The sequence below is a fragment of the Nansenia antarctica genome (assembly GCF_963989245.1).
Source record: "Nansenia antarctica genome assembly, chromosome: 2".
Classification (NCBI taxonomy): domain Eukaryota; kingdom Metazoa; phylum Chordata; class Actinopteri; order Argentiniformes; family Microstomatidae; genus Nansenia; species Nansenia antarctica.
The window spans coordinates 19,776,421-19,831,420 of NC_137675.1; the positions used below are offsets into that span (position 1 = coordinate 19,776,421).

The following is a 55,000-nucleotide window of genomic DNA, read 5'->3' on the forward strand; positions in this document are numbered from 1 at the left end:
TAAAATGATGGACATCGACTGAATAACTGAGTGGGGGGAAGACAGGTCACAAATGTGGAACAATTATAACATTTAATACATAAAGATAAAACATACACAAATATATAACATTGATATCCCTACACTCAAATGTAGTGTGGTATTGTCAACCTAATCTAATCAATCCTAATCTAATGGTACCAGTAGCCCAGGTTGTCGATAGTAGCGCACGTGGAGATGGACGAATGTAGAGGAGGAAAGTTCAATGGAAACTCCCGGAGTAGAAGAGGTAGCCAGGAGGATGTTGTACTCTGAATCTCCTGACTCAGGGCTGGAACGGGCACGGCAGGCTCAATCAATGAACGGGGTTGAGATGGCTAGCGTCCTTTACTAGCCGCACCAGAATATCACCACACACAACCCACAGCCGAACCAGCCGTCTCTGCCAGCACCACCAGCACCAGGATGACCAACACCACTGGGTCACAGGGAAGTACTGATCACCCGCCTGACACCAAAATGCACACTACACAAACCATGCACACCTCCCTTCTCTCACTCCTGTATCTTTTCAGGCACATGTCATATCCAGCTCTGACACCTACCCAGGCTTCCAGACCCAGGAGCAGAGACCGGCGGGAACCACCACGTCACCCCAGCACCAACCCCAGGTTCCAACTCAGCGACCCCAAACCCCCTGTTCCGGGCCACCCCCCCCCAACTCCAGGCCCCCAGCTACAGGCCCAGTCCCCTACCCGCCAACCCCCAACCCCCAGCCCGGAACAAGCTGAGAAGAGCCAGGGAGCTTTTTCCCTGGATAAGCTGTGTACAGGTTTTTCGCCTCTGCTTGCCTGCCATGCGCCGAGCTCTCTGGGCCTCTCCTCAGGGGCCTCCGGTCGGCCTGCGTGCTCGATCTGCTCCGCCGCTGGGGCGCCTGGTCCGGCTAGCCTCGTGAAGGGCTACAGGAGTCTGAGCCTGGTGGGCTGGGCCGGATGCGCCGGTGGTGGGGCGGGTCGGGTGAGTCGGGTGTGTGGGGTCCCTCGGGGGAGGGAGGTGGGGGAGCCACGGCTTTGCACTGGTGGGCAAACTGGATAGTAGTCGCTCTACAACTAGAGGGCTGCAGGGGAATTTTTTTCCCGGATGCACAGCGAACAGGTTTTTTACCCCTGCCTCCTACCGACACTGGAACCTGGACACTGAACACTGAACACTGAACATTACACTACACTGGACAATACACTGAACACTGAGCACTTTAGTTAGTTTAATGTTGGTTGTTGTTGAATGTAATGTCTTAAATGTCTGATTGTTTGATTAATTGATTGTATACACGGTGTTGCGTTTTTATAAAAACCAATAAAAAACACCTTTACTAGCCGCATCTCACGGCCCTCGGTGGTCATTCACTGTGCTCTAGCACATCCAAAACACGCAGAACAATAACCTTGACTCCTGTCACTGCAGTGGTTTTATTTAGACTAGATCAAACTAAATTAACTGACGAATTTCTCCCTCACAACTACTCCCGAAAGGTACCTTCACTCTCCGCAAACCACAAACTACTCGCGCCGTTGTGAGACAGGGTTGCCAGATGGGGCGGGTTACCGCCGAATGGGCTACTGGGTTTAGCGGTTATTTAGCGGACTAGTTAGGCTGTAAATTGTCAATCCCATCTGGCAACCCTGCCGCTGTTTGTTCATCGCGTAGGCTAGTCTACACATTAATAATCAAATACAAAAATATAGCCTATATATTCGTCTTTTTTAATGTAGAAGGAATCAGAATTTGTGAGAAATTAATTTTAGCAAATTGTATTCAAATTGTGCTTAGAGGGAATTATTTTCGTCGGACATTATGACCGAAGAGGTTTAAATATGTCGGACTTCAACAGATTTTACCGGACAAAGACCGGTAATTACCGGTTAACGGAAACCCAGGTGTGTGTGTGTGTACTAGAGAGGAGGTGATGGCGGTCATGGTGGTGTGTGTGTGTGTGTGTGTGTGTGTACCAGAGAGGAGGTGATGGCGGTCATGGTGGTGTGTGTGTGTGTGTGTGTGTGTGTGTGTGTACCAGAGAGGAGGTGATGGCGGTCATGGTGGGTGTGTGTGTGTGTGTGTGTGTGTGTGTGTGTGTGTACCAGAGAGGAGGTGATGGCGGTCATGGTCGGCCCCATGCGGGTCTTCATGTTCATCTGCTTCAGCAGCTCAAGACACATGGTCAGGCACCGCAGCATGGTGTCTGGGTCTGTCTACACACACACACACACACACACACACACACACAGTTCATCCTAATTCCATAGATAACAGTTGTATTTAGACAAACATTCATTTAGACATACATTACTTTGAGTAACGTCTGCAGGGTGTGTGTGTGTGTGTGTGTGTGTGTGTGTGTGTGTGTGTGTGTGTGTGTGTTGGCGGGCGGTCGATCATGTGCAATCTTAAGGCGACATATCTGACGGGGAGCAATGACATGATGAATGTAACTGCCGCAGTCGCTGCATTTCTCCCTCTCTCTGTCTGTCTCTCCCTCCCTCCCTCTCTCTCTCTCTCTTCCTCTCTCTCTCTCTCCCTCCCTCTCTATCTCTCCCTCTCTGTCTCTCTCTCTCTCTCTCTCTCTCTCTCTCTCTCTCTCTGTCTGTCCCTCTCTCTATCTCCCCCCCCTCCCTCTCTCTCTGTCCCTCTCTCTCTCTCTGTCTGTCTGTCCCTCTCTCTCTCTCTCCCTCCCTCCCTCCCTCTCTCTCTCTGTCTCTCCCTTTCTCCCCCCTGTCTCTCTCTCTCTCCCTCTCTGCGGGGTGTGTGTCCATGCGTCCCTGTGTGCGTACCTTCTCCACGCGCGTGTCCTTGTCCGTCTGGCAGCTCTCCTGGAACTCCAGCAGCAGGGCGGCCCAGTGCTCCTCCAGGCCCCGGACGGTCTCCTTCAGCTGGGCCGCGGCGCTGAAGTCCTGGGCCTCCACGCTCTCCTCCAGGCCCATCTTGGCCTCTATGATACGCACCTTCACCTCCGCCAGCTGGACCACGCAGGGGGGGGGGGGGGGGGTGGGGGGGAAGAGAGGAGGAGAGAGATCATGAAACTTGCTGCTGCCCCACTCTCGTCAGGATCTGCTTAGATTCACCAAGGACACGTACCTTCACTTCATTTACTCTCTAGAGAGAGAGAGATAGAAGGAGAGAGAGAGAGAGAGAGAGAGAGAGAGAGAGAGAGAGAGAGAGAGAGAGAGAGAGGGAAGGGTTCAAAAAAAGAGGGAGCAAGAGGAAGAAGGAGTTGGGGCAGCAAAGCGCGCGGAGGGAGGGAGGGAGGGATGGATGGATACCGGGAGGGATGGATGGAGGGATGGATGGATGGAGGGAAGGAGGGAGCATCAGCCTCTGTGTTGGTCTTGAACCTGGGTTCCGTTTAAACTCCTGCGTCTGTTCCAGGTTCATATCAGCAACCAGGTGAAATAGGCCTTGGTATCTGTTTATTTACAAGGCCTTGGTATCTGTTTATTTATAATAGGCCTTGGTATCTGTTTATTTATAATAGGCCTTGGTATCTGTTTATTTACAAGGCCTTGGTATCTGTTTATTTACAAGGCCTTGGTATCAGTTTATTTACAAGGCCTTGGTATCTGTTTATTTATAAGGCCTTGGTATCTGTTTATTTATAATAGGCCTTGGTATCTGTTTATTTACAAGGCCTTGGTATCTGTTTATTTATAAGGCCTTGGTATCTGTTTATTTACAAGGCCTTGGTATCTGTTTATTTATAAGGCCTTGGTATCTGTTTATTTATAATAGGCCTTGGTATCTGTTTATTTACAAGGCCTTGGTATCTGTTTATTTACAAGGCCTTGGTATCTGTTTATTTATACGGCGCTGCTTGGGAATTTGCCAATATTTGAAGTCAGAATATTGGCCCTTAACTCACCCGATCAAATAACTGGCTTACTCTAAAGGTCCCCAGTATGCGTACAGAGCATGGAAAGACTGCCTTCTTATTGGCTGCTCCACACTCCTGACTAGGGACCACTGCATATCTATCTGCACCTGCCTTGACTGGTCCATTGTGTTTTGTATTGTTGCACTGTGCATGTTTATGTGTTTACTGTGTTGCAGTGATCATCCTGGACACTCGGCCCACCCAACACGAGGGTCTCCCTCAGGTCCCAGAGATGAAATAAAGGCTTGAAATGAAATGAAATAAGCAACCACTTCCTTCACTAAAACCATCCGGTTTTTGAGCCGCAAATCTTTCTTTGGTTCTAGGTTCCTGGTTCTAGGTTCCCCTGGTTCTAGGTTGCTGATTCTAGGTTCCCCTGGTTCTAGGTTGCTGGTTCTAGGTTCCTGGTTCTAGGTTCCTGGTTCTCTCACCTTGACTTGTCTCCTGCGGAGCTCGTTCTCGCCCACAGGCTGGCTGACGGCCACGATGGGCTCCCTCACGTCAGAGATGATCGCAGCCACCTGGCGACCACACACACACACACACACACATTGTACCCTATGTCTGTGTGTGCGTGTGTGTGTGTGTGTGTGTGTGAGTGCGTGTGTGTGAGTGCGTGTGTGTGTGTGTGTGTGAGTGCGTGTGTGTGTGTGTGTGTGAGTGCGTGTGTGTGTGTGTGTGTGTGTGAGTGTGTGTGAGTGTGTGTGACTCACGGCCTGCGTGCGTCTCGTGTCGTCAGGGAACAGGCTTAGCAGCTTCTGGGTGAGGAGGGACACCAGGGAGGGGGGCGTCTCTGGGAGCCTCAACATCTCCTGCAGCACCGCCAGGACACACCTCCTGCAGCACAGCATCATGGGAACAGTAGTCAGAGTAGTGACGCAAAACAGGGCCAACTGCTAACTTCGTCAGTTCGTTCGCTAACGTTCGTTGTCACATTGTCCAGCAGTGTGGTGGACGCAGACCAGACCTACACAGTGACATACAGATCAGCTCTGACCCATCCCTCCCTCCTCCTCCTCTCTCACCTCTCTCCCTCCTCCTCCTCCCCTCTCACCTCCTCCTCCTCCCACCACCCTCCCTCCCTCTCTCCCTTCTCCTCCTCCTCCCCCCCTCCCCCCCCTCTCACCTCCCTCCCTCCTCGTTGGTGTCCAGACAGCCAGTCAGGTGGATGAGCTGTTGGGAGATGAACTCCTTTTTCATCACCATCTCCAGCTGGGTGAAGTCCGCTCGCTGCTCCTCCGACATCACTGGAACACCCTTCAGGTACCTGCATGGTTATAACATGGTTATAACACCTCCCTTCAGGTACCTGCATGGTTATAACATCTCCCTTCAGGTACCTGCATGGTTATAACATGGTTATAACACCACCATAGGCAGTTTTAGCCAGAGGACAGAGAGGTGACGGTGTGTTACCCAGACAGGTAGTCAGCGTAGGTGGCAGGGTGTGTTAGGGTGTGTTAAGGTGTATTAAGGTGTGTATTAAGGTGTGTTACCCAGACAGGTAGTCAGCGTAGATGGCAGGGTGTGTTAGGAGGTGTGTTAGGGTGTGTTAGGTGTGTGTATAGGTGTGTTACCCAGACAGGTAGTCAGCGTAGGTGTTAGGGTGTGTTAAGGTGTATATTAAGGTGTGTATTAAGGTGTGTTACCCAGACAGGTAGTCAGCGTAGGTGTTAGGGTGTGTTAGGAGGTGTGTTAGGGTGTGTTAGGTGAGTGTTAGGGTGTGTATTAAGGTGTGTTACGGTGTGTTACCCAGACAGGTAGTCAGCGTAGGTGTTAGGGTGTGTATTAAGGTGTATTAATGTGTATTAATGTGTATTAAGGTGTGTTACCCAGACAGGTAGTCAGCGTAGGTGTTAGGGTGTGTTAGGAGGTGTGTTAGGGTGTGTATTAAGGTGTGTATAGGTGTGTTACCCAGAGAGGTAGTCAGCGTAGGTGGCAGCGTCAGGCAGCAGGCGCTCCAGCAGCTCCTCCCCCTGGTCTCCCTGGGCCTTCACATGCTCACACAGAGCCCTCCAGCACAGCACCCGCTCACAGCTCAGAGACTCCACCGGGATCAGCCTCCTACACACAGGGACAGGGACAGGGACAGGGACAGAGACACACACACACACACACACACACACACACACAGGGACACACACACACAGGCACACACACACACACACAGACACACACACACACAAACGGACACACACACACACAGACACACACACAGACACACACACACAGGGGGACATATACACACACACACACACACACAGGGACATAATACACACACAGACACACACACGGAGAGGGACACACAGACAGGGACACACACACACACAGGGAGACACACACAGAAAAAACACAATCACATCAGTAACTTTTAGTGTCATTCAATATGTATCTACAAGTGTATGTCTGTGTGTGTGTGTGTGTGTGTCCTCCAGTGTGTGTGTGTGTGTGTGTACCTGTCCCCCAGCCCTATGGCGTCCTCCAGCCGGCCCTGGGGGTGTGTGTGTGTGTGTGTGTGTACCTGTCCCCCAGCCCTATGGCGTCCTGCAGCGCCCCCTGGGGGGGGGAGGAGGACAGCAGGGCGCTCAGCGTGTCCAGGGCCGTCTGGCTGCAGTTCTCCACGTCCAGCATGTGCAGCAGGTCCAACACGTCTCCCTGCAGCAGCCGCAGCCAGGCGGGCAGCAGGCAGGAGCGCACCACCTCCCTGACCGGCTCTGCACACACACACACACACACACACACACACACACACACACACACACACGTTAGACAACATACAGCACCCTAAAGAGACGGTTAGAGCGTGGTTACTCTGGGGAGAACTATACTACACACAGAGACACACAGAGACACAGAGACACACAGAGACACAGAGGCATCCAGAGACACACAGATACACACAGAGACACACAGAGACACAGAGGCATCCAGAGACACACAGATACACACAGAGACACACAGAGAGACATACAGACACACAGAGACACAGAGGCATCCAGAGACACACAGATACACACAGAGACACACAGAGAGACATACAGACACACAGAGACACAGAGGCATCCAGAGACACACAGAGACACACAGAGACACACAGGCATCCAGAGACACACAGATACACACAGAGACACACAGAGAGACATACAGACACACAGAGACACAGAGGCATCCAGAGACACACAGAGACACACAGACACACACAGAGACACACAGGCATCCAGAGACACACAGATACACACAGAGACACACAGACACACAGAGACACACAGAGACATACAGACACACAGAGACACAGAGGCATCCAGAGACACACAGAGACACACAGAGAGACCCAGAGAGACACAGAGACACACAGAGAGACATACAGACACACAGAGACACACAGAGAGACATACAGACACACAGAGACACAGAGGCATCCAGAGACACACAGATACACACAGAGACACACAGAGAGACATACAGACACACAGAGACACACAGAGACACACAGATACACACAGAGACACACAGAGAGACATACAGACACACAGAGACACAGAGGCATCCAGAGACACACAGAGACACACAGAGAGACCCAGAGACATCCAGAGACACACAGAGACACAGAGACACCCAGACACACAGAGACACACAGAGACACCCAGACACACACAGAGACACCCAGACACACACAGAGACACACAGAGAGACACACACAGAGACACCAAGACACACACAGAGAGACACACAGACACACCCAGAGACACACAGAGAGACACACAGAGAGACACACAGACACCCAGAGACACACAGACCCAGATGAATGAATGAATGAATGAATGAATGAATGGACTTTATTGTCATTGCTACAGTACAGGTACCAAACAACGAAATTTAGGAGGGGTGGCTCCCCTGGTGTTAGGAAAGGGGAAAAAAAAAAACTTTTAGAAAAAGAATAAAATCACAAGAAGGTAAGGAGCTGGTTTACATAAATAAAGGCTATGTACACAATCCACTGTACTATACTGCACAGATAGTCAACTAGAGACACACAGAGACACACACACACACACACACAGTACCTGAGGAGTCGTGCAGGCCCTCCTGCAGCAGACTGACCCTCTGGGCGATGTGCAGAGCTTTGACGGGAACCTTCTCAGCCAGAACCTGAAACACACACACACAACCTCACTCTCCCTGACCCAGACTACCAACGCGCGTGCGTGTGTGTGTGTGTGTGTGTACCTCGTAGGCCAGCTTGCGGACGTTCTCCTTGACGTCCCTGGTGCGTGTGAGTATCTTGGGGAGGGTGAGGGGGATGGGGGTGATGGAGGACAGCACCGCACGACGCACCTCCGCGTTGGAGTCATTCTCCAGGATCAACATGTAGGCTGGAGGGAGGGAGGGAGGGAGGGTCAGTGTGTTTATAGTGTGTGTGTGTGTGTGTGAGTCATTCTCCAGGATCAACAGGTAGGCTAGGCAGGGAGAGAGGGAGGACATTATGTACCGGAATTATTTTCACCGGACATTATGACCGAAGAGGTTTAAATATGTCGGACTTCAACATATTTTACCGGACAAAGACCGGTAATTACCGGTTAACGGAAACCCTGAGTCAGTCAGTACCTTTAATGGTGGGACAGTCAGTCAGTACCTTTAATGGTGGGACAGTCAGTCAGTACCTTTAATGGTGGGACAGACAGACAGTACCTTTAATGGTGGGACAGACAGTCAATACCTTTAATGGTGAGACAGACAGACAGTACCTTTAATGGTGGGACAGTCAGTCAGTACCTTTAATGGTGGGACAGTCAGTCAGTACCTTTAATGGTGGGACAGACAGACAGTACCTTTAATGGTGGGACAGACAGACAGTACCTTTAATGGTGGGACAGACAGACAGTACCTTTAATGGTGGGACAGTCAGTCAGTACCTTTAATGGTGGGACAGACAGACAGTACCTTTAATGGTGGGACAGACAGTCAGTACCTTTAATGGTGGGACAGACAGACAGTACCTTTAATGGTGGGACAGACAGACAGTACCTTTAATGGTGGGACAGACAGACAGTACCTTTAATGGTGGGACAGACAGACAGTACCTTTAATGGTGGGACAGACAGACAGTACCTTTAATGGTGGGACAGACAGTCAGTACCTTTAATGGTGGGACAGTCAGTCAGTACCTTTAATGGTGGGACAGACAGTCAGTACCTTTAATGGTGGGATAGACAGTCAGTACCTTTAATGGTGGGACAGACAGTCAGTACCTTTAACAGTCAGTCAGTACCTTTAATGGTAATACAGGCAGACAGTACCTTTAATGGTGGGACAGACAGACAGTACCTTTAATGGTGGGACAGACAGTACCTTTAATGGTGGGACAGACAGTCAGTACCTTTAATGGTGGGACAGTCAGTCAGTACCTTTAATGGTGGGACAGTCAGTCAGTACCTTTAATGGTGGGACAGACAGACAGTACCTTTAATGGTGGGACAGTCAGTCAGTACCTTTAATGGTGAGACAGTCGGTCAGTACCTTTAATGGTGGGACAGACAGTCAGTACCTTTAATGGTGGGACAGACAGTCAGTACCTTTAATGGTGGGACAGTCAGTCAGTACCTTTAATGGTGGGACAGACAGTCAGTACCTTTAATGGTGAGACAGTCAGTCAGTACCTTTAATGGTGGGACAGACAGTAAGTACCTTTAATGGTGGGACAGACAGTCAGTACCTTTAATGGTGGGACAGTCAGTCAGTACCTTTAATGGTGGGACAGACAGACATTACCTTTAATGGTGGGACAGACAGACAGTACCTTTAATGGTGGGACAGACAGACAGTACCTTTAATGGTGGGACAGTCAGTCAGTACCTTTAATGGTTGGACAGACAGTCAGTACCTTTAATGGTGGGACAGACAGTCAGTACCTTTAATGGTGGGACAGACAGTCAGTACCTTTAATGGTGGGACAGACAGTCAGTACCTTTAATGGTGGGACAGACAGTCAGTACCTTTAATGGTGGGACAGACAGACAGTACCTTTAATGGTGGGACAGACAGACAGTACCTTTAATGGTGGGACAGACAGTCAGTACCTTTAATGGTGGGACAGACAGACAGTACCTTTAATGGTGGGACAGACAGACAGTACCTTTAATGGTGGGACAGACAGACATTACCTTTAATGGTGGGACAGACAGACAGTACCTTTAATGGTGGGACAGACAGTCAGTACCTTTAATGGTGGGATAGACAGACATTACCTTTAATGGTGGGACAGACAGACATTACCTTTAATGGTGGGACAGTCTGGGTTCTGGGGCTCCTGCAGGCGGGTCATGGCGAGCACGGCCTGGATGCGGATGTTGGGGAACTTGTCGGTGACGCGGACCAGCATGGCCTGGATGATGCTGTCGAACAGGTCGTCATCGATCACGGCGTTCGCCGCCATGCTGCCCAGCAGCTTTTTGATCAGCTGACACACGCGGAAACGCACCGCGCGGCTGTCGGCCTTGTGGGACTGAGGGGGCGGCCGGAGGGAGGGAGAGAGGGATGGAGGGAATGAGGGTGGGATGAGGGTGGAGAGTGAGAGGGAGGGAGGGGGGAGGGAGGGTGAGGGTGGGGGAGAGATGGAGTGAGGGAGGGATGAGGGTGGAGGGAGGGAGGGATGAGGGTGGAGAGAGAGAGGGAGGGAGGGGGGAGGGAGGGATGAGGGTGGAGAGTGAGAGGGAGGGAGGGGGGAGGGAGGGATGAGGGTGGGGGAGAGATGGAGTGAGGGAGGGATGAGGGTGGAGGGATGAGGGTGGAGAGAGAGAGGGAGGGAGGGGGGAGGGAGGGATGAGGGTGGGGGAGAGATGGAGTGAGGGAGGGATGAGGGTGGGGGAGAGATGGAGTGAGGGAGGGATGAGGGTGGGGGGGAGAGAGAGAACAGGGATGGAGAGAACGTTAAGAGAGAGAAGAAAAAAAAACAGGAAATCCTGAAACATCGCTGAGATATGTTCACCATGTAGTTCATAGTATTCTTGTTCAATATAGACCGCTGTGTGTGTGTGCGTGCGTTAGGGCTGTATGTGTGTGTGTGTGTTTGTGTGCGTGCGTTAGGGCTGTGTTTGTGTGTGTGCGTGCGTTAGGGCTGTGTTTGTGTGTGTGTGTGTGTGTGCGTTAGGGCTGTGTGTGTGTGTGTGTGTGTGTGTGTTTGTTAGGGCTGTGTGTGTGTGTGTGTGTGTGTGTGTGTGTGTCAGGGTTTCCGTTAGAAAAAATTGCCGCCGGACACCGTGTCCGGGAAGATTTCGATTTACCGGACAAACGTGATATATTCCGGTCATCATATTAAAATATAATATAGCTGTTTGTCGCGGTGATTACTGTTGTGTAGCGGCCTATATATGCCATTTAATGTCTATTTCTCATCGATTCCACCAGGAGTGTGGAATCGATTAGATGCGAGCTATATAATATAACATGATTCGCATGCGCGCTATGCCATTATGTCCAGCGCTGAACGGGCGCCTCACTGGGAACTGAACAGACAGCATCGATCAATGAACGGACTCCACATTACGTTAACTGAAGTTTGTTAAATTGTTTGGGATTAATGTGAGTTTTCTATTTTCTCTTTCCAGTTTTACCCTTTTTTTTAATCAATAAAACAACGTCATTTCTATAACCAGGGGGGTGTTCCATCAACGTCGCTAAAGGAAAATCTAGGCTTATTTCGTTAAGTCTCGCGAGACTCTTAAAAAGATCCAGGCATATCTTGATAGATCTCGCGAGACTTGTCAAAATAAGCCTAGATTTTCCTTTAGCGACGTTGATGGAATACCCCCCAGGTCTCGCTGGTTGGGAAGGCATTTCGTTTAGCTGCCTGTCAAATCATACTTAATCGGACTCGGGAGTATGACAATGAGGAGAACATAACTGTTTATTGAGAAACGATTGATAGGCAGGCTGGGATACGTATATAAAGAAATACCACAATGTCTAGATGTATAACATTTTATTGAACAGTGCAAGCATGTAGGCTTCTGGCGTGACACGGCTAGCCTAATTTCCGTTCATATGCCTTTTATCAGATAAAATAAAATAGAATACAACTCTTTGAAAATAAATAGGCTTTAAATTAACTTGCAATGCGTATAGGCTAATTTCCGTTCGATGTTACAGCCGGCCTATGCCTTTTCTCAGATAGATAGGGGATAGCCCTGTAAGCTCATACGGGTCTGTATGTCATCCTGAAGACCGGCTGTTAGATCATATCGCTGAAGTTTGTCTCCATCTTAGTGTAAATGTTGTCCGTTTCGTTTGTTATCCTTGTTATTGTGCGATAAAGTTAAGGCGCTCCGCTTCGGGACACCATTTTCAGCTGAGCACCAAACACACACACACAACACTGCCCGAGAGAGAAGGACCCGCCCCCTTTAGTTAGCCGCTAACTAAAGGGGGCGGGTCCTTCTCTCTCGGGCAGTGTTGTGTGTGTATGAGTGTGTGTGTGTTTGGTGCTCAGCTGAAAATGGTGGCCCGAAGCCAATTTGAATACATAATGTGAACTTTAGCGAATTGTATTCAAATTGTGCTTAGAGGGAATTATTTTCACCGGACATTATGTCCGACGAGTTTTCAATTTGTCGGACTTCAACAAATTTTACCGGACAAAGACCGGTAATTACCGGTTAACGGAAACCCTGGTGTGTGTGTGTGTGCATTAGGGCTGTGTGTGTGTGTGTGTGTGTGGGGGGGGGGGTTAGGGCTGTGTGTGTGTTTGTGTGCGTGCGTTAGGGCTGTGTTTGTGTGTGTGCGTGCGTTAGGGCTGTGTGTGTACGTGTGTGTGTGTGCGCGTGCGTGCGTTAGGGCTGTGTTTGTGTGTGTGTGTGCGTTAGGGCTGTGTGTGTGTGTGTGTGTGTGTGTTTGTTAGGGCTGTGTGTGTGTGTGTGTGTGTGTGTGTGTGTGTGTGCATTAGGGCTGTGTGTGTGTGTGTGTGCGTTAGGGCTGTGTGTGTTGTGTTAAAATACCTCCAGCAGGAAGGTGAACATGTAGCTCAGGAAAGGGTGCTCCTCCTCCTCCTCATCATCATCGTCATCTCCCTCCTCCTCCTCCCCCCCCTCCTTCGGGGGAGACTGAAAGCTTGTGGCGAACATGGACACAAACCCGATGACGTGCTCCACCGCGGGCTCGCGCTCGTACACGATCATGGCATACTTCAGGTAGTGGATGAACTCCTGGTGGAACACCGTCTTGTCCGCCAGCTAGACAGCGTCAGGATGGTGAAAACAAAAACACATTATTTTAATTGGTTTTGTCAAGTGCAAAATAACAGCCTCCGCACACACTCCAAACTCAAAAAATGTAGTTTAGTTTCTGAAGAATGGAAGTGAAGAGTATCAATAGAGTGTTTTAATATATATGCCTGAAGAAGAAGGTCTATGAACGAAAGCTTGCCCAATAAACTACGTTTTTTTGCACAGATTTGAGTGTTTGATGTAGGGATGCTCCGATTTATCGGCCACCGATTTAAATCGGCCGATTTCACTCCAAATGACTCGATCGGTGATCGGCAAAAATGGCCGATCGCAAAAGATCAGCCTTAAAACATGTAACGTTAGATATATAACGGAGCGATGTATTTCTACGGAAAGGCTGACTGACGCGGGGCTCATTCAATCTCCGCGTTCGTTATAGATACGCTTGCAGCAGCGGGTGGACTCCCGGTTCATTGAGTTTACGGTTAAAAGCATAACTTCTCGGGGTGTCAGCGCGGTGGTTCAGGGCTCAAAATGACCGTATACCGATGGTGAAGTTAGCAAAGGAGTATTGTGATTGTACCACCTCCATAGCCGGTGTTATTCACGGGCAAAGACGGTGCCCTTTGCGGGTTAATAACTGTAAGTTACCGTGGGTTAGGATAACAATTCAAACGTGTCCGGATAGGGGAGAGGACAGGGAATCCAAAACCATTTGAATGGTGTCGATACGACACTGCTATCACGGTCGACACAGCGCGGAGCGAATTCCCTGTTAAAACGATTCTCTCGCCCCGCTGTCAACGGGAGTTTCAACCAGCAGGCGCGGTGCTGCGAGCAGCAGCGTGTGAACTCCCGGTTCATTGAGTTTACGGTTAAAAGCATAACTTCTCGGGGTGTCAGCGTGGTGGTTAAGGGCTCAAAATGACCGTATACCGATGGTGAAGTTAGCAAAGGAGTATTGTGTTTGTACCACCTTCACAGCCGGTGTTATTCACGGGCAAAGACGGTGCATAATAGCGATTTTTTGTGTTATGCTTGTTGTAAATAAAAGTTCTATGATGCATTGAAATGACATTAAACTAAGATAATACGATGGTCTGCATAATTTTTCGAATCTTTATTAATAAGCTATTACAGAAACTGTAGTGACATTTTCCAAGAGCGAATGTGGTATTTAAAGATGGCGGTTAGCGAAGAAATCTATGAACATGGGATGACGATTTCCATTGACCAATCAACGGTGTGCAGCGTCACACGTCACACGCAGCCTGGCAAAAAGGTACCCTTCGGCCCTATGGTTCCTGCTCAGATTCAGATTCAGATAACGTTTATTGCCATTATGCATACACATATAGGAATTTGCTTCGGCATTACAGTAAGTGCGTTTATACTTTTTTCACATGTATACAAAAACAAATGCAAAAAACAGGACAACACAGGACAGACAACAGTGCATTGGATAGTGCAACATATATAAAGTGCAGTGCAGAGTTTTTACAGTGAGTCCAGTGCATATTCAGTCCTGGGCAGACTTGGGGGCGGGGGGGAGGGGGAAGCCAGAGTCATTTATCAGCCTGGCGGCTGAGGGGAAGAAACTGAGCCTGTGGCGGGCCTTCAGTGCCTTGGGCAGCCGCAACCTTCTTCCAGAGGGAAGCAGGGTGAGGAGGCCGTGGCCGGGGTGGAAGGGGTCGGCCATGCTCACGATGGGTAGCTAAAGAAGCGACCCGACCCGACCCAGGCCGACAAATGGAAAAGCGCCAAAGAAGCAGGCCAGCCCGGACTGACCCGGGTCAGCCCTCTAGTGGAAAAGCCCCATAACTTTCAAGGATTTCAAGGACCCGTGGGAACCCTGCCTACCTTGCTGTAGCGGGCCTTGAGGCTGGCCACCAGCTCGGCTCTGTTGGTGTGGCCCTTCTGGGCCCGCTGGAACGCCTCTTTGATCTCCAGGTCTCCGTCTGTGGTCATCTTTAACTCTCCTGGACGAACACGTTACTTTTAAAAGCGTTGTCAGCCGTACAATGGTTTTCTCTGTGTACCACATGCACAAAAGAAGAGATTTGGTGAGGCTGCATTCTCATTTTATGCAGCCAGATTGTGGAATGCACTGCCAGTTTGCATTAGGGATGCAACCTCAGCACATGTACAAGTCAAGACTAAAAACCCATATTTTTAATATTGCCTTAAAATGACTTTAAATGACATTAATGTTAGTTGATGAATCTATATATTTGTATGTAATGTACTGACTTGATTAAATCTTATAGTCATTCTTATATTATTTTGTTATTTTGTTAAAGCACTTTGAGCTGCAACGTTTGCAGGAAAAGTGCTATACAAATAAAGGTTATTATTATTATTATTATTATTATTATTATTATTATTATAGTGAGATTATATCCAAAGTCCAAAGCTGTTTTCTTACCGGCTAGATCGTCTCAACAACACAGTGGTTCCGGTACTACTGTTGGCTACTACCATCTAGCTAAAGTTAGGCTGTACTGCGAAGTAGTTTAAAGCTGCATAATTTCAGTTCACGGTATTGAAATATATATCATAACATACTTCTCTCGTGCAATACAACTACAGTCCTTCGATACCTTTGTCTGGGGGTGGGGGGACACTACAGATCTGTCTCTGGGGGTGGGGGGACACTACAGATCTGTCTCTGGGGGTGGGGGGACACTACAGATCTGTCTCTGGGGGTGGGGGGGACAGTGGGACACTACAGGGACGTTCGCTAATGTGTTTACACACACGTTTGGGTGGATGCGGCGCAGGAGGTAGAGCCGGGGTCTAATGATCGCAAGGTCGGCAGTTCGAACCCCGGCTGGCCACATGTCAGGTTGTCCTTGGGCAAGACACTGAATCCCAATTTGCTCCCAATGTAATGAGCGGGCCGACGCCTTGCATGGGTCGCTTGCCGCTATTTATGGATGTGTGTGTTAATGGGTGAATAATAATACTAATAATACTAATAATAATGTATAGCAAACGTAATGTCCTGCAAACGTTGCAGCTCAAAGTCCTTTAGAGAGGGGCCATTATTGTAAAGCGCTTTGGAATAAGGTGCTGTATAAGTCAGTCCATTTACACACAAGTTTGAAGTTTCCACTGAACTAAAGCAGCAGGGACATGACATGTGATTACAGGGTATATACAGGAATCTTGAGGTTAATTTGAAAGTGACAGTTGGATCTAAGTGACAGTTGGATCTAAGTGACAGTTGGATCTAAGTGACAGTTGGATCTAAGTGACAGTTGACACTAGAACAGCCGTGTCTATGTTACCTACTCAGGGCATATACAGGAATCTGGAGATTAATTTCAATACCTTTCTAAGACTTTTTAAAGACCTTGTCAATATTTTTCCAGACCTCACCGCCACTTGGAGTTGTAACCGTTGACATCAGTGACACCTTTAACTTAACAGTTTTAGTTTGCAACAGACTAGACCACTATCATACAACACAATGTTCAGGTTCATCTTCGTTTTTTAATAAAAACGAATAAATTCACTAAACTTTTACTCAAAGTTTTTAGGACTCAAACTCTTTGGACAGAGTCTAATTCAGAAAAATACCTATGAAATTCAAGACCTCATAAAATCGTGATAAGACTTTTTAATCCTTATTAAGGGTCTTGATTTTCCCAAAATTGATTTATCAACTTTTAATACTTTTCAAGACACCGCGGATACCCTGCCTACTCTCTGTAGCCTAGCAACCCTGAGAAGCCCCTCGTAGCTAGCCCTCTAGCGCCCCCCTCCCCTCCAGGCCGCCCGGGGTACTGCGGGCGAGGCAGCTAGCCAGGGTGGCTAACCCACTACTTACCACAGGGATGTTCGCTAAAGTGTTCACACGGTCAGTTTAACGTGAAACTAAGGCCTTGTCCACACTACACCGTGCGTTTTCCCTAAAAAAAGAATCGCGTCCACACAATCACAGTTGTAAAAAAACACCATCCACACAAAACCGCGAACATTGTTTAAACCGCGCCAAAAATAACCAATAGCGTCTGGCTGTGCCCCTTGGCGAATCAGAAGTCTATAAAACAGCTACCATTTCCGGTCCTATTATTATTATTATTCAAACTTCCTAAACCTTTTGAAACATATTATGTCTGTGTACATTAAAACTGTAGTCGTCATCACAAGTTAGAAAATGATATTGGGCCCCCAAATCAGTTTACAACTTGTAATTATATTACGATGTTTCTGTCAGTAAAGGTATGCAAGCAATGCAGGGTGCGTTCGTAAATCCGCTCTGAGAGCGCCGGAGCGCACACTGGGTTCAACGTCCCGTAATTTGATTGGACAAGAGGCATTCCATGAGTGCTGATCAGATTTCCAGGGCGAATTTATGAACGCAGCCGTAATATAGCTAGTTAACAGAAGACGGAAAGAAACGTCAGATTAGATATATAAACGGGTTATTTTGATAAACTGGACACATTTTGGGAATATATATGGTTACTTTCTCGCCTGAAAACATATTAAAACTTCATAAAATGACATGTTAACACTTAGAGGCAAAAGTACAGATGTTAGCCAATGGAGGTTTAAAATGGAGGATTTAAATTGTCTTAAGTAGCCTAATGCCTAATGGCGCATATATTCTTGACGTTCAAGCCGAAAACCCCGGTTTTCCCGTATACACCTCTCCGCTGAAACCCGAGTTTCTACAAAAGTTCACCCTGGCCGGAGTTCTCAAGAAAGCACGGTTTCAAACCGGGGAGAAAAACGTCCGGTAAAAAAAAAACCGGAGTAGTGTGTACAGGGCCTAAAGCAGTAACACGACATGTATGACTAACGTAACATCGTGTATAGGTTACATATATACTTATACACACATTAAGACACATTAAGACACATTAAGACATCGTTAATAAGTAAGATAATTCTTACTTTTGTTGACGACAAAAGCAGCTGTGTTGTTTCTCCGACCGGCCGCCTCTTTTTCAAATCTCAACGGTCTCTCAGCTCAGCTCTCGCGAGAGGTCGGAATCTCGCTGAGGGGCGTGTGCGCGCGCTGCCTCCTCCTCCTCGCGGCAGGTTCACAGCGCGTTGGAATAGGTGGACATAGCTCATAACTGTTTATAGATCATAACTGTTTATATCTCATAACTCAGCGTTTCCCAAACTGTGGGGCGCGCCCCCCTAGTGGGGCGCGGGGGTACTGCAGGGGGGGCGCAGAAATAAATAAATAAAAAACTAATAAAAAAAAAAACTGGGAATACTGCTGCCTTTTGCAACATCGTACCTGTGTGAGATAGGCTTTTCTGCTGTTGCTGCTATCAAAAGCAAATACAGGTCGAAGTTGAACATTGAGAATGAACTGAGAGTGGCAGTCTCAAAACAACAACCCCGCTTTGAGAAGATTTGCAAGGCAAAGCAAGCACACACAAGTCATTGATCGTAATTGTGATAGGAATGTGTAGAGTAAGAATAGTGATGCAGTAGAAATTAGTTAATGTTGATATGTTGAATATTTCAGTGGCACAGGATCATTTGCCAAGCACTTATGTTCCTTTTCAACCCATAATAAAATATAAAACTATAGTTGGATATATGTGTCTTGTTATTATTAGAAGAGAAAATGTAATGTTTGTACAACTTTATACAATTAATTATATCAATCTAGGTGGGGACCGGGTTAGGGGGGGCTCGAAAATATTTCCAATTACCCAAGGGGGGCCTGATTGAAAAAGTTTGGGAACCGCTGTCATAACTGTATATACCTCTATACTGATGTTTACAACACTACCTCTGTCTGCACATACTGTATATTACATAGTTACTTATCACTACCATTCTTGTTCTATGTATATTATGCCCTTTATATCACTATTTGCACTTCTGGTTAGATGCTAAACTGCATTTCGTCGTATAGTATTTGTACTCTGCGATGACAATAAAGTGTAATCTAATCTAATGATAGATCAAAAGAACATCATATCTGTCAAGTTATGTGTTGGTTTTCTGTGCTTCTCCTAACTTGAAAGGGCTTTGACCGTTTGACCAGAGTTTCACTGGGACTCCACTCTTTCTGCATCCAATGACCAGACAGCAATTATCTTTCTCCTTTTATTTTGGACTTAATTTGGTCTCTTTTTCATCAGAATTACAAGTAGTAGCAGTAGTAGTAGGTGGTAGGTAGTAGTAGTAAAATATAGCGGCTAAGAAACAATATGAAATAATTTACAATGCAATAAAACATTCCAAAATTATGTACCGCCCCTTTAACTACACCATGAACTGAACTTGATATCAAACACCCAACAGCAACCAATTGGCTATCAAACAAATCCAAGATATCAAACAAACAACAACACACATCCAAGTCATCTCACCGTCAGCCACTCTGGGGGGTATTCCATCAATGTCGCTAAAGGAAAATCCTGGCTTATTTTTGATAACTCTCGCGAGACCTATCAGAATATGCCTGGATATTTTTAGGAACTCTCGCGAGACTTGTCAGACTAAACCTGGATTTAACAGTTGGTTTGAGCACAGCACTGCAATAATAGGCAAATGTTCCTACCACAGTGTGTTTGTTGAACTGAATCCTCAACTGTGGAACTGCAGACTAATAGTCTAGCAGCAAGTCCTCAAAAAAGGCTTTAGTTTTCGAGATACCCCTACCCGAGGTAGAGCAAATGACAACAATTATTTTTCTTATCTTTAGGGTCTCCCATTAATGAAATTGATTGTTGTCAAATTTTATTTTTGGGGAAAATATGTTTTTTTGGTTGTTCTTTAGAGCTACCCCAATCCCTGAAAAAGAGCCAAATTAGACCAGGCCGAATATGGGGAAGGTGACAAAAAAGCCCATAACTTGAGAATGATCACTCCTTTCCTCTTCAGATTTGCTGAGGTATGAACCAGGTGGTTGTCCTACATCACCAAATAGTCAGACAACTATTTACCTAAATAAATACTGAATTATAGTCCTGTAAACTTAGCTTTAGTTTAGACGGAAATTGTACTTTTTGGTGACAGGAACATAGGACTCCATCACTTTTCTCTAATTTATCAGAAAAACAGAAATCCCTGAAAAATATATCATTACTGAATTGTCTAAGGTGCTATTGAACAATAACCAGTAGTTGTATGGAAATATCTCATACAGTTCTATTGCAAATGAGATTTCTTTAGACATAGGCCTACCTCTTCTCTGATACAGTCAAATTCCGAATGGGGGATAAGTGGCATAATAGCCTATAAGTTAAGAATGCTCACTCTGATGGTCATCATATTTGGAGAGGGAAATACCAGGTGGCTGAACTACATCACCAAATAGTCAGAATAAGAGTAACCCAATAAAATAAAGTTTATTAGTTCTAAATTGCAAGCCTCTAAAACATAGGTGTAAATAGTACAGGTTTTATTAAAACTGGAACCGTAATTCAAAGTACAGTATAGAAATAATTTTGAAGCTTGACAGTGGAACACTCTCTGCCACTCTGGTTTGAGTGACAGCTGCATGTTTCAAAACTGTGTAGCCAACTGGGCAGCAGCAGCCATAACAATCTCCATCTCAGAGGGAGAGGGGCTGTGGATTGACAGTTCTGTTCAGATTATCACCAATCTAATGACAGATAACAGGTAACACATATGTCCAACTATGATATTAATATGTTGTTGAATATGTTGATAGATTTGTGAGCTTTTAAACCATAGTGCAGGCATTCTGATCTAGGCAGAGGCTAGCAGAGCCCAGCTTACAAGGACTCAGAACCATACTGAACGTTGCTCAAGGACGAGATGATGAAGTTCATAAGAGACTATCGCCCCACTCAGATGACATACTGTCCTTCAAGGTCAAGGTTTCATATCACAGGTCATGTCGGGCCAGTTATTCAAGCACACATAACTATACGCCTACAACCAGTGATCAAGAACCACCCCAGGATCAGTAAAAGACTTAGACTGTCCAGAGACACTAGATTTGACATCCGTAGCTAGTGTTTCATTTGCAGCCAATGTTTCAATTGCAGCCAGAAAGTCACAAAGAGAGAAGGCCTGACCCCTATATGTACCGGTACAGGTGAAAGTACAAGGTCAAAGGTCCTCAACGCAGCCTCAGAGAGGTTTGATGAAATAATACATCACCGTATGCTGACCTATGAAGATCTTTTTGCCTATGATGCAAAGTATCACAGAAGTTGCCTAGGACACTATCTTTCAGAAAGGAACATTCTAGCAGCTAGAAACAAACATTTAACAGAAAAGAAGTTAAATGAACATGAAAGAGCTTTCATTGAGCTAACTGAAGAATTAACTAAGACAGTTTTTTCAAAGCATATGACTGTCACAACACTGAGTGCTGTAACTGAGAGCTATAAAGGAAAACTGAGTACAGCTACAGAACCAACAATGTATAAATCCTGGAAACTCAAAGAAAAGATGAACCAGCATTATGGGGATAAACTCATCTTCATTGAACGTCCTGGAAAATCTGATCTGATCTGTTCTGGTGCCATGACTGTTGGCCATGCAATGAGAGAAGCTTCTCTCCTCAGAGAAAACATAACAGAAGACAGGGAGACAATGCCTCCACAGAGAACAGAGACCCTCACTGACACTCAAATCCTCCACCAGGCTGCAGGTATATTGAGGAAAACTATGGAAAAGGTTGAGCATGAGCCTCAATTCTACATAAGCAGTGACAAGCTTTCCCTTCTCCAGTGCAGTGAATATGTGCCAAACACTCTGTATGATTTTGTGAACTGGTGTGTCAATGCAGGTGCATTTAAAAATGTGCAGACCTGTGATGAGGACCCAGCTCTGAAGAATAACACAAGTGTTATAACCTTTTGCCATGATCTAATTGCACAGTGCTGCAGCAGGCGTACACCTATCACACTAGGACTTGGGATTATGATCCATCATGAGTTTGGCAGCAAGGCCCTTATCAACAAGCTACACATGATGGGTCATTGTGTGTCGTATGATGAAGTGCGTCAATTTCTCACATCAGTAGCAGCAGATCAATAACAGAGAAGCAAAGGTGTTTACATTCCAAATGGACTGACAAGAACCACAGAACATGGGATAATTGATGCAGCCATTGACAACTTTGACCAGAATGAAGAGACGCTGGATGGCAAAAATACAACAGATTCCATGGCAATTGTTGTATACAGAAGAGGTGATGTTGCCACAGCACACAACCCCATCCTGAGAATCCCAGAGAGATCTCTCCATGCCCTGGACAGCTGTGATTTGGATAATGAAGAGGTTCAGAGGTAAATATTATAGACCAACTATCTGCCAGACACATGCAATACTTGATTAAAATGGCTCTGATATACTGTATGTTAATGCAATATAATCCAATATTAAAATGTAAAATGTGTAATGTGCACTGGAGGCTTCAAGTTTCACATTACACTTGTGTAAGTCAGACTAGCATGTGTCCAATATTCAAGTTACACATTATTTGTGAGGTCACACATCATAATCTAAGGAATCTGGAGTGTTGTTGTTTGTAAGGGCATTTTGTTAAAGATTGAATTATATGACAAAAGATGCCTAATGACTTGTTCTTGAATTTCAGATACATCAAGCCAGGTAGGCGATCTGAACCACCAGCAGTTCTACCACAGGTCCTCAAATCAGACAGCACAAAAGCTCAGGCAGCAGAAGGCCAAGACTTACTTTGGAAGGTGAGCCGTATCATGAAAGAAGAAGACCAGAGAATCCCAGGATGGTCTGCATTCAATGCCTATGTATCCACGTCAGACATCCCATTAACAACAGTACAATATATGCCCTTCATAAGAGCTTCACCATCAGACCTATCTACAATCTATACAGCTCTTTTGCAGCTCACACAGCTTGCTCAAGAACTGGGACAGAGGCATATACTTGTAACTGCTGACCTTGCCATCTACAGCAAAGCACAGCAAATTCTGTGGAGCAAACCTGAAGCTTTGGATGGCAAGATCACCATGAGAATTGGAGGAATGCACGTCACCATGGCCTTTCTGGCAAGCATTGGGAAGGTGTATGCAGACGGGGGCCTCTTTGACATGATAACCGAGTCTGGAGTCTATGCTGACGCAACAGCTCGGCAGATGCTTCAGGGGAAACAACTGACAAGAGGTGTGAGGAGCATCAAGGTTGTTTCAGAGGCTCTGTTCAGGCTCTTCTGGATGGCACTGGTCTCCTGGCTGAACAAAAAAGGCCAGAGTCCATTGTCTGCTGAACAAGAACACCTCCTGCGAGATGTGCAGCATGCCTTTCATGGCGACGACCAGGTCTCTGCCAGACAGTTCTTAAGTGAAGTGGAGACAGACCTTCCTGAACTGAGGAGAAGAATACAACAGTTTTCAGAGAGGGGAGTTCAACAATCAGCAACTTTTAAGTACTGGCTGAATTTCCTCAAAGGGGCTGATCTCTTACTCAGAATGCTACGATCAGAGCGTGAAGCTAACTTTGACCTTCATCTCAACTGCATGTCTGAAGCAATACCATGGTTCCGGCTGCTGGCAGGATGAAATGCAATGTGTGGTCATGGTATTTGACAGGTATGACGGCCCACAGTCAATCAAAGACCTGGAGAGGCAAAGGAGAGGTGCAAGTGATGGAAGGCCTACACATGTTATCACTGGCAACACAAATGTCCCAAACTACAGGAAGTACTTGAGGAGTAGTGGAAACAAGACTGCACTGTGCATGTTTGTGAGCAACTACATTGTCATTGCAGCCCCATAGAGACTACACTCAGATGACTCCATCATCTTGGCAGGTGGATTTGACAAAGGGGAGGAGGTGAAGAGCATCTGCACAGCAGGAGTCAGCAGTTTGACATCACTGTACAGTGATCAGGAGGAGGCAGACACAAGGATGGTGCTCCATGCCATACATCTTGCAGAGTCATATTCCCGCATCATTGTGAGGTCTGATGACACAGATGTGGAAGTACTGCTCATATACTATGCAAGCAAAGAAATGTTTGGTTCATCTCTGGTGTACATGCATACAGGCCATGGAATGAGAGAGAGCTATGTCCCCATCAACACCATATCTGAGAAGATTGGAAAAGACATGTCTAACTGTCTACCAGCATGTCATGCACTCACTGGCTGTGACACAACAAGTAGTTTGTACAGAATAGGAAAGACAACAGCATTCAACAAACTCAAGACCCATCTCAGCGAGCTCAAAGATCTGGCCCATTTTGGACTCTCTGCCAGCTTGGAAGAGTCTTTGCCAGTCGCAAGAGAATTTGCGCTACTCCTATATGGAAAAAAGAAAATGGAAAATGGATTGATTGGGTTACTCTTATTCTGACTATTTGGTGATGTAGTTCAGCCACCTGGTATTTCCCTCTCCAAATATAATGACCATCAGAGTGAGCATTCTTAACTTATAGGCTATTATGCCACTTATCCCCTATTCGGAATTTGACTGTATCAGAGAAGAGGTAGGCCTATGTCTAAAGAAATCTCATTTGCAATAGAACTGTATGAGATATTTCCATACAACTACTGGTTATTGTTCAATAGCACCCTAGACAATTCAGTAATGATATATTTTTCAGGGATTTCTGTTTTTCTGATAAATGAGAGAAAAGTGATGGAGTCCTATGTTCCTGTCACCAAAAAGTACAATTTCCGTCTAAACTAAAGCTAAGTTTACAGGACTATAATTCAGTATTTATTTAGGTAAATAGTTGTCTGACTATTTGGTGATGTAGGACAACCACCTGGTTCATACCTCAGCAAATCTGAAGAGGAAAGGAGTGATCATTCTCCTTCATAGCAAAAATCAGGTCGTTTTGTATTTTGCCTGACGTCCCAGTAAACACTTTGTTTGTGGACAGGTGGTAATGTAAATCTGGGTTGTTTTCAGCCAGAAAAGAAAGAAGCTCAACGTAGTATCCTCTGTTTGTGGACTCGGTGCTTTCATCGTGTCCCCTAAATGAAAGTTATTGTTTACCCCAAAACAGGACACAATCGATCAGTATTATCGATCAGTCAACGAAAGCTTTCGTTGTGGCGCTCGTTTCCCTGCGCACTTTCAAAAGTTTCACATCTACCGGCATAGTTACGCATCTCAATAGTGAATATCAATAGTGCGTATCAATAGTGCGTATCAATAGTGCGTATCAATAGTGCGTATCCAATCAAAAGACGTGCTGGGTGCTGACATCATTGAGCCTTACAGCAGGCGCCGTTGTTGCTTTTGCTCGCATCTACGTAGGTTTACTAGGTACGCCACAGGTTTTCTCGTTCCAACGTTAAGTTACAGGTCGAATTCGCGGCACCGTTTATTGTGCAGGCAGGCAGATTTTGGAGCCCCCTAGCAACACATTTTGATTGGATAAAAGCTCTAACATAAAGGCCAGCCCTCCAAATCTCAATCGGAGACTGGAAGCAGCGCAACCAAGAGGAAAGCTATGAAATGAAGAGAATAGACTATGGGGAATCATTAATACATATTTGTGGAAAAAATATATTAAAATAAAATGTATATTCTGATGATGTTTAGGCCAGCAGAGAAGGCCTTGCTGGCCCTGACGGCACACCACTGGATAAAGGACACACTGACCCAGTCATGAGGGAATGGGTTTGAAGATCAAATGACTGGCCAATTAGTGCTTTAGAACGCACATAGAATTAACTGTATAAAAATGTCTGTACATCCTGAAAACATAACTGTGTGCATATGCTTACCTGTTTCTTAAATACATAGCTGTGTGTGCATATGTGATTAACGAGCCCCAGACAGGGGGTGTGACCGCAGAGGGACACAGAGGGAGGCCAGAAGAAGAAGATAACACACAGTACACTCTCGCACCCACACAGAGAGGAGTTGAAGGCCACATAACTAACTAAAACACTTGCTCACAGCTGCAACAGATTTTATGCTGACAATTAAAAACCTACCAGATAGCAGAGGTAGTGGTGGTCTAGTGGATAGTGAGTTGGACTTGGGATCGGAAGGTTGTGAGTTCAAATCCCGCCTGAAGCCACACCACTACTAGTGTGCCCTTGGGTAAGGCACTTAGCCCTCAGTTACTCCAGGGGGAATGTCCCTGTAATTCGTAATTGTAAGTCGCTTTGGATAAAAGCGTCTGCTAAATGGCAAAATTATAAAATTATAAATGTTAAATCAAATGTATAACGTCTATGTACCAAGGCTAAACGGGGCTCTTGTCCGGTGAAGCTTCTGCAGTTAACCAGCTGATACTGGCCTGCGGAGGTGAAGCTAGATAGGACCCCTTTCCATGGAATGAAATGCTATTGTTTGCTGATGCTATTGTTTGCTGATGTGCTCGAATAAATATTCTCTTAAAGAACAGTTCAGTAGTGGTGCCGAATATATGATTGGATCATTTTATCTTAGAAGTTATATCAAGGACGTCTCGTTGAGATTAAACGAACTCGCTTGTAAGTGACGACTCAATTAAATCAATTCTGGAGAAGTTGATCGCCTTACAAAATTGGTGACCCCGACGTGATCTTCAACGGGATGCAAGGAGGAGTGGGCGAGGCTGGGTTCGGACTGAGCACTTCCACGGTACCAAGACAAAAGAGGTGAGCAGAGCCATTTAATGAAATCTGCTTAGGTAGACAATAGTGTTTTAGGTGGAAGTGCTGGGCCTGAATCGTGTGTCAAACCCATTCTGATCTGTGTCTGTGAAGATCCGTCACAAAGTAAGGATAATAATTAATTAAATTGACATTCTATACATTATTGAACACCACTGTCTGATATAAGCACATCTTGTATTAACGTGTAATAGACCCGCCGAGGTCTAAGGAAGGGACAGTAGCTAAGTCCTGGATATAAAGGGGTAACCAGACCTCAGGAAAGGACACTATAGTCCTGGATATTAAGGAAAGGACATCGTTCTGGATACTAAGGAAAGGACACTATAGTCCTGGATATTATGGGGTAACCAGCCCTCAGGAAGGGACACTATAGTCCTGGATATTAAGGGGTAACCAGCCCTCAGGAAGGGACACTATAGTCCTGGATATTAAGGGGTAACCAGCCCTCAGGAAGGGACACTATAGTCCTGGATATTAAGGGGTAACCAGCCCCCAGGAAGGGACGGTGTCCCGGAGGTTGAAATACCTTGCAACCAAGTGAGAAGTGTAGGTCATTGCGAGTAGGGTAGCGTCCACGGCAGGACTGCAGTCCGGTGGAGGTCCTATATTGGCGTGCCTCCTCTCACAACGGGCGCTAAAACAATTGTGACGTTAGGATTATAAGGTTCTATCTTCATTTTAGTCAAAATTGAGTTTTTTGCATAATCTGATCCATTAGGTGTTTATTAATGTGTGGTGTTATTTTTAAAATGTTGACATTTTGAGTTAGTAATTCATAAAATACAAAGGTTCCATCTCACAAAACATAATGGAATGTAAAAACTTTGACGCTCAATATCTCTGAACTACCCTAAACGGAGATAGAACCTTATAATTCTAAACTCACGCAATATGTTGCGTAATATTGTGTGTAAATAATAGTTGGAATTGTTATTATTATTGTAATTATTACTATTAAAAGGGATAGTTGAGTAAAGCGCCCTGGAGCAACTGGTCTAGGCTGAGTGCTCCCTGGCTTGGTATCACTCAAATATCACTTGCAAACTTTATAAAATATGTTATGCCTCGTTCAAGGTGTTTAAATAAGTGTTGTGCTGCGGGTGTGGTCCACCATTGAAGCGCAGACAGCAGGAGAAAAAGCTCACTAGGAGTGTCTCTGTTGATACGTGGTGATTTGTGTCTCGCCGTCTATGTAGTAGTATTTTTGGTGTGTTTGATTAAATTGTGTTTTTTGTTTAGTTGTTCAGGTTGTTTAGCATTGATTGGCAATTATAATATTGTTGGAATTGACCCCATATGGTTTGGAGTTAAGAATCTCATCTCAGACTGTGATGTGTGTAACAAACACAACCCGTTAAAACAGTACTTAAATGTACACATATCCGATGCCTCCCTGTCCATTCCAAGAGATATGTATTGACTTCACGGACATGGGAGTGATTGATAGATTTTCAAGGTGGCCTGAAGCATATCCGTGTAAACGGGAGGATGCTGCAGTCTGTAATAAAGTGCCTCTTAAAGGAATTCATACCACGGTTTAGTTTCCCTACAATAATACACTCTGATAATGGGTCACAATTTTTTAAATGTTTCCATATGGCTGCAATTAAGACAGCAATGGGGATTAAGCATCGATTTGGTTCAGTCTACCACCCCCAGTAGTCACAGGGGCTGGTTGAGAGGGCTAACCAATCTATTAAAAGAAAGCTTGCCGACAGGCATGATACAGAGACAGAGGGAGGTGGCTTGGACCTCCTCTCCATGGAAATAAATGTATGTACAGGTTATGTCAAAACTCTAACTAATCTCAATCGAGTTTTCTCTTCACAGGAACTGAATGCTGCGGAGAAAGCAGACAACGGCGCAAAACAGACTCCTATTTTAGACCCAGGCGACGTGGTGGACAGGACCGTGGGAGGTATATTGACCACCTCACACGCTGTCAAAGTCGAAGGTAAACCGGGTGCAGAGTGGCCTCTCCTGTCACACTGTAACAAAGCAGACCCACCACATGTATACAATTTTCAAATTCCTGGCGACTCTGTCAGCATGCACTTAGCCTCAAATAATGTGGAAAGTAACACAACAAGTGTATTAATCCATGATATTAGCGATCACCTGCCTGTCTTTTCATTTTATGAATGTAATTATAGAAAGAAGAGGGAGTTAAAGGAAATGACATACAAGAGAATAAGAACTGAGGAATCCATATCTGCTTTTAGAAATGAGTTATTAAAATGGAATTGGAAGAGTATGAAGAATCAGATGTGGACAAAGCGTATGGGTTATTCCTAGAAACATTTAAAGTTCTATATGAAAAAAAACTGCCCACTAAAACAATGTAGCAATAAGAATAAATATTCTGAAAATCTGTGGATGTCCAAGGACATTCAAAATGCATACAAGAAAAAATAATACTCTATACAGGGTATTTATAAAGCATAAAACAAAGGAGGCAGGGGTTAAATATAAGAAATACAAAAACAAACTAATTAGTATTATGAGAATATGTAAGAAGGATTAGTATAACAAATTATTAGATGAGAATAAAAAATAATGTTAAAGGAACAAAGTGGAACATTTTACAGACAATTACAGGAAAATTAGCCTTATAAATTAGGTGGTGGATGGATTTAATAATTTTTAAAAAGTATATATATATATATATATGTTGTTAATGTGGGGCCAAAACTAGCTAAAGAAATAAACGGCACTAGAAAGAGATTTGCTGAGGAGGACTGTGGAGAGAGAATCACTGACTCAATATCTTTGGGAACTATAGGAAAAAATAAAAATATTTTACTGATATACTGATATGGTAAACAAATGTATGAACAAAACTTCAACAGATAAACACCTCTTCACCAATTACAGACCGGTATCCTTATTATAACAGTTAGGGTTACAGTGGAAACAGTGGACCTGTCTCTCAGAGGACGGCCACCCCTCCATTACAGCGGCTGGTGATCATGTTGCCGATCTCAGTCCAGGTGTCCAGGTGGGGGTCATAGATCTCCACTGAGTCCACTAAGTCTCTGTTGGTGGCCCGCCCCCCAACAGCGTAGAGCAGACCATTTACGGCTGATACGGACACCCCCGCCCGCGCCACCGCCATAGGTGCCACCTCCACCCACTTCTCCTGTGGAAGGAAAGACACATTATGGTTAAAAGACACACAGTCACAGTCTTTGTACTAGTCAATAATACATGCTCATCTATTGCGATTCATAGAAAAAAACCATCTTTGACATAAATATCTCAGCTCTCTAACCTTTTAGTCTATCTTTTAGTCAATTGGGTAGACTCTGCGGCTTTATCTAAGTATACAGGCACCACCCTCCCCCTATAGGCGACCATCATTTAGCATGGACCAAGTCAGTTAACATGTATTTTGTGAAGTATCCCCTTCATGTTATTGTTCAGTCAAAGGTCAATGTCCAATACACTAACTAATTGTACTAATTGTGAAGCCTTCTGTGTGACAGCAGAGACAGACACCAGACAAGAGACAGGCTCCAACCTCCTCAGGACAGTACTTCTCCACCGTCTCCAGGGCGCCCAACGCGTTCCAGCCTCCCACGGCGTAGATGCAGTTGTTGAGGCAGGCCACGCCCACGTGGGCCCGTCGTGTAACCATGACAGGCAGGGCGCTCCAGCGGTGGGAGATGGGGTCGTACATCTCGGCCGAGCGCAGCCCTATCCACTCGTCACCGATACCCCCGATCACGTAGATTAACCCTGCAGAGCGATCAAAGGACACACAGATCTAGTTGGTTCAGAGGACCTTCCTAACAATAACATTACAATAACATTACGAGTGTTCATTAAGATCAAAAGGTAAATATGGTGTGAATATGGTATTACATTTTGCTTGTACATGTACTATATATATACATTTCTTCCTATTCTTCTTATTTTATTTGTTTTTAATTATCACTGAATAAGCATGCTAGTCTCTAAATCATAGGTTCCTTAGTGATCTCTGGGAGAGCCTAACCCTGTAACTCGCAGCAGCCAAAATAGTATCGTGGAACCGCCATGTTTCCGATGATCTCCCACTTGTTCTCTGCCGGGTCGTAGCGCTCCATCGTTTTCCCAATCTCCGATCCGTTCCAACCACCTGCAAGAGCACAGTAGTGAGGTCACATGATACTCTATTCACATCTACTTCCATGTACTGCATGTCCCAAGTGACAGGCTGGTGTTTACCTAGTGCGTAGAGCGCCCCGTGACAGGGGCAGACGCCAACTCCACAGCGTGGGAAATTCAAAGAGGCTACTGCCGCCCACTGCTTGGTCACTGGGTCATATCTCTCTGTGCAGTCGAATATCATGGAGTCCTTCTCGCCTGGGAAATAGCAAATGGAAAGCACAATTATATTATGTCAAATGGAAATTCCACTGTGAAATATCGACATGTCAAACATGTATGCATACAGTATGACTGTGATTGCATTATGGCACTTGTACATCGTTTTTGTTTTTACTCATGAACTTGAGGGACCACCATCTGTTGATTTCTACACTGTGTATAACGAAGTTGTTCTACTTCTACCTCTCACAGACAGACAGACAGATAGACAGACAGACAGACAGACAGACTGAGTGCACTGTCTCACCTCCAACCACGTAGACCATGCCCTCCAGCACGGCCACACCCAGCCCACTGCGGGCCTGGTGCAGGGAAGACACAGTGGTCCAGTATTGACTGAAGGAGTCAAAGCGCTCCACACAGCTGAGGGCTCTGCTCTCACTCCAACGGCCGCTCTGCAGCAGAGTGAAGCCTCCTGAGAGGGCGAAACCAGACGTGACGTGAGAGTGTTTTTACTACGCAAACGTAGGGAGATGAGGGCTGTATTGAAACTTGATAATCAAATGATTTTACAGGAACAACAAAGAGGTCTCCTCGCCACTTTTTTTGGTAAACAGCTGAGGGATGGGGCTGGAGAAATTTAACACATCTCAAATTAATAGACTGAGCTATGTATGCTTGGGCTCAAGAATTAATGGCTACAAATCATTAATTTAAATGTCCAAAAATGTATATACCAATCCCAGACTGCCCCTTTAAAGTTTACCACAGAGGCTTACCTATGGCATAAAGATATTTCCTGGCTTTTCTTCTGGGCCTCATCCTAGCAGGCTGTAACAGACTGTACATCTTATTCTCCTTGGGAGACTTGGTCACCTCTGTGTATTCCCTCAGCTGAGTCCGCAGTGCCACCTGCAGGCTGAAGTCAGAAATGCCTGCAAGGAGAAATTAAATGACTAGTCGGTCAGTTTATGCATGGAATCATCCAGTGCTGTCAAGTCGTGAGTCGTCAAGGTGAGCTCCAGGCTTCTCTGTGTACTGCCTCTGAACTGTACTGTGGGTCTCAACTACCTTCGATGTACTTGAAGAGTCTCTGTGGGGAGAGCAGAGGGAAGCGTACAGGATCCAGCACCTCCACCACATGCTTCTCCCTCTTGGCCACGTCCTGCAGCAGCCAGTCCATGGCTGCCGTGAACACCTGGTACTCGTCCTCAATCCTCAGCTCCTCGCTGCGCAACAGCTTCACCAGTTGGTCCTTCGACAGGCCCCAGAACTCATCAGACACACACATCTAGACAGACAGAGTTTCTTTGAGTTTCTTCTTTGAGTTTTTATGTGTTGGCTTGAACGTTTTTTTTTACTGATTTAAAGATGGGATATTCGTTTCTGTCATAGCTACATACAAAGTAGATTAAAATGAGTGGTAAGGAGAGAGATCCTGCCTTGGAGAAGTCATTTAGGAACTTAAATATTAAAATTATAGAAAAGGAAGATAAAGGGATGAGGGATGAGGAAGGAAAGAGAATGTTGCACCTGCAGGAAGTGGACATGGATGTAGTTCTCAGTGAACTCCAGCATGTCCAGACAGGCGATCTGCTCCAGGAACTGGTAGACACCAACGCAGTTAGATGGGTCCATGTGGCCCTTGAGGAACTCTCCACAGATGGACACCACCTCACTCAGCTGCAGCATGTCTGCTGCCACCATCAGCTCCTGCATGTTCTCCACTGTCACGTTGATCATACCTGGGGGGGGTGGGGGGGGGCAAGCAGCTCAGACTTCATTCAGAGAGATGCACACAAACAAAGAAGCTATCCTATCATCAATCAAAATAAGCATCACCTAGGCTATATAACATGGTGGTGCAATTCATGTGTATTAGCTTTCTGAACATTGGCTGTTGACTGAGAATAATAGCTAAAGAAAGGACCTTAAATACATAAACACACTAGTGTAATGAATGAACTAATGTCCTATGCATGAATGATACCAACAATATATCTTTCTCTCTAATCGTTGTGTAGATACTGTCTGTGGATGGAGAGCATGTATCCTGTCAGGACCTGTGTAGACAAACTCCAGCAGGACCTCGAAGACTTCGGCCTCCACTCCCAGGATCTGGACCTCCTCCTTGTCAGCCTCACTCATCCCCCAGGAGAAGAGGGCAGAGAAGTAGGGGCTGCTGGCAGCCAGGACCAACCTGTGCATACTGAAGACCCGTCCACCCACCCTCAACCTCACGTCACAGAAATCTGTGCGGAGCCTCATCTTGTTCATTTGGGCCAGTATGAGTCGAGCATAGCGGTCAGAGGCATAGAGAGCCTCCTCAGGGCTGGTCAGAGTCCCCACAGCAGCAGCGGTGTCACCATGGCTGCTACTCCAAGAGATGGAGGTAGAGGCAGGTGGGGAACGAGGTGGACCCATTAAGGACATGGTGACTCAGTCACAGAGACAGGGGCTGTGGTGTGTCCACCCGCCTACAGCTTCATGGCACAAGATTCTCTAAGCAGACACGTCATCTGACTCTAGGGCGAAAAAGGATGACACACATGACTGTGACTGACACACTTTCAAAAGTCACATTAAATTATTCATAGTTCATTAAGTCATAGTAATACATGGAGCAAAGATGTGGTGCTATTGTTTAATCGTGACTTCAGCTTGAGTGTTTGTATATACAAGACATTGTGAGGGATATGTGCTTGTCCCTATTGAGTGCCATTGATGCATTATGTAGAGACTGTTAACTGTTTTCTCAACAGATCCATTTGTGTCATTATAGTCTTTATTTTTGTACACATCATCATCTGATCTGGTTCAAACTTGCGCATGACACATTTCCTTAAGCAAATTTCACCAAAACAAAATAAAGTAGCAATGCGTAATAACATAATTTCCACAATAGTTCAGCCTAAATCCATAGTTTTAGTCTAGCTGCAGAATAACAGACTTGTATATTTAGGTGGGCTAAAATCAGACATATTGTGCTGTAGCTAAATAAGTATAATAACATGAGAACATGTTATCTTTACAAGATGTGCAGCAGCATCAGTTGTTTAGGTGTCGTGAGCTTAGAATGATAAGGTTCTATCTCCGTTTAGGGCAGTTCAGAGATATTGAGAGTCAAAGTTTTTACATTCCATTAATAATGTAACTAAGTATCTGAAAGATAAGAATTGAAATTACACACAATAATAGTCTTCTGATGTAATAAAATATGTATGAAATTCAGCAATGTTTTGCTATAGCCCACACTGGATAGAGGTTCACCCTCTCCCAAGCCCCCCCTCTCTTGCGCGCGTGCCCTGCACACATGCACGCACACATGCACACATACACACGCACACACACACACACACACACGCGCGCAGGCGCACACACACACACACGCAAACACACACACACACACACACACACACACACACACACACACACACACACACACACACTAAGCTGCTTGCTTAGTATTGTGTCAGCCTGACATTATGTTCGTCAGATTTCTTACAAATTGTTTGGCAACATTATCTTGAGGGGTTCACTGAAATCTAAACGTTGGGTGATTCTCCGCCTAGTCCCGCATCCAGCTCCGCCCCCACCGTTCTCCTCAGCCAACCACAGCTAGCTGTTAGCATCGTCACACCCCAAACTAAATTTAACATCGTTTCACCAATAATAGTCTGTCAGAACACACCCACATGTCCCCAGCGAGCTGTAGTTGATCACCAGGTATGTTTTATTCATGTGGGGAGAATCATTCATATAAGAAAAACGATAGGAAAATCTCTCTTACCTTTCTCGACCGCTTAAAAAATCCGGAAACTGGTGAAACTTGCTGTGCGCGTGAACACATCCCCATGGAAACCAACTGCCAGTTAGGTTGTATTGATCTGTCATTGGTCAACATTAAACCACAGTTAGGTTGTATTGATCTGTCATTGGTCAACATTAAACCACAGTTAGGTTGTATTGATCTGTCATTGGTCAACATTAAACCACAGTTAGGTTGTATTGATTTAATAATAATAATAATGATAATAACTTTTATTTGTATTGCACTTTTTATTGCAAACGTTGCAGCTCAAAGTGCTCCAATCATTATATAATCATAATTTACTTATTTTGTCATTCAAAGGCAAAGGTTGATTCAATATAAGATGTCCTCTACTGCCATCTATAGGACATTTTATATAATGGCAATGAACAGGTGAATAAGTCACTGGTAAAACTATCACTGTAAAAACCCATCAGAGACAGAAAGCATAGGATATTCAATTTGATATATCAAGATTGAGATGTTGAGAGACCTTTGCTGTGTCATTTAAGAGACTGAGACCCTTATTTAATACTCATCTAACCCATCATCATCACTTTCTCTGTGAAAACACCAACCAAGGAGCAGTTAAGACAGGGGAGCATCAACAGCTGTTTCTCTCCTTCTGAACCAGGACATATAGAGAGGAGGAGAGGAAGGCTCTGTGGTCCAGAGGAGGGAAAGGTGGTCCTAGGCGCGGGTCTGGGGTCAGTCATGTGTGTTTCCCTGGGATGCTTCAGTAAGGTTCAGTGTTGTCTAACAATCCAGAATCAGGAAGATGTTTTAAATGGGTTTAGTTTTCATACAAAGTGTCAGTTTGTACTGAAGCCCTGAAGGGTGAAACAAAACAACAACAAAAAGTGTAGCTATAAAAACAGTATTTATTCACAATCACCCGAATATAGTAGAGCAAATGAAAATAAGATTCTTCTTCTTTTTTAAATAATCAAAATCACACCTTTCATGGATCTGTTTATAAATCATAATTATTATTATGTATCATTTTCAACGAATGCATAATTCACTATCAGATCTGGGCATGAGCACATTCTATACATGAGACCCCTGATCTGGGAACAGCACCACTGACTGAGGGTGAGATACTAAACACAACAGCCTCTATTAACTGGTCTGGGTACAGCATTACTGACATGCAACACAACAGCCTGTATTAACAACTGGTCTGGGTACAGCATTACTGGCATGCAACACAACACCCTGTATTGACAACTGGTCTGGGTACAGCATTACTGACACTCAACACAAAACACTTGATTATATCTTTAAAGACCAAATCACTGGTTAGTTGTTCATAAAGCATCACTCTTATGGGAACCTCTACTCCAGCTCACACTGGACCCTCTATAAATATAAAACCCAGGAGAGTCATTGTGTCAGAGGAGACGCTGTAGAAGGACAGACTACCTGCCCTGTGATCCAGGTACACTCCTACTCTGGAGGACTGAGGGCCTGATACTGCAGTGTCAACATTATTGTGTATGAATCTATAACCATCACTCTGGCAGCGTAAACTCCAGGACTTGTCATTATATCCAAATCCAGAGTCACGACCTGACCTGTTTATGTCTTTATATGACACTGCTGTTTCAACCACCTCACCTCTCCTCTCAACCTCCCAGTAACAGTGTCCTGACAGACCCTCTCTACACAGCACCTGAGCACAGTTAGTGAATCTCTCTGGATGATGAGGATATGACTGGGCATTTCCCCCTGTCACCTTCCTGTTCCCCTCAGACAGAGAGAGGCGTCTGTTTGCTGTGTTTGGGTCCAGTGTGAGCCAACAGGAATCTGGGAGAAGAGCAGAGCAGAGACCAGATCAGAGAAATAAAGAGAGTCAGATATGTAGGCTGTCTTTGATGAGTCTCTCCCTCTCCTAGAGCTCTCTAGTTCTATCTCAGGGTGTGTGGAGAGGATCAACGGAGAGAGAATGTTCGCTACTTCAGGATAAAGAGACTCACATTTTAAGGACTGGGCTCTGGTCTTGGGCTCTGGTGGCAGGAAAACATCCACTCTATTCACTACAAACACATTCACAGAGAGAGATAGAACATTCTGATTATATCATATGCGACAGCAGCTGGTGAAAGCGGGAAAGAGTTGGCAACCGACCAAATGTTCAGACTTTTATTCTGAAAATAAAAAAATAAAATCAATGACACACTCGATAGTCAAGCCAAAATATTGCAATGCAATGGATTCGGTGAGTAACCCCTACTACTACCTAGTTTTTTTTTCCAGGTCATGTGGAAAAAAATCGTTTATTTGTTATTTACACATTCAACTGTGTACATTGTGCATTTAGATGATCTGCACATGTGGAGCAGCCAACATACAGGTTAAATAGAAAAGACAGTGGGTGAAACACTATTCAGTCATAGAAGACGTCATCTTGAAGGGACACTATCAATTTTCAAGAAAAAATATCTTCCTCGAACATGAAAAATAAATGCGTTGGTGCCTTTGACATGAAAGGCTCAGAGTTCAAAGACAGTTAAAAAGAGAGCACAGGAAATTGAAGAGAGATGATCCTTGTATCAGTCCTGTCATCACTTCCCCTCTCAGTGGCCTTGCTTGATGACGATATCAGACATGTCATCCACATCTCCAGGTCCAGCATCACAGTGAGCAGGAGGAGCAGCTTGGAGTCCTGTCTTCTTTTGTTGTTTCTTTCTTCGGGAACGTGTCTTCTTTTCTTTCTTTTCCACCAATTCAGCCAACAGAGTATTTTTCATAAGAACAGGCCTTGGGGTGAAGGTCTGTCTGCACTGGGGGCAGCTGTAGACCCCCTTCTGATCATCCTGGTCCCAGCAGCCCTTAATACAAGTAAGTAAGTAATAATGTAAAACAAGATGGCTGCGTGCTTAGTCGCTGCGGCTGGAGTGGCTTCAAAACTGGTGTTCTTTAGTGATTTTAAGTGCATTTGTATGTACATTTTTATTTTAGTACTTATAGGGAACGGTTGTGTAAATAGTACCTACAGCAGGCACGACTTACTAGAAGTTGGCACGCAAAACGAGAAGACAGTTACAGCGGAGTTCCTGAAGCAACAAAGGATTTATCACGAGATCGCCCGTTTACCGGGAGAACCTTGGTACTCAGTCCCTTCCCTGAGGCGCAAACGCCGGCGGAAGGACCGCAAGCAACGACGGGGATGCAGAGCAGGCCTGCTAGCTAGGCTAAGGAGGAGCCCAGACAAACCTGCTTTGCCGAGTATTTTCTTATCCAACGTCAGGTCCCTGACGAATAAGATGGATGAACTGAGACTACAAGTTGCCAAAAATAACATCGTGGGAGATAGCTGTGTGATTATTCTTACTGAAACCTGGCTAAATGACACTATCGTGGACTCCGCGATTAGCTTGGAGGGCCGCACTCTACATCGCGCTGACCGCACGCAGCTCAGCGGCAAGTCCCGCGGAGGTGGGATCATAATATCAACGAAGGATAGCTGGTGCTTAAACACGAAAACTGTAAGTAGCCACTGTTCCCCAGACCTGGAATACTTGACTGTTAAATGCCGACCCACATACCTCCCGAGGGAGTTCAACGCAGTGTACATTACATGTGTTTACATTGCGCCTAGCGCGGATGGTAGCCTAGCATTGGCGCGGCTATATGACGTCATCAGTGGTCAACAAAGCACAGACCCACAGGCAATTCACATTATAGCAGGAGATTTCAATCATGTCGACCTGAAGGCAGTACTACCCAAGTTCTATCAGCATGTGAAATGTGCAACAAGAGGAGAAAAAACACTGGACAAGGTATACACCAACATCAAACGTGCTTACAAGGCTAGTCCGCTAGCTCATCTAGGCATGTCTGACCATGTGTCAATCCTCCTGATCCCAGCATACACTACCATGGGGAAAAGTGCTCCCATCACCACTAAGACTGTCAGAACCTGGCCAGAAGGGTCCGCTCCACTGCAGATCTGCCTAAATGACACCCCATGGCAGGAATATGAGCATGAGGACCTGGAACAGTACACGTCGTCGGTTCTGAACCACATAGTGAACTGCACCAACTCAGTCACCGTGGACAAACGGGTCCGGGTCTACCCCAACACGAAGCCATGGATGACTGGGAAGGTCCAAAAACTGATCAACGAGTGGGACAACGCCTTCTTCGCAGGGAAGAGCACACCGCTGTACAGCACCACCAGGGCTAACCTAAAGCGCGGAATCAAAGCGGCCAAGGCAGACCACAGAGAGAAGATTGAGGAATGCCTCCTGAGCAACGACTCCAGGCGGATGTGGCAGGGGGTTCAGCAGATGACAAACTTCAGAGCCAACAGGCTCACAGCCGCAGAGGACGACCCCCTGCTGGCGGGAAAGCTGAACACCTTCTTTTCACCAACATCTTCAACCAGTCCCTGTCCCAGGCCACCATCCCACCCTGCCTGAAAACCTCAACTATCATCCCAGTCCCGAAGAAAAGCACGGTGAGCTGCCTAAACGACTACCGCCCGGTGGCACTCACACCAATCATCATGAAGTGCTTCGAGAAACTAGTCCGGGCCCACATACTCACACGCCTCCCGCCCAACCTGGATCCATACCAGTTCGCCTACAGAGCCCACAGGTCCACAGAGGACGCCATCGCGACGACTCTCCACGCCACTCTATCCCACCTGGAGAGGGGAAACAGCTACGCGAGACTGCTCTTTGTGGACTTCAGCTCCGCCTTCAACACCATCCTTCCAGACAGGCTAGTGACCAAACTACTAGACCTGGGTCTATCACACTCTATATGTGCATGGATCAAGGACTTCCTGACCGACCGCCCCCAGAGGGTGCGGGTGGGCCCCCACACCTCCACAGCCCTCAGACTCAGCACTGGGTCCCCCCAGGGCTGCTTGCTAAGCCCCATCCTCTACACCTACGACTTCACCCCCGTCCACCCCAGCAACTCCATCGTAAAGTTTGCAGACGACACCACCGTGGTGGGATGCATCTCGGGGGGGGACGAGGCGGCGTACAGGGATGAGGTAGAGCAACTGAGCAAGCTGTGCAAGGTTAACAACCTGCTGCTGAACAAGTCAAAGACCCAGGAAATCATCGTAGACTTCAGGAGGAAAAAGTCCGAGATCCAGCCCCTGCTCATCGACGGAGAGAGCGTGGAGAGAGTCTCAACCCTCCGATTCCTGGGGATGCACATGCGGGATGACCTGACCTGGAAGGACAACACAAAAGCCACCATCAAGAAGGCACAACAGCGGCTATACACCCTGAGAGTCCTCAGGAAGGAACACAGCAAGCAGGAGATACTGGTGACCTTCTACCGCGGCGCAGTGGAGAGCATCCTCACCTACGGCATCTGCAACTGGTTCTCCAGCTGCACAACAGCGGAGAGAAATGCGCTACAGAGAGTCGTGAGAACAGCACAGAAGATCACCGGCGCCCCCCTCCCCTCTCTGGAAGAGCTGTACAACACACGCTGTCTCAGGAAGGCCTCCAAGATCTCCAGGGACCCGACCCACCCTGGGTACGAACACTTTACCAGGCTGCCCTCGAAAAGGCGGTTCAGGACCTTGGCCGCAAGGACAAACAGACTGAAGAACAGCTTCTACCACAGGGCCGTCCAGGCACTGAACACAGCAAAGACCTAGGTTCTGGGCCCTGGACAGTCTGGACGGATTGATGGCAGCTGCTGGACTGAAAAAATCAGGTGTAGTGCTGAGGCACAAATATGTACATTTCAAGCCTGCAAACTGCGACACTTTAAATAAATGTGAAATAACACTATTGTGCAATATGACAACCCTAGTCGTCTATCTGTACAGTATAGTATAGTGGATAGTGTACATAGCCTTTATTTATGTAAACCAGCTCCTTCCCTTCTTGTGATTTTTTAAAAAGTGTTTTCTTTTCTTTTCTTTTTTCTTTCCTAACACCAGGGGAGCCACCCCTCCTAAATTTCGTTGTTTGGTACCTGTACTGTAGCAATGACAATAAAGACCATTCATTCATTCATTCATTCATTCATACAGCCCATACAGTAGTTGTGTCCACAGGGAATAGTCACCGGATCCTTCAGTAGATCCAGACAGATTGGACAACTCATTGCGTCCGTGCTGTCTGCCATGTTGCTGCACACACTAGACTGATCAGCAGAGAAAGACCAAAGTTAATTCGTGTCTCTGGAAGTGTTTGTGCACGTGGGTTGGAACACTTCCTGGTTAGCTGTAGGGGGCGTGGTGTTGGACAGAGGCCGGGGAGAGCGTGGCTGTTTGTGCCCAGACAACATTCCACACCCCTGACAGTTAAAAACACGTGTGGTCTGTGTGATGATGGTTAAAAGCTATATGCCCACGTTGACTTTCTTTCTCTCGTTGACACCGAGATTCTGAGAGAGACCTGTGTACGAGGTGTCACTACCTTGGCTGAACAGTAAGAAACTGGTCCCAGACAGTGGTGGCCATCCAATCACCGGTTCAGCAGAGCATTATGCTCTCTATGACAGATTCCATGAAGATAACACAAAGGATGACCGTGATGCTCTTCGGAAGCTTCGCCTGGTCCCGCAGCTTGCTGGAAAAATAAACAGTCAAGTAGCAGAACAGTTGTTTTCAAGGATGAAAAAAACCAACTACTTCCTAAACATGAGTTTACCATCAACCCATCTATTCCTCATGAGGAATATCATCCACCACGATAACATGAACAAAAACAAACGACGACTGGATGACCTCAAAAAGGCTTTTGGAACAAAGGATATAGCAATGAACATCCACAGCCAGGCAGTATTGGGTAACTTTCCAAATTTAGTTTTGCTATGCAATTATATCAAAATGCAACACATTAATTACAGTATTGTTGAAATATTTATTTTATTTTTAGGAAACCCAGTATTGTCAGACACATCTGCCACTGCTCCAATGGACACTGATGAACCACTTGGTGAGTAATGGGGTGGAGGTGGGGGTGTTCTTGTCCTGTCATCTTGTTTTTTTTCTGTATGGCTAGAGGCTCACAGCATATCAGGATCAGGAATTTCTTGGAATTCATGATTTAGATTTTTCAAACATGCCTTAACATGAATGACTGGAAATCTCCATTATATTTTTTTAGTGGCAGCAGTGCCCCCAACAGCAGCCCCCACTGTGCCCCTGACAGAGACCCTTGGCGTGGCAGGCGTGGCAGCAGCCCCCACTGTGCCCCTGACAGAGACCCTTGGCGTGGCAGGCGTGGCAGCAGCCCCCACTGTGCCCCTGACAGAGACCCTTGGCGTGGCAGGCGTGGCAGCAGCCCCCACTGTGCCCTCCATAACAGCAGCGACAAAGAAGTTCTGGGACGAGGATTGGAATCCTATCCAGGAACAACTGGTAAGCTAATCAATCCAAATATAAATTCTTAGTCAAAGTATACAGTACAGCATTATCTGACTCAAAATAAATCAATAGGTAATAACTAATTATAATTAATAACTGTTATTCGCAGCTCAATTACGTCCTGGACAAGGGACGGCCGGCGGAAGAATATAGAAGGACCCATATGTCTGGTGCGTGAAGAACTCTGGAGCCTGGGATTGCAAAGACACATGGATTCAACTGTGAGTAGTGGGAAGTAGGTGAACACAAGGAAGGTTAAAGCATATTTTGTATTTGCTTTCATGCTTGTTCACTGATGAGTTTTGTTTCTTGCAGATCGGGAATGCCTGCATGACAATCATCAAAGAAGTAGCTCGGCTACATGTAAGTCAATCTATACAAAAGACTATAGCATAAATGAAACACAATGCAATTGTTTATGCATTGTTATACCATTTGTATTTCAATGTCATTTATTCCGTAGGGCAAAGACATTTATATAGCGGACATGTTCGTAGTTCCTTCATGGAAGACTACACCACCCACCATGCTTGACTTTCCAGTAAGTCAGTGTACATAAAATAACAACATTTATGCTGTTAAAAATATTAATGCTGTTAGACAGCATAACATGTATTCCGTTAAAAATGTACTTATGTATAATGACAACTTTTTTTCATTCATGTTAGAATGATCTAGACATGAAAGACTTCTTAGTCTTCCCAGCTTGGACCAATGCAAATGGGCCGGACCACTACGTTCTCTGTGTAAGGCTATGTTACTGTCATTAGATGATATGAGTATATATGGTTATTGTGCAGTTTGAATAATGTGTATTCCAACAGAATGAAATCCAGCTCTACTCCTTGTCCTAATGACTAACTGTTGTGCAACTCGTAACCTATTGCCGCATTATAGATCATGCAGCCATTGCGGAGAGAGTTACTCCTCTTGGACTCTCAGTACGCAAACCATCCATACGGGTTTGCAGATGCGGATTACAGAGTCCTGTTTAGGTCCACAGATAAGACATATCGGTTGCCAAGTTCATATAAAATTACATTATGGCTACGTTCCTATAGCCTGTACATACTAGTATGTTTTGGCTATGTTCCTAAAGCCTCTGTGTGCATGATTTTTAGGGTTGGGTATCAAGAACAGAGTACTGAGTGGTACTGGTTTCAACATGTATAATACTAGAAAAGTATTGATTTGTTTTTTGGCACCACAATTGAAAGAAATTAAACCATACCCAACCCTAATTGTTTGGCTATGTTCCTATAGCCTCTGGTTTTGCTATGTTCTGATTACATGTCATCATTGGTTGTCACATGTATCTCTTTCAAAAGAATATTGTTCATTTTATCTTATTATTATTAACATCTATCTGTGATGTTAACTCCGATTTTAACTCTGTGTTAGACAGAAGAAACCTCAATCTACATTTTGATGTGACTCATACTGTACATGTGACAGCCACTGTAGATTTTTGTCCACCAGTACTGAATAATTGTAATGGTTACATTACTTAACACATAATATCCTTCTCTCAATAATTGTATATTTCTCTATAGCAACCTAGCACAGCAAATCGACCCTGGGACCTGGACTGAAAAAACTGGCTATGATATGGGGAACTTACCACGCCAGCTCCATGGAAATGACTGTGGGTTTTTTATGCTTATGGTAAGGTCTATTTTTTTTTGGGGGGGGGGGGGGGTAATTACATGCCGGCTTTTGTCAACATTATGAATAAAATTGCCTTCCGCTTTGTCTGTTCCAGTACACCCTGTCCCTTGTCCTGAACACAGGGTTTGAGTTCCATGAGGTAAGTTAGAATACCATTTAACCACAGAACAATTAGACTAGTTAAAATAATGTTTATGTTGCACCATACTATTCATCTCGAAGAGAAGGAATACATTATGGACTAAAGATTATCCGCGTCACTGTAATTTATTTCAGATGGACATGCCTTGGATCCGCAAGTGGTGGTGTCTCTTTCTCATGGAGCGTTTCAAAATACAAGGGTATGACAGCCCTGACCAATATGTGTATTCATTTTGGTAACACTTAATGTATAGGGTCACTGGCAGAAGATGTAAAACATCTGAAAATTAATGGAGCATTTGTTGGATGCATAAGTTAACACCCACATTCTATCAGTATAACATCATTAAAAAGATATTGGAAAAAGCCCAGGCATCAAGGCCATAGCCTTTTGCTATCCAATACGTAACATTTATTTTGTTGTTTGAAAGGTATGGCCAGATGTTTGCCTTTTGGACCAATGAGGCCAGAGGGTTGCATAAGGGTAACCATAACCCGGTCTACAGAGTCCCAAGCGGGAGGGCCAGCACGACAAAACTTCCAGCCCATGTCCAGGCAGCCATTGACCACTCTGCAGAGGAGAAGAGACTGGTGGACCTCATTGTCCAATCACAGGCGGCTGAACGGCATTTGGTGGTATTTTGCAAATGTTCATATTTGATCTCAAAGTAAAGCTTCACCTAGGGTCTTTAGGAATAGGATCAACTTACATCATTTAACTATGACTCATTTATTGTACTGTATCTTTTGAATGAATGTATGAATGTAAGTGACATTTCATGCCTGTTTTGATTCACATAACCACCACACAATGCACTGATCCAATTTCCACAAAATTGTTGTCAGGATGTACTCAATGGGAAGGCGAAGTACTTTCTAAAGAAGTCCCCTAAGGTGCCTGTCTACCTCTGCACCGAGGAACACCAGGAAACCCTCTTCGGCCATCTTGGAGAAATATTACACAGAACACCATGTCTGGTGCAATTCACGGATGAAGTGAAGTTCATCCTGGATGTTCTGTTTCCGGAGGTAGGGATAATCATTGCTGGTCCTGCACTTTCAAAACATATGGAATGGAATGGACTTTATTTGTCATTGCTACAGTACAGGTACCAAACAACGAAATTTAGGAGGGGTGGCTCCCCTGGTGTTAGGAAAGGGAAAAAAAAACACATTTTTGAAAAAGCATAAAAGCATAAAATCACAAGAAGGTAAGGAGCTGGTTTACATCAATAAAGGCTATGTACACAATCCACTGTACTATACTGCACAGATAGTCAACTAGGGTTGTCATATTGCACAAAAGTATTTTTTTCACGTTATTTTAAAGTGTCACAGTTTGCAGGCTTGAAAATGTACATGTTTGTGCCTCAGCACTAGCTGCCATACAATCCGTCCGGACTGTCCTGGGCCCAGAACTTAGGCCTTTTCTGTGTTCAGGGCCTTGACGGCCCTGTGGTAGAAGCAGTCCTTCAGTCTGTTTGTCTTAGCGGCCGGGGTCCTGTACCTCCTGTTCGAGGGCAGCCTGACAAAGTGTACGTGCCCAGGGTGGGTCGGGTCCCTGGAGATCTTGGAGGCCCTCCTGAGACAGCGTGTGTTGTACAGCTCCTCCAGAGAGGGGAGGGGGGCGCCGGTGATCTTCTGTGCTGTTCTCACGACTCTCTGTAGCGCGTTTCTCTCCGCTGTTGCCTGCAAAGAGGTTGCCTGCAATAGTGCCATTGTGTATGGACCCATATAATGGCTTTGTGTTTTGTATTGGTAGACTGGATCAGATATAAAAAATCTTAAAAATTAAATTACTTACTTTTTTTGGGTAGGCTATCATTCATGGCCTTGCCCTCCTCAAAAATGTGACATTGCGGCAGGCTGAACAGCTCTTCCTTGATGGTCCATGTTTACATCAGAGGTGAGAGTATATAAATATTTATTTTTTTACAGAATGCCCTGAACTCTTATCGCCCTATTTACTGTTACATAATACCTTAAGAATTTTGTATGATTATTGTTATTGATGTACTCTTTTTTTTTTAACTGTTGACAACGTTTCTGTCAACAAAGTTGTGATTTTTATGTCTACTATTTCAGTGAAAGGGAGGAATTTGACCGGAAGATTGCCAAAGAAATGAAGCAAAAGGGAAGATATTGAAAGGTATTTTTTGGGTTGGTTTTTGGTGCCGGCTTTGCTGTGGTAAAAATGGTAGCGGGTGCGTGGGTCAAGGAGAAATCTGAAAAGAGTGAGGTCCTGCCAGACCTGCAGTTCATCGCCAGATCGTAGCCTTATGTTCACGGTACTATCTTGCTCCTTGTGTTTTTCTAGTAACCTGCCTTCTTTCCAAACCCTGCCTTACCCCGTTTGTGTTCTCTCCCAAGATTCCCACGGACCCTCCCTCGCGTCTCCCCGGCCCCGGCTCTCGCATTCCCGCGGATCCCTGCCCCGTCTCCACGGACCCTCAGAACCCCTCGAGCCACCCCCGAACCCCTGGACACCCTTGGACGGATCTCCCGGTACCACCCTCGCCTCCTCCCTTGGACATCCCCTTTTGGACTCTCGGACTGTACTGTTGCCAGGCGCACGCACATACTGACAACACCCTGCCCGCCTACGTCACCCCGCACCCACGGTAGACCACACACATAGTCTTGACTACGCATTACACATAGGTATCCACATATCCCATACTCCAAGACTATCAGCACACCACACATTCTCCCGCATACCCCCTCACTAAATCCTGTGAATAAACACGCCCATGGGCTAACGGATTCTCGCTCTGTGCCGCCTCTTTGGTCCCCCCGGGTCGTACCCCATAACACACACAGGTTGAGCCATTCCTCCACCTCGTTCTACAGCTGGTAAGACAGAGAGAAACGGTTGGTCCTCACAGTCACATAAACCTGACCCCCTCCAGACTCTTGAGCACAATCTTAATGAACCAGTCCGGGTGCGTTAGGATCCGTTAACGTCGGTACAGGCCAGGGTCTTGTCAACTTCTCTCTCTCTGTCTCTCTCTCTTTGTCTCTCTCTCCTGCAGGGGAAGGAGTCCAGCTGATAATGACAGCAGGCCTGTCAATACCTGAGCACCACGCCCGTCCCCCAGCTGTTCCTCCAGGGCCCTCGTCCGCCCTCCATCCATCCCTCTATCTATTCAACCCTACCTCCTTCCTAGCTGCCACGGATTGTCAATAAAAGAAATAAACAAATAAACCTGTTCCGTCCTCTGACCTTTTAAAAGTAGACAATCTGGTTTAGGCAACTTAGATTACAAGTCAGTTTTGGGAAAAGTAAGTGAACACAGAAGAGCACAGCTTGTGATAACGGCTGCAGTGTTCCATTTCTCGGTTTGACTTTGTGTGTATATGTTCTGTTTGTAGTTCCTCATAGGTAACAATTGTGTGTTAACACTTTGCCATCTAACCCTAGGTTATGAGGGAATCAAGTACATGTGGTTGGTGTCACAATTATGTATAACTAATACACAATCTATGCTGAGTCTTTCAGGCTTCATGTTAAGTATTGCATAAATCACAGATGTAACATTCATAAATGCTAGAGATCATCATTTGACTCACTTCATCAGTCAGTTCTACAAATCGGAATGTTAAACTCAATGGTTCAATGATAAACTCAATAGAATCCAACTGGATTCCGTCTTGTAAACAGTAGGTATTGGCTTTTTTTGGAGGATTAAGCATTATGTCACACGTGAAATAGACTTAGCATTTCATGTCTTGGTGGTTTACAAAAACTTTCACTGATTGTGTGTATTGAATGTTCAGCCATGAGAGAGCATCAATCGTTCATGAAGGACATAGTATATAAAGGAGAATGCCAGTTGTTGGGTGTTTTCCGTCTAGGTGTTTCCCACGCATGATTGGCCATGAGGAAATGCATAAGATCTTAGGTGAGTTCCACAAAATGCTCTGGGTTCTTTCGTCTGCTAGGGGTTTACTGTGTAACCACGGGAATGGTCTAACATGTGGCTTGTGTTTCTAGAAAGACTGAAAACTAGATCCTCTTTTAAGAGAGGGTAAAAACTACACCACTGAAAAGCATCATAATGCTTGTGTTAGGAGTTCCCCTGCCACTATTGAGAACTCTTTCATTGGCATATGAGGTCAAGGAGAGAAAGAGACATTATGGAGGGATGCATGAGAGACAGCCCCCCCCCCCCATAGAGCACATGTGTAGAGGACTATGACCCTTTCTCAATTTTGTATTTATATTTACATTTGACATTTACTGTAGCAGACGCCTTTATCCAAAGTGATTTACAAGTACATTTGTCTAAAGTAAGTGAATCATCTATACATCACTCATCAGGAGGAAAACAAATCTATGCTAGGACCAGGGGGGGGGCATTACTTTTTAAATGTTTATTATTCACAATAGAGAAACTGTACAGGGGGTAGTGTGGGTGAGGATGTCTTTAGGAGGGACAGTCAAGAAGCAGCCTGAAGAGATGGGTCTTCAGTCTACTACGGCAATGGGCCTGGATCAAGCAGATCAGCCCCTACACATTTCTTAAGTCAATTTTAAGCAGAAGCTTTTTGAGAAGTAAGCGAGAAATCAAGTTTCTAACAATTGAGGAGGCATCCACTCATACAAGCCATTAGGGGCATAGTAGGAGGGAACATGGCCCACACATTATTATCTCAACAGATCAGAGCAAGTTTTAAATATCCATGGTAACAAGTTGTAAATATGGATTTCTGGAATTGTCATCAGAAGCCCTAATGCAGTTAGAGTAAGAACTAGCCTTTTCTATAACAAGTAGCCGGCATAATGTAACGAAAGGGATAATGGCCACCCATGGCAGTAGAGGGGTTGGTATTACATAATGAGACCTTCAGATCTAGCCAGCAGTATAACCAATGACAGCTAGCAGAGGGAAACACAGGTTACTAAGCAAACACACATACAGAGTAACCAGCAGTGGTGGGTAGCGCTGTGCTGTACACAGTGGTATGCTGGGGGGGGGGGGGGGGGGGGGCGCTATAGGAGGATCTTCTGCCTGCCACAATAAGACTGTACAACTCCTCCTCTGGCTGGCTTGATCAGGGTGATCAGGGTGATCATACTAGACTGCTGTTACTTAATGTTTTCAGATGTCTAGTTTTTTATATTATCACTTTATTAGACTGCTGTTACTTAATGTTTTCAGATGTCTAGTTTTTTATATTATCACTTTATTTTGTTGTTGTTTCTTAAGTGAGCTGCTGTAACGCATTAATTTCCCCTCAGGGATCCCATTATGTACAGTATTGTACAGTATTTTTCTGCTGAAATCATAACCAAGGTACCATAGAACTCCTAGCATCTGCTATTGTAACCATGTACTTTAGTAACTTTGTCTCAATGATAATATACTAATAATAATACATTGTATTTGTATAGCACACTTTAATAATATAATAATAATAATAATAGTAATAAATTGTATTTGTATAGCACACTACTGGAAACTGTTCTCCGCTGCAATACTCCAATTTGTCACTGGGTGGCGCTAACTGCACATTCCTTTGCGTCCTAGAACGGCACATTCCTTTGCGTCCTGGAACTGCGGATTCCTTCGCGTCCTAGAGCTGTTCTGCGAGTCTGCAGCTGGATACTACTGGTTTGAGGGGGCTCCTGTTAACCGCAGCTGTAGAGCAGCGCTGGACCGGAAACTAACGTCGAACGCGAAAGGGGTTGTGCATGTAGTCTGTACTAAACTCTCACCTCCTGCGTCCGTGTCACCTGAGTCGCCACCTGATAGTGGTGTCTGATTAACACTAGAACAGCCTTAACACTAGAACACCACGTCACCAACTGTCAAATGGGGTAGTGGTGGTAGTGGATAGTGCGTTGGACTTGTGATCGGAAGGTTGTGAGTTCAAATCCCGCCTGAAACCACACCACTACTAGTGTGCTCTTGAGTAAGGCACTTAGCCCTCAGTTACTCCAGGGGGAATGTCCCTGTAATTCGTAATTGTAAATCGCTTTGGATTAAAGGCGTCTGCTAAATGGCTAAATTAAATTAAATTAAATTCAAATCTTATTTCAAATTTGAAAGTGACAGTTGAATCTAAGTGACAGTTGAATCTAAGTGACAGTTAAGCTCTGTCTGTCACTAGAACAGCCGTGTCTGTGTTACCTACTATAAGAGCCGCCTCGGGGGTCAAATGACCATAGTCTTTACAACAGGAAGCTGCTACTTACACACAAAGACCACTAGTTGGCGCGTCTTGTAAACTAGCCTGCCTCCTACACAGAAAAACTGCAAAATAGCTTTATACTAGCTTATCCTGATGTGATTTTGAGAATGTAAGGATACTGGATGGTAGAACGCACATATCTAGGAAAAGTCATGAAAGGAGGGTCCTGAATTATTTTTTTACTCATAGGGTCAAATGACCCCACCCATGGCTGTTCTAGTGTTAAACTGTTCTGCGCAATCTCCAAATACAGCCAACTGTGTCCTCGTTGTGCGCAATGCCAGCAGAACCAAAGAACCTGGAATTGGTCTCATGATTCATGGAGAATTGTGGATTATTATTGTCCTCAGATACTTCCAGAAAGGGAAAACATCTCATTGGTCTTTGCAGTGGATGATCATTGTATTTCTAATTTAGCCTAGATAACCCAATCCAACAAACACTCGTTCACATGCCTTTATTATTATTATTTTTTATTAAGCTATTATTATTCATTAAATTATGACTGCAAGTAAAATGTGCAGTGCATCAAATGTTACAAAATAAATTGAAACAAAACTTCAAAACTATCAGGTAAAGGTATAGCAGAATAAACAATAGGCCTATAAGTTATTGAAGCAGACCACCTTACTCTTTACATTTCTACACTCAAATGTCTTGCAATCAATTTTGCAAACAACGTTCATTGCTCACTCAATGCTTACTCACAAATATTACAATTTCATAGGGAAACACAAGTCAATTCCTTTTTGGGGGGAGTTGAACGAGAAGATAAAAGCGTCATGCTAGCTAGTATGAAACACCCCCAGACATCATCATCAAGAGGGGACACGAGTGCTGACATCTATAACAACATATCATTACAATAAAATCCCCAATAAACACAATCAATATGCTGCTGAGTGAAACTGTCGACAAATGTAAATGTACAGTCTCTCAAACCATTGCTAAATACACAATGAACGGAACACAGGAACAAGGAACAAGGAACAAGTAGCTAACTACAGGAACAAGTAGCTAACTCCTCTCAAAACCAGGGAATTATTTGAACTGAACTTTTTTTAAAAACCCTTCCACAAATCTTCCTCCTCAATCCTCGTCGTCCTCCTCTCCTCTCCTCCCCTCCTCTCCCCTTATGACCTATGACCTTTCCCTAGGAGGTGTTGGTTGATGAGGGCGCTGAGGTCCAGGCGGGTCTTCTCCAGCGCAGTCATCTTGGCCCGGCGGGACGGGCGAGCCGCGGGGGCAGAGTCTGGAACATTCTCTCCATCACTAGGGGAGGAGGGAGAGAGAGGGGGGGGAGAGAGAGAGAGAGAGGGAGGGAGGGAGAGAGAGAGAGGGAGGGAGAGAGAGAGGGGGGGGGAGAGAGAGAGGGAGGGGGGGAGAGAGAGGGGGGAGAGAGGGAGGGGGGAGAGAGGGAGGGGGGAGAGAGAGGGGGGAGAGAGAGGGAGGGAGGGAGAGAGGGAGGGAGGGAGAGAGAGAGAGGGAGAGAGAGAGGGAGGGAGAGAGGGAGGGAGAGAGGGAGGGAGAGAGAGAGGGAGGGAGGGAGGGAGAGAGAGGGAGGGAGAAAGAGAGAGGGAGGGAGAAAGAGAGAGGGAGGGAGCGAGGGAGAAAGAGAGAGGGAGGGAGAAAGAGAGAGGGAGGGAGGGAGGGGTGAGACAGAGAGTCAGAGAACAAAACAAACCCACATTGTGCTATAGCTATTAAGTTATGATCCACAAACGTAGAAGGGAATAAAACAAACAATAACGGTGCGTTCAAGTGCTCCTCGGAAACTCAAGACCTCAAGACCCCCCCCCCCCCCCCTTGTCCAGATGTAGCGTTGGACTGTCCTCAGATCTCCCCAGCGGCTGATTCAGACACGACTCAGAGAGGCTCACTCAGGAGGCTGCAGACTGACATGTCAGACCGTCCTATTTCAGAGGAGTGCTTGAACGCAGCATGACTGACTGTTGACAGTTGGATCTAAGTGACAGTTGGATCTAAGTGACAGTTGACACTAGAACAGCCGTGTCTATGTTACCTACACAGGGTATATACAGGAATCTTGAGGTTAATTTTAATGCCTTTCTAAGACCTTGTCAATATTTTTCCAGACCTCACCGCCACTTCGAGCTGTAACCGTTTACATCAGTGACACCTTTAACTTAACAGTTTTAGTTTGCACTAGACTACTAGACCACTATCATACAACAGAATGTTCCGGTTCTTCTTTGTTTTTTTAATAAAACTAAAAAATTCACGAAGTTTGACAAAAAGTTTTTAGGACTCAAACTCTTTGGACAGAGTCTAATTCAGAAAAATACCTACAAAATTCAAGACCTCATAAAATCGTGATAAGACTTTTTTAATACTTATTAAGGGTCTTGATTGTCCCAAAATTGATTTAGCAACTTTGAATGCTTTTCAAGACACCGCGGATACCCTGTTGAAGGCAGCATGACTGGGTTATGGTTGACGGAGAGCTGAACTCAGGAGGCTGCAGTCTGACATGTAGGACAGACCGTCCTATTTCAGAGGAGTGCTTGAACGCAGCATGACTGACTGGGTCTGTGTGGCCCAGAGAAACTGATGAAGCAGACCCAGGAAGTGTTGATTGGTAGAGAGCAGGCTCACCTCTCCTCTGAGGACTCTGCAGTCCTGCTGGGCTTCCTGGCACTCCTGGCGGTGGTGGTCTTCTTCTGGCCCACACCTACACACAACGCCAACATCCTGTTATTCACTATTATTATTATACAACAGTTAGCTCCGACCGAGTCATTTGAGTGTGTGTATGACATCATCACCTCTCCTGGGCCTCTTCACTGAAGATCAGGAAGTAAGAAAATAAGTAAGTAAATAAATATACACGGACCACACACTTCCCCATTCAATCGAATATATATATATATATATATATATATATATATATATATATATATATATATATATATATGTTACGGTACATGTGGGAAAACTAGGGTTAGGGTTAGGTGCTAGGATGCTATGGTTAGGGTTAGGTTTAGGATTAGGGTTAGGGTTCGACATGCCAGCATGTACCAAGTCACCCTAGCACCTAACCCTAACCCTAGTTTTCCCACATGTACCGTTTTCCCACATGTACCGTAACATATACACACACACACACACACACACACACACACACACACACACACACACACACACACATCCTGATTGTGTATTTCCTCCCTAGATGAGCAGAGCTGTATCTGGGGGGTTGAGGGAAGCTTAGTGAGGCCCATAGGGCATTTCTCTACGCCACTGAGGAGCGTCCTCATAAAGCAGCATCATGGTGTTAAGGGAGGAGAGTAGCCTGAGTAGCTGTGTACTTCCTGTCTGAGTAGCTGTGTACTTCCTGTCTGAGTAGCTGTGTACTTCCTGTCAGACAGGAAGGAGGGAAACACTCCTGCTGAAAAGCCAGAGGCTGGGTGGTTGTCTGGTGTGTGCGTGGCTGGGTGTGTATGTATGCAGGGATTAAAGCAAAAAAAAATCTCCTGACGGAAAAAACAATTCAGGCCAAATCGGGGCCGATTTTCCGTTCTACGTTCTAATGCTTTGACTTTTCTTTCGAAAAATTTGAAAACATTTCCGCGTTGTAGAAAATCAATGACACATCGCTAGTCAACTAACACGGCTTGTTTTGTGAGCCTGCTAACAATGTAAAGTAGTGTTCTAGTTAACTAGGTAGCAGTCCAATCCATTTCGCTGCTGTATTTTGGCTTGACTAGCGAGTTTGTGTTGTGATTCTCAACAACGTTGAAACGTAGTTTCACCCTTTTCCATAGTTTGGAATAATAAATGTGTGGACTGACGATGTAGCGCAGCCTAACTTATTCTAATAATTATTGAACATACTTTTACTCTGATAATTATTCCCCCCTCCTCCCAGACTTACATGGTCACATTATTATTGGATTGGTTGTTTGCGTGCCGGGTGAAGTTAGCTAAACATTTAACCTGCTAGCTAGCAAGAGAAACATCATGTCACTCTCCAAAGGTCTAAAGAGGAAAGTTGACGGTGGAAACAGGGCATTTAAAGAGGAATGGACAGCGAACTATGCGTTCATCCTACCTGGTTTCATCAATGCAAAGCCGTTGTGAGAGACTCACATTTTACGTGCTCACAATGAATGTTCCCTTCCACCTATACATGCGAGTCGTCCTTTTCGTCAATGAATGCGATAAAGACGCGCTAGAGGAATCGATTGGTGCATAAAAACCTTGAGAACTGCCGGATTAAAGTGACGTCCATAATAATAATAAATAATAATAAGACTTATAGAGCTTTTCTAGACACTCAAAGACGTCCATATCACCAGATAGCCAACAAATAGTGACCGATGGGAGATGCCAGTTTTCTCATTAAGTGAGATTTAATAGCCTAATATAATTTTCTCTATTTTTAATGAATGGCTCATTGTAATTATTATCCCTAGTAATGTAGCGTGTTTGTGCTCTGTCGTTTCAGGAGCATATAGGCTAAGCGGATTCAGCTTTTTTTTTGCGCCGATTTTGTTGTCAATGTTTTTCATAAAATTAAACTGCATTTGCTTTGTTACTGTTCACATGTGTGGTGCAGTCACATTCACATAGCCTATAAGTAAACATTAAGTTTGAATGATTTACTGAGCTGGCGTTACTTTTTTCAAACCACACACCGCATGTCGGCTATTTCAGCACCACGCATTGTCCACCTACTTATCACTATGAGGGGTTCAGCGTCAGTGCACCCCGCTCTGTTACTGTCGCATAGTTGTAGCCAATAAAGGCCTATATGTAGGCTATATAGGCTATTATATATCATTTATATACCTAATACCAACATCAAAA

At 45.2% G+C, this 55,000-nt stretch overlaps 3 protein-coding genes across 3 annotated transcripts in view; all 3 read right to left on the minus strand.

Annotated features, from left to right (window-relative positions):
- LOC308149920 (condensin complex subunit 3-like) overlaps nt 1-15,093 on the minus strand; it is a gene marked incomplete at both ends in the record, with an annotated part of 22,694 nt that extends 7,601 nt beyond the window's left edge. Inside the window, 12 exons of the mRNA XM_080522798.1 lie at nt 2,118-2,228; nt 2,808-2,993; nt 4,336-4,425; nt 4,618-4,741; nt 5,031-5,171; nt 5,819-5,968; nt 6,426-6,618; nt 7,969-8,053; nt 8,132-8,277; nt 10,181-10,409; nt 12,898-13,131; nt 14,986-15,093. Coding sequence (XP_080378924.1) covers nt 2,118-2,228; nt 2,808-2,993; nt 4,336-4,425; nt 4,618-4,741; nt 5,031-5,171; nt 5,819-5,968; nt 6,426-6,618; nt 7,969-8,053; nt 8,132-8,277; nt 10,181-10,409; nt 12,898-13,131; nt 14,986-15,093 — 1,797 coding nt within the window. The remainder of the gene's footprint in view (nt 1-2,117; nt 2,229-2,807; nt 2,994-4,335; nt 4,426-4,617; nt 4,742-5,030; nt 5,172-5,818; nt 5,969-6,425; nt 6,619-7,968; nt 8,054-8,131; nt 8,278-10,180; nt 10,410-12,897; nt 13,132-14,985) is intronic.
- A 14,526-nt stretch (nt 15,094-29,619) lies between these two features.
- Nucleotides 29,620-33,434, minus strand: LOC308149921 (actin-binding protein IPP-like; the record flags this gene model as incomplete). The annotated part of the gene is made up of 9 exons (XM_080522799.1): nt 29,620-29,829; nt 30,211-30,428; nt 30,688-30,810; nt 30,900-31,037; nt 31,309-31,476; nt 31,781-31,936; nt 32,073-32,292; nt 32,535-32,746; nt 33,065-33,434. The coding sequence occupies 9 exons, from the start codon at nt 33,432-33,434 to the stop codon at nt 29,620-29,622; spliced, it is 1,815 nt and encodes a 604-aa protein (XP_080378925.1).
- Nucleotides 33,435-51,303: 17,869 nt separating this feature from the next.
- Nucleotides 51,304-55,000, minus strand: part of LOC308149922 (condensin complex subunit 3-like) — a gene marked incomplete at both ends in the record, with an annotated part of 27,814 nt that continues 24,117 nt past the window's right edge. Inside the window, 2 exons of the mRNA XM_080522800.1 lie at nt 51,304-51,442; nt 52,787-52,862. Coding sequence (XP_080378926.1) covers nt 51,304-51,442; nt 52,787-52,862 — 215 coding nt within the window. The remainder of the gene's footprint in view (nt 51,443-52,786; nt 52,863-55,000) is intronic.